General features: G+C 37.1%; 5 protein-coding genes across 5 annotated transcripts; 1 reads left to right on the top strand and 4 right to left on the bottom strand.

Moving 5' to 3' along the window:
- Positions 1 to 10938: 10938 nt before the first annotated feature.
- LOC131636203 (uncharacterized) lies at positions 10939 to 11835 on the bottom strand. The gene has a single exon (XM_058906846.1). It carries the CDS (start codon positions 11833 to 11835, stop codon positions 10939 to 10941), a length of 897 nt encoding a protein of 298 aa, XP_058762829.1.
- Positions 11836 to 17820: 5985 nt separating this feature from the next.
- On the bottom strand, positions 17821 to 24510 carry LOC131636200 (uncharacterized). The gene is made up of 3 exons (XM_058906842.1): positions 24373 to 24510; positions 20818 to 21850; positions 17821 to 18027 (listed from the first exon to the last, which is right to left on the bottom strand). The coding sequence occupies exon 2, from the start codon at positions 21591 to 21593 to the stop codon at positions 20838 to 20840; it is 756 nt and encodes a 251-aa protein (XP_058762825.1). The 5' UTR covers positions 21594 to 21850; positions 24373 to 24510; the 3' UTR covers positions 17821 to 18027; positions 20818 to 20837.
- Positions 24511 to 25146: 636 nt separating this feature from the next.
- Positions 25147 to 28836, bottom strand: LOC131636201 (uncharacterized). The gene is made up of 2 exons (XM_058906843.1): positions 28699 to 28836; positions 25147 to 26175 (listed from the first exon to the last, which is right to left on the bottom strand). Exon 2 carries the CDS (start codon positions 25916 to 25918, stop codon positions 25163 to 25165), a length of 756 nt encoding a protein of 251 aa, XP_058762826.1. The 5' UTR covers positions 25919 to 26175; positions 28699 to 28836; the 3' UTR covers positions 25147 to 25162.
- A 455-nt stretch (positions 28837 to 29291) lies between these two features.
- Positions 29292 to 30243, bottom strand: LOC131636204 (uncharacterized). Its single transcript, XM_058906847.1, has 2 exons — positions 29513 to 30243; positions 29292 to 29418 (listed from the first exon to the last, which is right to left on the bottom strand). The coding sequence occupies exons 1-2, from the start codon at positions 30241 to 30243 to the stop codon at positions 29292 to 29294; spliced, it is 858 nt and encodes a 285-aa protein (XP_058762830.1).
- A 9658-nt stretch (positions 30244 to 39901) lies between these two features.
- On the top strand, positions 39902 to 40351 carry LOC131636205 (pathogenesis-related protein 1-like). Its single transcript, XM_058906848.1, has one exon. The coding sequence runs from the start codon at positions 39902 to 39904 to the stop codon at positions 40349 to 40351; it is 450 nt and encodes a 149-aa protein (XP_058762831.1).
- The last annotated feature ends 31738 nt before the right edge of the window (positions 40352 to 72089 follow it).

Below are 72089 nucleotides of genomic sequence, written 5' to 3' on the forward strand. Positions count from 1 at the left end.
TATGTTTGACTCAGTTGGATTGTAAAACGGGTTGTATTCTTTTCCAATAGGATACAGCCGCGTACTGTTCACTTTTTACACTATTCACGATTTTGATTGAGAACTTTTACGAACTCATGAAGAACTAATCGCCTTTGAGTCGATCTGCTGTAATTCAGGTTCCAATACTTGAGATTATTATAATGTTAATTCTAGTTTAATTCCTTTCAATGATGTTTTGTGTTCTCGTGTGCTTAATTCAACTACATGAAATATATTGATTAAATTTGGTTGATTGTATGATCCTAACCTAGGCATGATACGTTTGCTTAATTTGTTTTTGTGCCTGATCAATCATGTTTGCTTAATCCATGAAAATTTATCCCGTTTGCTTAATTCGGACAATAGGATCATACATCTCACAAACTTAACCGCTTATCACTGAGTTTGTATCCAAATAGGAATAGACAATCCGCTTAGGGAATTAAAATTATAATAATCGATGATAGTAGGAACTGATTCAGTAGATTGGCTTATTTCAATAATCACTTATTTTAAGCACTTTTTCTAATTCGACCAACAAACCAAACCCCCCCAATTCGATTTCAGTTAGTAATAACCAAGAGTCATCGAGAGACGATACTCGAGTTACCTTTACCGTCGTTACTACAGTTTTGCAAATTAACTCGCTTTTGACCCGCGTGCGACAGCGGATCAAATTGGCGCCGTTGCCGGGGACTCTTGTGAATATTAACTGATATTAGAGTCTTAGGTTTAGTGTTTGTGCGTTTTGGCCATAGGTTCCTCGCAGTTTCGGCCATAACGCCTTTTGAGTCGAAAAATCGGTTTTTAGGAAAATTGCACCGTTTCGAAAATCTGTCCCGACAGTTAGGTGTGAAAAAAGGCTTTTTACTATTTTTAATGATTTATTTTCTGTTTTCATAGAGTCGAAAAATTCCAAAAAAATTATCAAAATTCTATTTTTACGTCGTTTGATTAATTTCTGTGTCAGTTTCTTTTTTTGAATAACCCTTTGATCAATTTGCTTCATTGTGTTTGTTTTAGGGACATAGTTGGCATTTTCACGATTGTTGCTGCATTGCTGTGCACTAGTCCTGGCTACTAGGTCTTCTTGTCCTAAACTTGTTGATTTTGATCCTGAGGTAGAGAGAACCTTGTACACACTTCGTAGAGCAGGCCAGGCTAGCAATAGTTCACCTCCACCGACCATAGCTGAGTCTGATTCTGAGTCTGACTATTTGCATAACTTGTTTGCTTCTGACTCTGAATTTGTTTTTGAAATGGCTGACAATAGAACTCTAAGGCAACTTGCAGCCCCTGATGTGAATTATAATGGCTTGTGTATTAAATATGATGCTGTTGCTGTTCCTTTTGAATTAAAATTGGGTTTAATACACTTGTTGCCAAAGTTTAATGGTCTTGCAGGTGAGGATCCGTACAAACATTTAAAGGAATTCCAGGTGGTGTGTTCTACACCATTGAAGCCTAAAGGGATCACTGAAGATCATATCAAACTTCGTGCTTTTCCTTTTTCTTTGCAGGGTGCAGGGAAGGATTGGATATACGATCTCGAACCGAATTCAATCACAAGCTGGAATGCTCTGAAAAGAGTGTTCTTGGAGAGATATTTTCCTGCCTCTAGGGCTGCTTCAATCCGAAAAGAAATATGTGGTATTAGACAAGAAAATGAGTCATTGGCTGAATACTGGGATAGGTTCAAGAAGTTAGTTTCAAGCTGTCCTCAACATCAGATTACCGAGCAACTTCTCATTCAGTACTTTTATGAGGGGTGTTACCTATGGATAGAAACATTCTTGATGCTGCTAGTGGTGGAGCACTTGTTGACAAAACTCCAGCTGCTGCCAGGGCCCTCATTGAAAATATGTCCTTAAATTTACAGCAGTTCACCACTCGAACCAATTCTTTCCAGACCAAGGGTGTGCATCAAATTCAGGATTCCTCGAACAAAGCTTTAGAAACCAGAATTGATGAGCTGACCGCATTAGTCAAACAACTTGCAGTAGCGAAACCTCAAACAGCAACTGTATGTGGCATTTGTACAGCTCATGATCATCCGACCGATACTTGTCCTCTTCTGAAAGATGATACTGTTACCGAGCTGCCTCAAGCTTATGCAGCCAACCTTTACAACCAGAACAGGTACAACAACACCCCTGACCTGTCCACCAACAAATATCATCCCAATTGGAGGAACCATCCCAACCTTCGATATGGAAATCAGCAGCCCTCCCAACAGCAGCTGACCGTTCCATTACCCCAGCCACATCACACACCTCCAGCTACTTCCGGACCATCCTTGGAAGATCTTGTTAAACAAATGGCCGTGAACAACCTTCAGTTCCAACAAAGGACCGATGCTAGCATTCAGACCTTGAACACACAGATGGGACGACTTGCTACTCAAATAAATAACATGCAAACTCAAGGTTCGAATCAACTTCCAGCCCAGAAAGTTGTCAATACGAATGTTCCTAATGCTAATGTGAGTGCTATTTCTTTACGATCTAGGAAAGTTACAGAAACAGACCCTGAAAAGAATAAAAAAATCATTGAGGTAACTTCTGAACTTTCTTCTTCTGAACCTCCTCCAGCTGAACTTTCTTCTCCTTCTTCTATTGTGGTAGAGATTGAAAAAAATAAAGAAAAAGAGTATACACCACCAGTCCCTTTCCCACATAGAGTTCTGAAAAATAAAAGAATTGAGGAGGGAGACAAAGAAAAATAAATTTTGGATATGTTCAGGAAAGTAGCGGTAAACATTCCTCTTCTTAATGTGATTAAGCAAGTTCCAATGTATGCAAAGTTTCTGAAAGATCTGTGTACAAACAAGAGAAAAGTGAAAGGAAGCGACAGAGTCAACTTGGGAAGAAGCATCTCTGCTTTCATTCAACCCGAGCAAAGTGTTTCAGCCATCTCTCAGGTCTTGCCACAAAAGTGCAAGGACCCGGGAACTTTTACTATTCCTTGTACCATCGGGGATAAGAAATTTGATAATTGTTTGCTTGATTTAGGAACGGGCATTAATGTTATGCCTACTTCTATTTATAATAACCTTTGCCTTGGTCCCATGCAGCATACAGGTTTAATCGTTCAACTGGCGAACAAGAGCAATGTACGTCCCACCGGCATAGTGGAAGACGTTCTCGTTCAAGTTAACGATTTAATTTTTCCTGCAGATTTTTACATTCTAGACATGGAAGGAGAAACTAATTCAAGCAGAGCTCCCATCATCTTAGGCAGACCGTTCATGAAAATGGCGAAGACAAAAGTTGATGTTGATAATGGAACCATGTCCATGGAATTTGGTGACATCGTCGCAAAATTTAACATCTTCGATGCCATGAAACACCCTGTGGAGGAGCATTCGGTTTTTAATATTGAGTTAATATCTGAATTAGTTGATGACACCTGTTCTGAATTATTTTCTATGAATTTTCCGTCTTTATCGGGATTTGATTGCACTGACACTTACGTGTGTGTTGTTTGTGCTGAGATTAACGATGCTTTGCAGGCTGATGTGTTTCCCACATGTGAAGTTGTTACCGATGAAGCTGTTTTTGCAGTTGATGCTCTTGACATCCCGGCTGCCCCAAGCCTTTCATCCATCGAGCAGCCCCCGTCCTTAGAGCTAAAAGAGCTCCCTGAGAACCTGAAATATGCTTACTTGGAGAGTAATGAAAATCTTCTTGTTATTATCTCTTCTAACCTTGATTTCGATCAAGAAGACAAACTTTTGCAGGTTTTGAAGAGGCACAAGAAAGCAATCGGGTGGACATTAGCCGACCTTCCACGTATTAGTCCTTCGATGTGCATGCACAGGATTTTACTTGAGGATGGAGCGAAAACATTAAGGCAGCCCCAAATGAGGCTTAATCCTTTGATTCTTGATGTTGTAAAGAAAGAGGTAACCAAACTCTTGCAACCAGGTATCATTTATCCTATCTCTGACAGTAAGTGGGTAAGTCCAGTGCAGGTTGTACCTAAGAAATCTGGACTCACAGTGGTAAAAAATGAAAAGAATGAACTTGTTCCCACTAGAGTCCAGAACAGCTGGAGAGTTTGTATTGATTACAGGAGATTGAACCAGGCTACTAGAAAGGATCACTTTCTTTTGCCGTTCATTGACCAGATGCTAGAACGACTAGCTGGTAAATCACATTATTGTTTTCTTAATGGTTTTTCAGGTTACTTTCAGATTCATATTGCACCTGAAGATCAAGAAAAGACCACTTTCACGTGCCCATTTGATACATTTGCTTACAAGAGGATGCCTTTTGGCCTTTGCAATGCTCCTGGCACTTTCCAACGATGCATGATGAGTATTTTCTCTGATTTTATTGAAAATTGCATGGAGGTGTTTATGGATGACTTTACTGTCTATGGTTCCTCTTTTGATGCATGCTTGAACAGTTTAAGCTTGATTTTAGAAAGATGCATCAAGACTAACCTTGAGTTGAATAATGAAAAATGTCATTTTATTGTTGAGCAGGGAATTATTCTTGGTCACATTATTTCTGAAAAAGGAATTTATGTTGACCCTGCTAAGATTGATATGTTTTCTACACTGCCTTACCCTTCTTGCATTCGCGAGATTCGTTCTTTTCTTGGTCATGCAAGTTTTTACAGGCGTTTCATCAAGGATTTCAGCAAGATAGCCCTTCCGCTGTCAAACTTGTTGAAGAATGACGTCACTTTCGATTTTGATGACAAATGCAAACAAGCATTTGACTTCTTGAAGAAAGCATTGACCTCCGCTCCCATCATTCAGCCCCCTGACTGGACACTTCCTTTTGAGCTCATGTGTGACGCTTCTAATTATGTTGTTGGGGCTGTCCTTGCACAAAGAGTTGACAAGGCTGCCCATGTAATTTACTATGCTTCTAGGACTTTAGATTCTGCACAGTCGAATTACATTACCACTGAAAAAGAACTACTAGCTATTGTTTTTTCTCTTGACAAATTCAGATCTTATTTGTTAGGTTCCAAGGTTGTTGTTTTTACTGACCATGCAGCTTTAAAGTACTTGCTAAAGAAGCCGGATGCAAAACCGAGATTGATTCGGTGGATGTTGTTGCTCCAAGAGTTTAATGTCGAGATTAAAGACAAAAGTGGAGCTGTGAACTTAGTGGCTGACCACTTGAGCAGGATAGAGAGATATGAAGACCCTTTTCCTATTCAGGACGACTTTCCTGATGAGCAGCTGTTTCTTTTGCATGGGATTACACCTTGGTTTGCTGACATTGTTAATTTTCTTGATGTTGGTGTTTTTCCTACAGGTGCATCTAGAACACAGATTCACAAGCTCAAGAGTGATGCCAAATATTATGTTTGGGATGATCCATATCTATGGAAGTTTGGTAGTGATCAGGTAATCAGCAGATGTGTCCCCAACAATGAGATTGGATCTATTTTGAAATTTTCTCATGCATCTCAAGTCGGCGGACACTTCGGTCCTCAAAGGACTGCGAGAAAAGTCCTTGATTTAGGTTTCTATTGGCCAACTATTATTAAGGATGCTTTTGAGACTTATCGCACTTGTAAAGAGTTCCAGATAGCAGGTACAAACATCACTCGCAAGAGTAAAATGCCTCAGCAGCCTAGGCTTTTCTGTGAGGTATTTGATGTATAGGGAATCGATTTCATGGGCCCTTTTCCTGTATCATTTGGTTTCCTTTACATCTTACTTGCTGTTGATTATGTTTCAAAGTGGGTGGAAGCTATCCCCACTAGGACTAATGATTCTCGAGTTGTTGAAGATTTTGTCAGGTCTAATATCTTTTGCAGGTTTGGAATACCGCGAGCTATCATAAGTGACCAAGGCACTCATTTCTGTAACCGTACCACGGAAGCTTTGCTCCGAAAGTATGGAGTTGTGCACAGAGTCTCTACTGCATATCACCCACAGACTAATGGGCAAGTTGAGATCTCAAACAGGGAGATCAAACAGGTTTTAGAGAAAATGGTGCAGCCAAACAGGAAAGACTGGAGTCATCGTCTAGAAGACGCACTTTGGGCTCAAAGGACAACTTTCAAGACACCCATTGGGATGTCTCCTTATCGACTTGTTTTTGGTAAGGCATGTCATCTTCTTGTTGAGATAGAACACCGTGCTTTTTGGGCGGTGAAAAGTTGTAATTTGGAGATGCAACAAGCTGGTATTGAAAGAAAACTCCAATTACTATAGTTGGAATAACTTAGATTAGAGGCTTTTGAGAGCTCTAGGATTTATAAAGAGAAAACTAAGCACTTCCATGATAAAATGATTTCTAGGAAGGAATTATCTGTGGGCCAACAGGTTTTACTGTTTAACTCCCGCCTTAAGCTTATGGCTGGGAAACTTCGATCCAAATGGATTGGCCCCTTTGTTGTTACTAATGTTTTCCCTCATGGTGCAGTAGAAATAAGAAGTGCAGGTACTGACAAAGTCTTCAAGGTTAACGGGCAGCGGCTGAAGTTATTCCATGAAAGTTCGGTGCCTGAAGATGTCAGCATAGAGGAGCTTTCTTTGGAAGCACCTGACTACACTGCAACTTGAATTGCTGGGAACAAAACCATACCATCCCTGTCCTTGAATTGCCAGTGTACTCAGCATTTCATCATAAGGCCAACTCCTTCGCATTGCTCTTTTATTTTCAGCATATTTGCAAACAGGCTCTTTGAATTTGAGTTTCAGCACTTTGTCAATTGATTTCCACCCAAAAGGGACTTGCTTCCCTCTCACAAAACTGGTGAATTGAGGTTCTTCAAGAGAGAACTTATACGCGTTGGCATAAAACTCCTTTACCAACTCCGCAAAGACAGGTTGAATGATATTATTGAAATGTGTTAACCTGTACTTCTTGATGGTGGCCTGAATCTCAGAATACTCTCCTTTTTTCGGATCAAACTTTCTTTCTGTGATAAAATTTTGCTCAGCCAGACTCTCATATCTTTGCTCATGTGCAGCAGATGAAAACCTTTCTTTGTCAAATTCAAAAGAGGAAGCAGATGGAATAACCTCTTTTCCTTTGTTGGATCTCTTGTCCGTTGGATGAAAGTGGGTGATAGGTGGTGAGAGTAAAATCTGCACACAAGAAACACACAAAACTTTGCCAAGCACAAAAATTTGCACTAGAAAAGGGTAAAATGCGTTTGGCAATTTGAAGAAACAAAACAGGGCAAGGAGGCAATATGAAACACGTTTGCATAAAGTGAAGGGGTATTTATAGATTTGCACATACCTGAAAACGCGTCTGGGAACACGTGTGGAGTTTTTTGACCGTTAGGGACGCGTTTTGGTAGATGGGACGCGTCTGCAGACGCGTGTGGATGAAGGGACGCGTCTCTGGACGCGTTTGAGCCGTTGGCCTTAATTCCTGCCTTGGCATGCGTCTCCACACGCGTTTGGGCAGCAGTGTGATTTTTTTGTATTCCTTTATTTAGGACGCGTCTCAACACGCGTTTGGGCAGAAATGTGAACTTTTGGAGTCAAGTACGCATTTTTGGACGCGTTTGGGCAGGAACTTTGTAACTTTAGTTGTATGCATGTGAGAATGCGCTGTTAAACATCTTTTGTGCTCTTATTTTCCCTGACTTACAAGAATCGAAACACACCAAAAATCGACAAGAAAATAACACATAAAAAGTAAATAATAAAATTTGAAATTTGCAACATAAAAAATACCTCCCTTGGGTTGCCTCCCAAGAAGCGATTCGTTTATCATCGCCTGGCTCGACGGTCGTTCATCTTACCCTGTAAGACAAACATTGTCAATTAAACCATTCTCTTGTCCCTGATAGTATGGTTTTAATCTCTGTCCATTCACCTTAAATGTATCTCCGTTGGTTTGATTTTTTAGTTCTACCGCTCCATGGGGAAACACTTTGTGAACCAAGAATGGTCCTGACCATCGTGATTTTAACTTTCCAGGAAATAACTTTAACCTGGAATTAAAGAGTAACACCAGTTGTCCTTCCCAAAACTCTTTTTTCTGAATCTTTTGATCATGTCATTTCTTGGTTTGTTCTTTATAAATCTTGGCATTCTCATAAGCGTGATTCCTAAACTCTCCTAACTCCTGGAGTTGAAGAGTTCGAGATTCACCAGCTTTTAACAATTCACAATTTAAGAACTTGGTGGCCCAAAAAGCTTTGTGCTCGAGTTCGAGCGGTAAGTGACAGGCTTTACCATAAACCAGTTGATAAGAAGACATACCTATTGGCGTCTTGTACGCTGTTCTGTAGGCCCATAGCGCATCATCTAACTTTATGGATCAGTCTTATCGAGAAGCACTAACAGTCTTTTCAAGGATCTGTTTTATTTGTCTGTTAGAGACTTCGACTTGCCCACTTGTTTGAGGATGATACGGGGTAGCAACCTTGTGTTTAACATTATACTTCCTCAACAAGTTTTCCATCAGTTTATTTAAGAAGTGAGTACCTTCATCACTGATTAGTGCTCGGGGTACCCCAAACCTAGAGAAAATTTTATGCTTAAGGAAGTTCACCACAACTTTAGCATCATTGGTGGGTAGTGCTACAGCTTCTACCCATTTTAATACATAGTCTACTGCCACAAGGATGTAATTTTTCCCAAAAGATGGTGGAAAAGGTCCTAAAAAGTCAATGCCCCACAGATCAAACAGCTCTACCTCCAGAATCGCATTCTGAGGCATTTGATTTCTCTTGGAGATGTTACCTGTTCTTTGACATCTATCACATTCTCGGACGACATGATGAGCATCCTTGAATAGGGTAGGCCAATATAAACCAGATTGTAGGACTTTTGCAGCAGTTCTATCCCTACTAAAATGCCCCCATACTCCGAGTCATGGCATGCTTTGAGTACGTCTCTTTGTTCCTCCTCTGGAACACATCTTCTAATCAGCCCATCTATTCCGTTCTTGTACAAGAAAGGGTCATCTCATATGTAAAATCTGCAATCATGCAAAAACTTTTTCCTGCGGTTAGAATCAAAATCATCTGGGATTACCCCACCTACCAGATAGTTAGCATAGTCGGCAAACCAAGGTACACCAATAACAGCGAGGATGTGTTCATCTACGAACTCATCCTTTATTAGGCGTTTGTCTTCTGTTTCCTCAATGGCTGACATCCGAGAGAGGTGATCCGCCACAGTGTTTTCACACCCTTTCTTGTCACAAATTTCCACATCAAATTCCCGAAGGAGTAAAATCCATCTCAGCAGTCTTGGCTTAGAGCCCTGTTTAGCAAAAAGATACTTCAAAGCAGCATGGTCAGTGTAAACAATAACTCTAGAACCCAACAGATATTGCCTGAATTTAACAAAGGCATAAACAACCGCTAGCAACTCCTTTTCAGTGGTTGCGTAGTTCAACTGTGCAGGGTTCAAAACATGACTAGCATAGTAAATAACATATAGCAATTTGTCTCTACGCTGTCCTAGGACCGCCCCTACTGCAATATCACTTGCATCACACATGATCTCAAAAGGTAGAGATCAATCCGGGGCCACAACAATTGGTGTTGACACTAATTTTTTCTTAATTGTTTCAAATGCTACAACACACTCATTATCAAAAGTAAAAACTTTATCCTTAACCAAAAGAATGGTTAAGGGTTTGGCAATCTTAGAGAAATCTCTTATGAACTTGCGGTAGAACCCCGCATGCCCTAAGAAACTTCGAATACCTTTTTCATTCATTGGCGGAGGTAGCTTTGCTATTACCTCGATCTTTGCTTGGTCCACTTCTATTCCTCTGTGGGAAATTTTGTGACCCAACACACTTCTCCCAGTTGAGGATTAAATTGGTCTGTTGGCATCTTTCTAACACACGAGCAAGGTTAGTTAAACAATTATCAAAAGACTTACCAAAAACTGAGAAGTCGTCCATGAACACCTCCATGTGCTTTTCAAGCATATCATCAAAGATAGCTTGCATGCATCTTTGAAAGTAGCAGGGGCATTACATAACCCGAATGGCATCCTTCTGTAAGCAAAAACACCAAACGGGCAAGTAAATGCTATTTTTTCTTGATCTTCTGGTGCCACCGCTATTTGATTATACCCCGAATAGCCATCGAGGAAACAATAATAGTCGTGACCTGCTAACCTTTCCAGCATCGATCAATGAAAGGTAACGGGAAGTGGTCCTTCCTTGTAGCCATATTCAACCTTCTATAATCTATGCAGACTCTCCATCCTGTGACCGTCCTTGTAGGGATTAACTCATTTTTTTCATTCTTTATCACTGTAGTTCCTCCCTTTTTTGGCACCACATGAACAAGGCTCGCCCAAGCACTATCAGATATAGGATAGATCATCCCCGCATCTAATAGTTTCACAACTTCTTTTCTGACCACTTCTTTCATCGCATGATTTAGCCGCCTTTGAGGTTGGACTACCAGTTTTTGATCATCTTCCATGAGAATTTTGTGCATGCAAACCGTAGGACTAATTCCTTTCAAGTCTTCAATCGACCATCCCATGGCACTTTTGTGTTTCTTTAGAACTTCGACAAGCTTGTTTTCTTGGAGAACTTCAAGGGTGGAACTTATTATAGCCGGGCATTTACTTTCGGTGTCTAGGAAGACATACTTGAGGTTCTCCAGAAGTCGTTTCGATTCACCCCCCTTTTTTGGTTCATCTTTCTTCTCCTCCATTAAAGGTTACCTTAGATCCTCCCACCGGTTTTGTCGAGAACCTTTAAAAGTTGGTATTGCTCCCATCATTGCTATTACTTCCATCTCTTTTTCGTCAACTACTTCCGTTTCATCAAAAATTGATAAACTCAACACCCTCTCTAAAGGTGATTGTTGTGAATTCAAAGCATGTTCATTAGTAACAATTTGATCAATTACCTCAATATGTTGACTGGTTGCAACATCATCCTTAAACTTCATGGTGTTGCGAACATCAATTTTTAACTCCACATCATATACCTTCAGAGTCATTGTTCATTCTTCTATATCTATCAAACATCTCCCCGTCTCTAAGAATGGTCTTCCCAAAATTATCGGAATTTCTTCATCTTCCGGCATCTCTAAGATGACAAAATCCACCGGGAACACAAACTTATCAATCTTTACAAGCACATCTTCTACTATCCCGTATGGTCTCTTCACTGAGTGATCGGAAAATTGGAGTGTCATCCTTTTATCTTGCACTTTACCAATTCCTAAATCAATAAGAGCTTTCTTGAAGGACCAATCCCCAACTGTGCAAGGGATAGTCATGGAACCTCGATCCTTCTTTTTCACCGGGATCATCATACCCTGCAAAATAGCACTACAAGTTTCAGTTAGAATAATAGGGTCACGATCGTTGGTTCTTTTCTTTAAGATGATGTCCTTCATGAATTTGGCATATGTAGGCATTTGCTCCAATGCCTCCAGGAATGGAATGTTTAACTCGAGCTTTTTGAACATCTCCAAGAATTTTTCAAATTTCTTCTCATGCTGCCCCTTCTTCTTATTTCTTGTAGGGAAAGGAAGTTTAATGGTGGGTTTTGGCTCAACTACCTTCTCTTTCTTCACAGGTTCCGAAACAACCAAATCTTCAGCTTCTACCTCATTCTCCTTTATTTCCAGATCAACTTCCAGCAATGGCTCTTCTTCTTCGGCACTTTCCTTCACAGCTTCTTTCGCTTTACCACTTCTAGTGATTATGGCACTCACATTATTATGATCTTTGGGATTTGGAATTGTTGCACTAGGTAGAGCACCAGGTTGCTGAGGATTTGCTAATTGCTGTGCTATTTGACTCATCTGAATTTCAAGATTCTTAATCGATGCACCTGTGTTCCGAAAATTACTCCTTGTTTCTTCTTGGAATTGAGAGCTCTGAGCGGCCATTTTTTCAATGGCAATCTCCCAATATGCTTTTCTTTGCCCTTATTGCTGAAATTGTTGCTAAGGTTGCTGATATGGTTGCTGATATGGTTGTTGTGGTGGTGGCCGATATTGTTGTTGTTGTGGTAAACCTTGATACGGAGTAGGCCCTTGTTTAGGAACATTTCCTTGTTTATCTTTCCAAGAAAAATTCGGATGATTTTTCCACCCCGGATTATAAGTGTTGGAGTAGGGATTGTTCTGCTTCAAAAAATTAATTTCCTCAACTTGTTATGCTGTTACCACACAATGCATGGCGAAGTGAGGTCCTCCACATATTTCACAATTTACCGCTTGAATCGGCTGAGCTGGTTGAACCTGTGCAACAGTTTGCTTTTCAAGTGCCATTTGTTTCAATCTGCGTTCAACTTCAGCTGCAATCATATCTTCCATTTTCACAACTTGATTTGACAGCTTCAAATCAACTAACCCCTCCGATTGATTAACACTGCGGTCATACAGCTCTAAATGTTCGTTTGCCGCAATAGCATTGTCATACCCCAAAATTTGCCTTCTTCATTTCATCTTCAATAATTCAAGGTTCAAAGGTTTTCTCAAGCCACTCTCTCTTAATCAAAGATCTCCAAAACTAGGGTTTTCATTTTATCAAAGGATTGTGAATATTCAAGGCCTCAAATGGATCTCAAGGTCTCTCATATGTCCCAAGGCACCTCCATGTCAAAAGTCAAGCTTTGGTTTCAAGGATTGCTCACTCAATGGCTCAGACGATCAATTGTCGACTATGTTGACCTAAAAGTCAACTACAGTCAAAATACAGTCAAACTTCAAGATTTTTGGTCAACATCAAGTATGTGAGGTTATATCCATCATTTGATCAAAGGTTAATCATGATCCATCAATAAAAACTCAGAAATGAACAAATGCAAAGGTTCAAATTAGGGTTTTTTATAGGAGAAAGTCAACTCAACTTTGACTGGTCATAACTTTCACATGGAGCATAAAAAATTTCCCAACCAAAGCCTATTTTGAAGGAAATTGGATTCTCCACAATTTTGTCTCTCAAAAGCTAAGGCCAGAAATGCTTCATTTGAGAGGTATGGTCAAAAAGATTATAGGTCCTCCAAAAAGTCAACAAGAAACACCTTTTGAGTCAAAGGTCATAACTAGAGCATGAAAGCTTCAATTGAGATGAAACAAAAAAGGTCATTTAAAGGACTCTTTGAGCTTTCTAAAAAGTCCTATAATGCATTCATATGAGTAAAAGGGAGGGAGATACGAGGCGCACAAGTTGGCAAAATTTCAAGATACGCATGAAACCCTAATGGACCAACCTTGGGATTTTAGGTCAATGTGCCCAAGTTTTGGACTCTAAATATAATTGACACATAAATAGAAGTCCAATAAGATTATTTCCACATGTTTATAATATTTATTTGATTTATTTGGATTTTATTCATTTAAATGCTAAAATAAATTAAATAAAATCATAAAATAGTGAAATAAATTATGGGATTCTACTTTTAATCATTTGGAGGCCCAAAGATACATCTACAAGGGTCCAAAGTTGTGATGCATGGTGAGGGGGATAGATCTTCCAAATTTAGAAAGAAATTATAAGTTTCATATCAAATTTTCTCCCTTAGGATGAACCTAAAGATCCAAGCCCATAGAAACCCTAAGATACACATATATATTCTAAAAATAGTCAGCAGCAAGAGGGGGGGGCGAAAATTGGAGAGAAGAGGCTAGGGTTTCCATATTCAAAACTCTCTCCAAGCTAGGGCATAAGGTTTCTTGGTGCATAGCTGTTCTCAGGGAATTTGAAGCCTGCATTCATCTTCTAGAGGTTGAGAGGAACAGTTCCAAGCCTTTACATCAGCCTGAATCGTACATGACTTGCAGATCTCAAGAGCTCCGATTGAGGGAAGTTGTCGAATTCGTTTTCAATTTTGTATGCATTGCTAACGTGTTGATGTTGTTTCCTCGTGTTCAGGCTCATGTTTAAGGCAAGGGAGACGTATTTCATGGAAGCTTTGAGGCCCATAGCATGGTACGCCATTGTTGGAGCATAAGATACCTTGTGGTTCGGTTTCACAACTACAAACGTTTTAAGGGAAAACAAACGTGTCCATGAGATTCGCAGCCCCTTAATTAGTAGGTATAGGTTATTTTCGTGTTGGTTGTCTCGCGTGTGTTGCAGGTTTCGGATGGATGTTCGCCGGAGAAGATGACCGGATTTATTCCGGTCCGGCGGCCCTTGATTCGCTGGCGTTTGGAATTCTTTGTGGCATGCGTGGCATCTCCCCAATGGATGGTCAGACCACAGCTTTTCTCCCTCCACGTGCGTCATGCCTCGATTGGCTAGTCAAACTCTAATTTTCCTCTCTCTTCCTTTGATTGGCGCATCAGTATTCCCAGGGGGCCCACATGCAAGTTTGTTTGACTTTCTAACAATTATATTTGGTTGCATATTTATTTATTATGTTCCCGTTCACTATCAACTAACGCAAGCAGATCATTTGGCTGGGAGTGGAATTTGGTAACCTAATAGGCGCTGGTTCGATCCCCAGCGTCCTATATTATTTTTGTTGAATTACTTGTTACGGATCCAGGGCCTCTCTTGCCATATAGCTTACAATGCACCACCAGTCCTCACCATCAGATTTCCTACTATCCAGATCTAACGTGCCAGGGATTGAAAGACCACCGTAGACCTTCAATAGCTCCCCACACAGGAATAAAGCCAGGTTCTATTAGATTTTTTTTATATATTATTTGTATAATTATATTAAATTCAATATATTTGTTATATAATTTGATTTTTTAGGATTAAGTTGATAATATAATTAGGGTTAGATTAGTGACTAGGGTTTAAAATTATATTTCCCGATTATTTCGATTAATTCGATTTAATTTGTTTAACTAATTTTAATTATTATAAAATCACAATAAAACCCATAAAGGTTTATACTATTAGGGTTTGCCCAATCCCATTGTCATTTGGGTAAAAATATTAATCTAATTAATTCTTAAATAATTCTCTCCTCGACCCGACTAAAGCTATTAGTCGCATTAGACGAGAGATAAAAATAATAAAAACATTAACATTAATTCTCTTCTCGACCCGAATAAATCTATTAGTCGCATTAGGCAAGAGATAAAAAAAATATAATTTAAAATACATTTAATTTGCTGCCCGCGACGATCGAATCTATCGATCTGAGTAACCATCAATGCCCTATTAATCCGTTAGCTATACTGATCAAATCTATTGATCATCGCATCTAACGGTGACATATCAAATCAGGGTTGTACGCCCAAATATTTAAAACACACTAAACCACGATACTACGGATTTTCATCCTTTCAATACTGCGATTTTCAAATCTACGATAAGGTAATTCAAAATACCTTCGAACTTCGCAATTCAAAAACTACGATAGGCCATTCAAAAAGCCTTCAAACACCTTCATAATCAATTCTAAGGCGTACAACCCTGTGCCCGAACTACGTTGACTCTGATTCTCCATAAGGAGATACGTAGGCACTTGGATAACCAAGGCGAGTCCCCTTCCCTAAAATCTCAATTTTTCCCCTATTCACTTCCTTAGCTATAAACCTTAATAATTATAGCCACAAACCTTTACCTTAAAATGTAAACCTTAGGAAAGGGCTGAGGGTGCCTAACACCTTCCCTCGACCTGATTATAATAACTTACCCCGAATCTCATAACTGCGTAGGGTTTCCTATTCGCCCTTCAGAATAGGTGGCGACTCTAAACCTTTATTTTTAGGGCAGGTTGCTACAAGCATCTATGATCTTCTTTATCTCCGTGGCTGTTTTAAAATTTGTTGAACCACCGACAGCTGTGTCAATTAGTTGCTTAGTCTTCAACTTAAGACCATTCAAAAAGTTCTGCATTTGTTCGGTTACATCCATGTCATGAGTCGGGCATGCAACCAACAACCGCTTGAACCTTTTATATTCATCTCCAAGTGATTCTCCTTCCTTCTGTTTAAAATTAACTATGTCATATCTCTTTCGGATATACACAGAAGCAGGAAAATACTCATTGAGAAACGTTGTCTCCATTTGTTGCCAAGTTGTGATACTTCTAGCAGGCAAAGAGTAAAACCACTCTTCAGCATCATCTGACAAAGTGAACGGAAACATTACCAATTTCTTTGCCTCTTTAGAATGCCCCTTTATTTTCAACGACGTGGTCATAGTAAGAAACCTCTGCAAGTGCTTGTTTGCATCTTCATTGATTCTTCCAGAGAAAGGTTTCTTTTCAAGTTGTCGTATTGTTGCTGGGTGCAACTCAAAGTGGGCAACATCGACAGGTTGATTTACAATTGTCATTCGGCCGGCTGGTGCATTTGCTCCACCATAATCACCTAACAGTCTTTCTACGGGAGCTGCCATTGTTTCAGCTTCCGAATCTGAGTGCTCTGAATGAATAGAAAAAGTCTCGTCTTTATCAGATTCTGAAGGTGTCTGATTCTCTTTTATAGCTTCCAGTCTTTCTCATTTCGCTTTCCGAAGTCTAGCTAGCAACGATCGTTCTGGTTCTGCGTCAAAAAGAAATTCTGCTGAGGCCTTACCTCGCATAAAAAGATTAGACAATTATTAGTGATGAGCAAATAGAATAACAAAATATAATTTTAGTTGCAGAGCAACACAAATTCAATTGAATTATTATTTAACTTATATTTTGGCAATCCCCGGCAACGACACCAAAAACTTGATCGAAAAAATAGCAAGTGTACTACTTTCTACCAATGTAGTTCATAAAGTGGAAATTATCCAAGTATCGATCTCAAGGATTTACGTGGCAATATAAGTTCTATAATGACTCAATCAAACAAAAGAAACTGGGGATTTCGTTTGATGTTGTATAAGAATGACTAAATTTATATTTAAAAACGGTAAGAATAAATCACAAATTATCAGAGATGAGCAGATTGCTAGGGGGTCTGTGAATGATTTCTCTTGTAACAAACTTATCTTCTTAATGCAACAACATAGGTTCATCAGTTGATTACCGGTTCTCTAGAGTATCTCATTCTAAGTCCTTAGTAAGAAGATTTTCTTGACATCTCTACCTAATTACTATGTCCATAGGTAATTACGGTAAGATCAAGTATTCAAATAACAAGAATTTCGGTCATAATAAGATATCTCTAGTCCTAGGAGATATGGATTATCATATGTTCTAAATCATGTCACAAGGAAATTACTGTCCAGTTAAAATCACTTATCAAAAATCAAAATCCGTTTTTCTGACGGGAAAAGCATTATGATCAGAAAAAGAACAAATCAACTGAATAAAAACTAACATTGTTATTGCATCAATTGAACATGTTCATCACCATTGAAATCAGGGTCACCCCCTAGCAATGGGGGGTTTAGCTACTCATAACAGAAAATAAAACTAAGATAAAAACAGTGTTCATTACAGCAATTTTTGGATGAATCAATCTTCAGACGTTTTGTAGTCTTGGATCATGAAACTTCCGCCAATACTGAGTTATCCAGTCATCAAAAATCTATTCTCTTCTCAAATTCGTCGAACCCTCTTCCAAACGCGTTTTCTTCTTTTTATATCTGTGTTTCTGGGCTTTTTGGTAGAGAAAGCCCAAAATATCATGCAGAAATGTGTCTGGAGCAAGGAGACGTGTCCAGGGACGCGTGTGGCCAGAGGGGTGCTTTTTCTTTACTTTTTATTCACTTGGAACGCGTCCAGGGACGCATGTGGCTAGAGACTGCACTTTTGGCCTTTAAGGACGCGTTTGGTGTAACACCCCAAATCTACCCGATAAATATTAATAAAATCAAAGTTGTAAAATTTTCAAACATAAAACAGGATGTCACATTTTCGACTTTAATCAAAATCTCCAATCACATATTAAACAGATACATAACACTTTTAAAACAAATGGATGAACGATTAACAACAACTCTTAGTCTTTAAAATCACGCAGCAGAATCTTAATTTCAAATCAAAATGGTAACATCTTTGTCTAAATCAAGATCAACTTCAAAATAATAGAGGTTTAGCAAAACCAATACAAAATTCATCAATATAGCAAAACAATTATAATTGTAAATGAGCGTTCATCCCCCCGAGTGTTACGTATCAGAGCGACGACACCGACTCGAACTACAGCTACTAAATCTTTAGTCTTCATTACCTGCACATTACCCACGTAGAGGCAACATAACAACAGAAGGGGTGAGATATCTAACAATCTAATAAATCGTATGATAAATAATATATAACAGAATTTAGATAATGTAAATCACCGCTTCGCAAATTATTCACACAACCAACAATCACAACATAATCATCAACGTAATATAATGACAATAATTTATCGACACAACAACATTTATCACAACGTATTCATTAACGTAATACAACAACGAATTCACCGTCATAACAACTCAAATATGCAACATGTGATGCAACAACTTATTCAAATGCGCATGCATGTGGTACCATTGGAGCAAAACTCCCATCGTGTTTGCCATAAAGGCCAAGGCATAAGCCTTCATCATCATCGTGTTTGCCATCAAGGCCATCGTAAACAGAGCAAAGCTCACATCGTGTTGCCAATCCAGGCCATCGTAAACAGAGAAAAGCTCACATCGTGTTGCCAATCCAGGCCATCGCAAATATGCAGGTATGTGACTCGATGAAATGCGACATCACAAAATGCAACTTCAACAACAACAACAACAACAACTTAATATCATCGAGGCAACACCTCCAACTTAATATACTGCTAATAAATAGAGGCTAATCATTAACATCACGTCATCACAGGTTTATCATTATAACAGTTTCATCTTCGTCATAGCATCATCACAACACAACATAATAACAACAACAACAACTCACCAATTCAACAGCAACTCAACAATAATTCAATACTGGCCAAAAGCCTACAACTTAATCTTGCAAATAAATAGAAGCATTCAAACAACAACATATCAACACAATCCAACCTCAATTCTTAAAATACACGTTACCTATAAATATAGAGTAATTAATCCATCACCAATAATTAAACTCAATATTTAATTAATAACTAAATGAGTATCTACAATTAAATTGGAACATAGTTACTCTTATTAATTATGCTACAGGAACTAGAAGAATCTATATTGGCACTTACCAATTTCGCTACAGTAGGAATTATATATAACACTTGTCTTTCTCGCTACAGTGAGAGAATGGATATGTCAATTGCATTTATACTCTTTATAAGTGGTATATGTTTCTATTATTCTACTTTATGTTTCATTTCAATTGCATTAGGTATGATATACCACAAACAGAATATCAATAACTATTCCGCTACAGTCCTTACATTTATCACAATTCCATTAATTTCTATGTCAAACAATGCCTAAATTTCCTGCGCCACTGTTTCAATAAAAATACAAACATCGATATCATACACCGACAACTCTAAACGTGTCAGATTTACGCAAAATAATTAAAAATATGACTCTTAATAACTCAAAACAACTCTGACAATTTTATTGACAGCTCTAACAACTTTAACAACTCTATTGACAACTATATTGGAAACTCTAACAACTCTATTGACAACTCTATCGAAATTGAAAATAATTTAAATTATCAAATTAACTAAAATATTTAACTCCTAAATATTATACTATTTTATTATTATTATTATTATTATTATTATTATTATTATTAATATTATTATTAATATTATTATTATTATTATTATTATTATTATTATTATTATTATTATTATTTACTAAATATATACATTAGTAAACTAAAGAAAATGATATAGTGTCAGGAGTACCTAACATTGTAAACTAGAGAAAACATGGCCTTATATGTAACAAAAGGAAATACTACTTATCAGTAAACTAACGAAAACATTATATGTTATAGATTTGAAAAAAAGTGAGTCTCCAATTAAATCATATGTACCGCTACGGTATTGCTACAGTATGCCAATTTTTTTTCCAAGTAGCAGTAAAACCTTAACGCCACAGTATCGCTACCTACCCAATCAACCTAGAGAAATTTCCATACCCAATTCATTGACAGCAACAAATTTCAGTATCAATTACAACAATCAAACATAAACAGAAACAATTTTACAAACCCAGTCCCACATACTATTCATCATACATTCCATTAGAAAATTAGAACCCCACCCTTACCTTGGATTGAAGATAGCTCTAAGGAGTTCTGATCGAAAATTCGCTTTGGTTCCGGTTGCAATCTCTCACAGTGACAAGCTTCCCCAAACCCTTGTTTTCCTCTCCTTCTCAATTCTCACGTATATGGCTTCTTTTTTTATTCCTATTAGTTTTCTAAAAAACCCTAATATTCCTCTACTACTACTTATAGAGAAACACTAATATTCTTTTTTTTTTTAAATCAAATAATCTATCACTAAAAATAACTAAATATTAAAATGAACTAATATTCTTAATGGGCCAACTAAATGCACCTCCAATATTTTCTATTTCTCACACACAATTAAACCTGACTAACTAAATAATATTCTACTTAACTATTATTATTTCTAATAATAATTTCTTCCGACTAATTACTCCACTATCAACTTAACCGCTTTACTAACTTATTAATCCAATGACGCCTCTTATAATAATTTCCGACTTCGACTAATTCTAACAATTAAATCCTTAATAATTCATTTAAATAATTAAATGAATTCCTGGGCGTTACAACTCTCCCCCACTTAGGATATTTTCGTCCTCGAAATTTTACCCGACACCACCACATTCAACTTACTCTGACATACCAACATTCAAAACAGTAACAACCATAACATACTTACTCTTGAATATCAAACATCGCATTATCACCTTAATAACATCTTCTACACAACTAGTAACAATATCGCAACAAGTAGCACTGATATCAATAATGGTAATTAAAGGAGAACTATTAATGAAACATGTACCTCTTATAAGCTTGTCCTCATTAATTTTCTGAGTCCCCAACCAACGCGAACACTTTTCCACCGATTTTTGCCTTCTTCGGTTTCTGACACAGACTACTAATGTGTCCTTCCTCGCCACAATTGAAGCAAATCACCTCCTTGTGCTTGCACTCCGACTGTGCATGCCCAAATTTTCCGCAACGAAAACACCTTTTCACTTCGGTAGTGCACACATTACTCTTATGCCCAGTTTTCCCACACTTGAAACAAGTCACATTAGTAGGAGCATCTCCCCCACTAGATCTCTGGCCCTGACGGCCTTCATCAACTTCCGGTTTACCTTTCCCAACTGGAGCATCATACGGCTTGCCACGGTTTTGGTGATTCTTATTCCTCTTCTCACTAATCATCTTATAGTGAGCAATGTTGTCTTCCTCATAGATTCGGCAACTATCCACCAAATTAGCAAATACTCGAATTTTCTGATAGTTAATAGCCTTCTTGATCTCTGGGTGCAACCCGTTCTCAAACTTGATGCACTTCGAGAATTCTCCAGTTGGTCCATCATAATGCTGATAGAACTTAGCCAGCTCGCCAAATTTCGCAGCATAAGCAGTGACCGACATGCTTCCTTGTTTCAGCTCAAGGAACTCGATCTCTTTCTTGCCACGAACATCCTCAGGAAAGTACTTCCTCAGGAACTCCCTACGAAATATAGCCCACGTCACTTCCTCACCAGCAACCTCCAACCTCTGACGAGTCTCTAACCACCAGTCGTCAGCTTCCACCGCTAGCATGTGAGTGCCATACCGAACCTTTTGCTCGGAGTGCAATCCATCACACGGAAGATCCTCTCGATCTCCTTCAACCAAGTCATTGCACCGTCAGGATAATAGGTACCCTTGAAGACAGGCGGATTCTCTCTCTGGAAGGTAGCCAAACTGCGAGATCCAGCATTCTCACCGATGTTCGGCTGATTTCCCAAAGCCTGAGCCATAGCCTCCAATGCAGCAGCAATCGCAGCGTCATTTCTTCCAGCCATCTCAACTTATCTCTACATCACAATGGTCAGAACCAAAAAACAATACTCAATTGTTAGACAACTACGACATGACACTTGGCCGGACGGACCGACCTTCTCTGATACCACTAATGTAACACCCCAAATCTACCCGATAAATATTAATAAAATCAAAGTTGTAAAATTTTCAAACATAAAACAGGATGTCACATTTTCGACTTTAATCAACATCTCCAATCACATATTAAACACATACATAACACTTTTAAAACAAATGGATGAATGATTAACAACAACTCTTAGTCTTTAAAATCACGCAGCAGAATCTTAATTTCAAATCAAAATGGTAACATCTTTGTCTAAATCAAGATCAACTTAAAAATAATAGAGGTTTAGCAAAACCAATACAAAATTCAGCAATATAGCAAAACAATAATAATTGTAAATGAGCGTTCATCCCCCCGAGTGTTACGTATCAGAGCGACGACACCGACTCGAACTACAACTACTAAATCTTTAGTCTTCAATACCTGCACATTACCCACGTAGAGGCAACATAACAACAGAAGGGGTGAGATATCTAACAATCTAATAAATCGTATGATAAATAATATATAACAGAATTTAGATAATGTAAATCACCGCTTCGCAAATTATTCACACAACCAACAATCACAACATAATCATCAACGTAATATAATGACAATAATTTATCGACACAACAACATTTATCACAACTTATTCATTAACGTAATACAACAACGAATTCACCGTCATAACAACTCAAATATGAAACATGTGATGCAACAACTTATTCAAATGCGCATGCATGTGGTACCATTGGAGCAAAACTCCCATCGTGTTTGCCATAAAGGCCAAGGCATAAGCCTTCATCATCATCGTGTTTGCCGTCAAGGCCATCGTAAACAGAGCAAAGCTCACATCGTGTTGCCAATCCAGGCCATCGTAAACAGAGAAAAGCTCACATCGTGTTGCCAATCCAGGCCATCACAAATATGCAGGTATGTGACTCGATGAAATGCGACATCACAAAATGCAACTTCAACAACAACAACAACAACAACAACTTAATATCATCGAGGCAAAACCTCCAACTTAATATACTGCTAATAAATAGAGGCTAATCATTAACATCACGTCATCACAGGTTTATCATTATAACAGTTTCATCTTCGTCATAGCATCATCACAACACAACATAATAACAACAACAACAACAACTCACCAATTCAACAGCAACTCAACAATAATTCAATACTGGCCAAAAGCCTACAACTTAATCTTGCAAATAAATAGAAGCATTCAAACAACAACATATCAACACAATCCAACCTCAATTCTTAAAATACACGTTACCTATAAATATAGAGTAATTAATCCATCACCAATAATTAAACTCAATATTTAATTAATAACTAAATGAGTATCTACAATTAAATTGGAACATAGTTACTCTTATTAATTATGCTACAGGAACTAGAAAAATCTATATTGGCACTTACCAATTTCGCTACAGTAGGAATTATATATAACACTTGTCTTTCTCGCTACAGTGAGAGAATGGATATGTCAATTGCATTTATACTCTTTATAAGTGGTATATGTTTCTATTATTCTACTTTATGTTTCATTTCAATTGCATTAGGTATGATATACCACAAACAGAATATCAATAACTATTCCGCTACAGTCCTTACATTTATCACAATTCCATTAATTTCTATGTCAAACAATGCCTAAATTTCCTGCGCCACTGTTTCAATAAAAATACAAACATCGATATCATACACCGACAACTCTAAACGTGTCAGATTTACGCAAAATAATTAAAAATATGACTCTTAATAACTCAAAACAACTCTGACAATTTTATTGACAGCTCTAACAACTTTAACAACTCTATTGACAACTATATTGGAAACTCTAACAACTCTATTGACAACTCTATCGAAATTGAAAATAATTTAAATTATCAAATTAACTAAAATATTTAACTCCTAAATATTATACTATTTTATTATTATTATTATTATTATTATTATTATTATTATTATATTATTATTAATATTATTATTATTATTATTATTATTATTATTATTATTATTATTATTATTTACTAAATATATACATTAGTAAACTAAAGAAAATGATATAGTGTCAGGAGTACCTAACATTGTAAACTAGAGAAAACATGGCCTTATATGTAACAAAAGGAAATACTACTTATCAGTAAACTAACGAAAACATTATATGTTATAGATTTGAAAAAAAGTGAGTCTCCAATTAAATCATATGTACCGCTACGGTATTGCTACAGTATGCCAATTTTTTTTCCAAGTAGCAGTAAAACCTTAACGCCACAGTATCGCTACCTACCCAATCAACCTAGAGAAATTTCCATACCCAATTCATTGACAGCAACAAATTTCAGTATCAATTACAACAATCAAACATAAACAGAAACAATTTTACAAACCCAGTCCCACATACTATTCATCATACATTCCATTAGAAAATTAGAACCCCACCCTTACCTTGGATTGAAGATAGCTCTAAGGAGTTCTGATCGAAAATTCGCTTTGGTTCCGGTTGCAATCTCTCACAGTGACAAGCTTCCCCAAACCCTTGTTTTCCTCTCCTTCTCAATTCTCACGTATATGGCTTCTTTTTTTATTCCTATTAGTTTTCTAAAAAACCCTAATATTCCTCTACTACTACTTATAGAGAAACACTAATATTCTTTTTTTTTTTAAATCAAATAATCTATCACTAAAAATAACTAAATATTAAAATGAACTAATATTCTTAATGGGCCAACTAAATGCACCTCCAATATTTTCTATTTCTCACACACAATTAAACCTGACTAACTAAATAATATTCTACTTAACTATTATTATTTCTAATAATAATTTCTTCCGACTAATTACTCCACTATCAACTTAACCGCTTTACTAACTTATTAATCCAATGACGCCTCTTATAATAATTTTCGACTTCGACTAATTCTAACAATTAAATCCTTAATAATTCATTTAAATAATTAAATGAATTCCTGGGCGTTACAACTCTCCCCCACTTAGGATATTTTCGTCCTCGAAATTTTACCCGACACCACCACATTCAACTTACTCTGACATACCAACATTCAAAACAGTAACAACCATAACATACTTACTCTTGAATATCAAACATCGCATTATCACCTTAATAACATCTTCTACACAACCAGTAACAATATCGCAACAAGTAGCACTGATATCAATAATGGTAATTAAAGGAGAACTATTAATGAAACATGTACCTCTTATAAGCTTGTCCTCATTAATTTTCTGAGTCCCCAACCAACGCGAACACTTTTCCACCGATTTTTGCCTTCTTCGGTTTCTGACACAGACTACTAATGTGTCCTTCCTCGCCACAATTGAAGCAAATCACCTCCTTGTGCTTGCACTCCGACTGTGCATGCCCAAATTTTCCGCAACGAAAACACCTTTTCACTTCGGTAGTGCACACATTACTCTTATGCCCAGTTTTCCCACACTTGAAACAAGTCACATTAGTAGGAGCATCTCCCCCACTAGATCTCTGGCCCTGACGGCCTTCATCAACTTCCGGTTTACCTTTCCCAACTGGAGCATCATACGGCTTGCCACGGTTTTGGTGATTCTTATTCCTCTTCTCACTGATCATCTTATAGTGAGCAATGTTGTCTTCCTCATAGATTCGGCAACTATCCACCAAATTAGCAAATACTCGAATTTTCTGATAGTTAATAGCCTTCTTGATCTCTGGGTGCAACCCGTTCTCAAACTTGATGCACTTCGAGAATTCTCCAGTTGGTCCATCATAATGCTGATAGAACTTAGCCAGCTCGCCAAATTTCGCAGCATAAGCAGTGACCGACATGCTTCCTTGTTTCAGCTCAAGGAACTCGATCTCTTTCTTGCCACGAACATCCTCAGGAAAGTACTTCCTCAGGAACTCCCTACGAAATATAGCCCACGTCACTTCCTCACCAGCAACCTCCAACCTCTGACGAGTCTCTAACCACCAGTCGTCAGCTTCCACCGCTAGCATGTGAGTGCCATACCGAACCTTTTGCTCGGAGTGCAATCCATCACACGGAAGATCCTCTCGATCTCCTTCAACCAAGTCATTGCACCGTCAGGATAATAGGTACCCTTGAAGACAGGCGGATTCTCTCTCTGGAAGGTAGCCAAACTGCGAGATCCAGCATTCTCACCGATGTTCGGCTGATTTCCCAAAGCCTGAGCCATAGCCTCCAATGCAGCAGCAATCGGAGCGTCGTTTCTTCCAGCCATCTCAACTTATCTCTACATCACAATGGTCAGAACCAAAAAACAATACTCAATTGTTAGACAACTACGACATGACACTTGGCCGGACTGACCGACCTGCTCTGATACCACTAATGTAACACCCCAAATCTACCCGATAAATATTAATAAAATCAAAGTTGTAAAATTTTCAAACATAAAACAGGATGTCACATTTTCGACTTTAATCAACATCTCCAATCACATATTAAACACATACATAACACTTTTAAAACAAATGGATGAATGATTAACAACAACTCTTAGTCTTTAAAATCACGCAGCAGAATCTTAATTTCAAATCAAAATGGTAACATCTTTGTCTAAATCAAGATCAACTTAAAAATAATAGAGGTTTAGCAAAACCAATACAAAATTCAGCAATATAGCAACACAATAATAATTGTAAATGAGCGTTCATCCCCCCGAGTGTTACGTATCAGAGCGACGACACCGACTCGAACTACAGCTACTAAATCTTTAGTCTTCAATACCTGCACATTACCCACGTAGAGGCAACATAACAACAGAAGGGGTGAGATATCTAACAATCTAATAAATCGTATGATAAATAATATATAACAGAATTTAGATAATGTAAATCACCGCTTCGCAAATTATTCACACAACCAACAATCACAACATAATCATCAACGTAATATAATGACAATAATTTATCGACACAACAACATTTATCACAACTTATTCATTAACGTAATACAACAACGAATTCACCGTCATAACAACTCAAATATGAAACATGTGATGCAACAACTTATTCAAATGCGCATGCATGTGGTACCATTGGAGCAAAACTCCCATCGTGTTTGCCATAAAGGCCAAGGCATAAGCCTTCATCATCATCGTGTTTGCCGTCAAGGCCATCGTAAACAGAGCAAAGCTCACATCGTGTTGCCAATCCAGGCCATCGTAAACAGAGAAAAGCTCACATCGTGTTGCCAATCCAGGCCATCACAAATATGCAGGTATGTGACTCGATGAAATGCGACATCACAAAATGCAACTTCAACAACAACAACAACAACAACAACTTAATATCATCGAGGCAAAACCTCCAACTTAATATACTGCTAATAAATAGAGGCTAATCATTAACATCACGTCATCACAGGTTTATCATTATAACAGTTTCATCTTCGTCATAGCATCATCACAACACAACATAATAACAACAACAACAACAACTCACCAATTCAACAGCAACTCAACAATAATTCAATACTGGCCAAAAGCCTACAACTTAATCTTGCAAATAAATAGAAGCATTCAAACAACAACATATCAACACAATCCAACCTCAATTCTTAAAATACACGTTACCTATAAATATAGAGTAATTAATCCATCACCAATAATTAAACTCAATATTTAATTAATAACTAAATGAGTATCTACAATTAAATTGGAACATAGTTACTCTTATTAATTATGCTACAGGAACTAGAAGAATCTATATTGGCACTTACCAATTTCGCTACAGTAGGAATTATATATAACACTTGTCTTTCTCGCTACAGTGAGAGAATGGATATGTCAATTGCATTTATACTCTTTATAAGTGGTATATGTTTCTATTATTCTACTTTATGTTTCATTTCAATTGCATTAGGTATGATATACCACAAACAGAATATCAATAACTATTCCGCTACAGTCCTTACATTTATCACAATTCCATTAATTTCTATGTCAAACAATGCCTAAATTTCCTGCGCCACTGTTTCAATAAAAATACAAACATCGATATCATACACCGACAACTCTAAACGTGTCAGATTTACGCAAAATAATTAAAAATATGACTCTTAATAACTCAAAACAACTCTGACAATTTTATTGACAGCTCTAACAACTTTAACAACTCTATTGACAACTATATTGGAAACTCTAACAACTCTATTGACAACTCTATCGAAATTGAAAATAATTTAAATTATCAAATTAACTAAAATATTTAACTCCTAAATATTATACAATTTTACTATTATTATTATTATTATTATTATTATTATTATTATTAATATTATTATTAATATTATTATTATTATTATTATTATTATTATTATTATTATTATTATTTACTAAATATATACATTAGTAAACTAAAGAAAATGATATAGTGTCAGGAGTACCTAACATTGTAAACTAGAGAAAACATGGCCTTATATGTAACAAAAGGAAATACTACTTATCAGTAAACTAACGAAAACATTATATGTTATAGATTTGAAAAAAAGTGAGTCTCCAATTAAATCATATGTACCGCTACGGTATTGCTACAGTATGCCAATTTTTTTTCCAAGTAGCAGTAAAACCTTAACGCCACAGTATCGCTACCTACCCAATCAACCTAGAGAAATTTCCATACCCAATTCATTGACAGCAACAAATTTCAGTATCAATTACAACAATCAAACATAAACAGAAACAATTTTACAAACCCAGTCCCACATACTATTCATCATACATTCCATTAGAAAATTAGAACCCCACCCTTACCTTGGATTGAAGATAGCTCTAAGGAGTTCTGATCGAAAATTCGCTTTGGTTCCGGTTGCAATCTCTCACAGTGACAAGCTTCCCCAAACCCTTGTTTTCCTCTCCTTCTCAATTCTCACGTATATGGCTTCTTTTTTTATTCCTATTAGTTTTCTAAAAAACCCTAATATTCCTCTACTACTACTTATAGAGAAACACTAATATTCTTTTTTTTTTAAATCAAATAATCTATCACTAAAAATAACTAAATATTAAAATGAACTAATATTCTTAATGGGCCAACTAAATGCACCTCCAATATTTTCTATTTCTCACACACAATTAAACCTGACTAACTAAATAATATTCTACTTAACTATTATTATTTATAATAATAATTTCTTCCGACTAATTACTCCACTATCAACTTAACCGCTTTACTAACTTATTAATCCAATGACGCCTCTTATAATAATTTTCGACTTCGACTAATTCTAACAATTAAATCCTTAATAATTCATTTAAATAATTAAATGAATTCCTGGGCGTTACAACTCTCCCCCACTTAGGATATTTTCGTCCTCGAAATTTTACCCGACACCACCACATTCAACTTACTCTGACATACCAACATTCAAAACAGTAACAACCATAACATACTTACTCTTGAATATCAAACATCGCATTATCACCTTAATAACATCTTCTACACAACCAGTAACAATATCGCAACAAGTAGCACTGATATCAATAATGGTAATTAAAGGAGAACTATTAATGAAACATGTACCTCTTATAAGCTTGTCCTCATTAATTTTCTGAGTCCCCAACCAACGCGAACACTTTTCCACCGATTTTTGCCTTCTTCGGTTTCTGACACAGACTACTAATGTGTCCTTCCTCGCCACAATTGAAGCAAATCACCTCCTTGTGCTTGCACTCCGACTGTGCATGCCCAAATTTTCCGCAACGAAAACACCTTTTCACTTCGGTAGTGCACACATTACTCTTATGCCCAGTTTTCCCACACTTGAAACAAGTCACATTAGTAGGAGCATCTCCCCCACTAGATCTCTGGCCCTGACGGCCTTCATCAACTTCCGGTTTACCTTTCCCAACTGGAGCATCATACGGCTTGCCACGGTTTTGGTGATTCTTATTCCTCTTCTCACTGATCATCTTATAGTGAGCAATGTTGTCTTCCTCATAGATTCGGCAACTATCCACCAAATTAGCAAATACTCGAATTTTCTGATAGTTAATAGCCTTCTTGATCTCTGGGTGCAACCCGTTCTCAAACTTGATGCACTTCGAGAATTCTCCAGTTGGTCCATCATAATGCTGATAGAACTTAGCCAGCTCGCCAAATTTCGCAGCATAAGCAGTGACCGACATGCTTCCTTGTTTCAGCTCAAGGAACTCGATCTCTTTCTTGCCACGAACATCCTCAGGAAAGTACTTCCTCAGGAACTCCCTACGAAATATAGCCCACGTCACTTCCTCACCAGCAACCTCCAACCTCTGACGAGTCTCTAACCACCAGTCGTCAGCTTCCACCGCTAGCATGTGAGTGCCATACCGAACCTTTTGCTCGGAGTGTAATCCATCACACGGAAGATCCTCTCGATCTCCTTCAACCAAGTCATTGCACCGTCAGGATAATAGGTACCCTTGAAGACAGGCGGATTCTCTCTCTGGAAGGTAGCCAAACTGCGAGATCCAGCATTCTCACCGATGTTCGGCTGATTTCCCAAAGCCTGAGCCATAGCCTCCAATGCAGCAGCAATCGGAGCGTCGTTTCTTCCAGCCATCTCAACTTATCTCTACATCACAATGGTCAGAACCAAAAAACAATACTCAATTGTTAGGCAACTACGACATGACACTTGGCCGGACTGACCGACCTGCTCTGATACCACTAATGTAACACCCCAAATCTACCCGATAAATATTAATAAAATCAAAGTTGTAAAATTTTCAAACATAAAACAGGATGTCACATTTTCGACTTTAATCAACATCTCCAATCACATATTAAACACATACATAACACTTTTAAAACAAATGGATGAATGATTAACAACAACTCTTAGTCTTTAAAATCACGCAGCAGAATCTTAATTTCAAATCAACATGGTAACATCTTTGTCTAAATCAAGATCAACTTAAAAATAATAGAGGTTTAGCAAAACCAATACAAAATTCAGCAATATAGCAAAACAATAATAATTGTAAATGAGCGTTCATCCCCCCGAGTGTTACGTATCAGAGCGACGACACCGACTCGAACTACAGCTACTAAATCTTTAGTCTTCAATACCTGCACATTACCCACGTAGAGGCAACATAACAACAGAAGGGGTGAGATATCTAACAATCTAATAAATCGTATGATAAATAATATATAACAGAATTTAGATAATGTAAATCACCGCTTCGCAAATTATTCACACAACCAACAATCACAACATAATCATCAACGTAATATAATGATAATAATTTATCGACACAACAACATTTATCACAACTTATTCATTAACGTAATACAACAACGAATTCACCGTCATAACAACTCAAATATGAAACATGTGATGCAACAACTTATTCAAATGCGCATGCATGTGGTACCATTGGAGCAAAACTCCCATCGTGTTTGCCATAAAGGCCAAGGCATAAGCCTTCATCATCATCGTGTTTGCCGTCAAGGCCATCGTAAACAGAGCAAAGCTCACATCGTGTTGCCAATCCAGGCCATCGTAAACAGAGAAAAGCTCACATCGTGTTGCCAATCCAGGCCATCACAAATATGCAGGTATGTGACTCGATGAAATGCGACATCACAAAATGCAACTTCAACAACAACAACAACAACAACAACTTAATATCATCGAGGCAAAACCTCCAACTTAATATACTGCTAATAAATAGAGGCTAATCATTAACATCACGTCATCACAGGTTTATCATTATAACAGTTTCATCTTCGTCATAGCATCATCACAACACAACATAATAACAACAACAACAACTCACCAATTCAACAGCAACTCAACAATAATTCAATACTGGCCAAAAGCCTACAACTTAATCTTGCAAATAAATAGAAGCATTCAAACAACAACATATCAACACAATCCAACCTCAATTCTTAAAATACACGTTACCTATAAATATAGAGTAATTAATCCATCACCAATAATTAAACTCAATATTTAATTAATAACTAAATGAGTATCTACAATTAAATTGGAACATAGTTACTCTTATTAATTATGCTACAGGAACTAGAAGAATCTATATTGGCACTTACCAATTTCGCTACAGTAGGAATTATATATAACACTTGTCTTTCTCGCTACAGTGAGAGAATGGATATGTCAATTGCATTTATACTCTTTATAAGTGGTATATGTTTCTATTATTCTACTTTATGTTTCATTTCAATTGCATTAGGTATGATATACCACAAACAGAATATCAATAACTATTCTGCTACAGTCCTTACATTTATCACAATTCCATTAATTTCTATGTCAAACAATGCCTAAATTTCCTGCGCCACTGTTTCAATAAAAATACAAACATCGACATCATACACCGACAACTCTAAACGTGTCAGATTTACGCGAAATAATTAAAAATATGACTCTTAATAACTCAAAACAACTCTGACAATTTTATTGACAGCTCTAACAACTTTAACAACTCTATTGACAACTATATTGGAAACTCTAACAACTCTATTGACAACTCTATCGAAATTGAAAATAATTTAAATTATCAAATTAACTCAAATATTTAACTCCTAAATATTATACTATTTTATTATTATTATTATTATTATTATTATTATTATTATTATTATTATTATTATTATTATTATTATTATTTACTAAATATATACATTAGTAAACTAAAGAAAATGATATAGTGTCAGGAGTACCTAACATTGTAAACTAGAGAAAACATGGCCTTATATGTAACAAAAGGAAATACTACTTATCAGTAAACTAACGAAAACATTATATGTTATAGATTTGAAAAAAAGTGAGTCTCCAATTAAATCATATGTACCGCTACGGTATTGCTACAGTATGCCAATTTTTTTTTCCAAGTAGTAGTAAAACCTTAACGCCACAGTATTGCTACCTACCCAATCAACCTAGAGAAATTTCCATACCCAATTCATTGACAGCAACAAATTTCAGTATCAATTACAACAATCAAACATAAACAGAAACAATTTTACAAACCCAGTCCCACATACTATTCATCATACATTCCATTAGAAAATTAGAACCCCACCCTTACCTTGGATTGAAGATAGCTCTAAGGAGTTCTGATCGAAAATTCGCTTTGGTTCCGGTTGCAATCTCTCACAGTGACAAGCTTCCCCAAACCCTTGTTTTCCTCTCCTTCTCAATTCTCACGTATATGGCTTCTTTTTTTATTCCTATTAGTTTTCTAAAAAACCCTAATATTCCTCTACTACTACTTATATAGAAACACTAATATTCTTTTTTTTTTTTGTTAAAATCAAATAATCTATCACTAAAAATAACTAAATATTAAAATGAACTAATATTCTTAATGGGCCAACTAAATGCACCTCCAATATTTTCTATTTCTCACACACAATTAAACCTGACTAACTAAATAATATTCTACTTAAATATTATTATTTCTAATAATAATTTCTTCCGACTAATTACTCCACTATCAACTTAACCGCTTTACTAGCTTATTAATCCAATGACGCCTCTTATAATAATTTCCGACTTCGACTAATTCTAACAATTAAATCCTTAATAATTCATTTAAATAATTAAATGAATTCCTGGGCGTTACATTTGGGCACGCGTGTGGGAAGGAAGAAACACGTCCAGGGACGCATGTGAGCAGGAACACCATTTTTGACTCCCTTTTGGAGTGGGACGCGTTTGGAGACGCGTATGGGCAGCAGCATGGTTTTCTGGCTTCCTGGAGGCTTGGGGACGCGTTTGGACATGCGTTTTGACAGAATGCCTTTTCCTTAACTTTTACACATGTCCGGAGTTGCGTCTGAACAGTGCTCGATTCACTTCTTCTCCATTTTACCTGCAAAAACACACCATATCTTCCCACAAAGATCAGTAGTCACAAAATTACACCAATTGTCCAAACAATTATAAAACAATGACATTTTTATTGCAATTGGCTTAATTTAGTAACCAAACATCACAAAAACTAACAGAGATGACTGATAAACTATAGCAAAACTGTGACTGATCAATAACAATGCTCATTACAAGATCGTTAATAAGAGGAGGGGCAAGCACCAACAAAACATGGCAAGCCTTATGATGCTCTAGCTGGAAAGGGTAAATAGAAACTTACTGATGGTAAGAGAACTAGTGGGGGAGATGCTCTTGCTGGCATGGCATGTTTCAAATATGGAAAACCTGGTCATAAGAGTACTGTGTGTACTGCTGAGGTGAAGAGGTGTTTCCGTTGTGGTAAGACTAGGCATGTAATATCTGAGTGCAAGCATAAAGAGATGATTTGTTTCAACTGTGGTGAAGAGGGACAGATTGGTAGTTAGTGTCAGAAACCAAAGCAGGCACAAACTAGTGGAAAGGTGTTCGCTTTGGCTAGGACTCAGACAGCTAGTGAGGACACACTTATCAGAGGTACATCTTTCATTAATAGTACTCCTTTAATCACTATTATTGATAATGGTGCTACTCATTGCTTTATTTATGCTGATTGTGTTGAAAGATTGGGTCTTATGATATCTTCTATGAATGGAGAAATGCTTGTCAACACTCTAGCTAAGAGATCGGTGACTGCTTTTCTTGTGTGTTTAAAGTGTTCTTTGTCGATCTTCGATAGAAACTTTGTTGTTGATTTGGTTTGTTTACCGTTAAGTGGGTTGGATGTGATCTTAATTATTATAACCATGTTATAGCAAGTCTGTGAGGTTTTCCTCTATTGAAGAGGAGGGAGTTGGTTTGTTGTCTTCTAAACACTTGCGGCAGTTGATGAATGAAGAAGCTCAGGTGTTCTCGTTGATGGCATCATTGTCTATTGATAATCAAGCTATAATTGATGAGTTGCAGGTGGTGCGAGAATTTCCTAAAGTTTTCCCTAATGAAATATTAATTCCCTATGTACCGCCATAAGGAGAAGTTGAATTTACTATTGATCTTGTACCTGGTACCAGACCCGTGTCTATGGCACCATACATGATGTCTGCATCTAAATTGTCAGAATTGAAGAAGCAAGTTTGTAAAGCCAAGTGTATCATCGTGGGGAGCTCCAATGCTGCTAGTAAGGAAGAAAGATGGAAGCATAAGGCTTTGAATTGATTATAGACAATTGAATAAGGTAACAATAAAGAACAAGTATCCACTTCCAAGAATAGATGACTTGATGGATCAATTGGTGGGTGCTCATGTGTTTAGTAAGATTGATTTGAGGTCGGGTTATCATTAGATTAAAGTGAAAGATGAAGATATCCAGAAGACGACTTTCAGAATGCGATATGGACATTATGAGTATTTGGTGATGCCTTTCCGTGTTACTAATGCGTCAGGAGTATTCATGGAATACATGAACTGTATCTTTCACGATTATCTGGATCGGTTTGTAGTGGTATTTATTGATGACATATTGATTTACTCTAAATCGAAAGTGGAGCATGTTGAACACTTAAGATTAGTATTGCAGGTTTTGAAAGAGAAGAAGTTATATGTGAAGCCGTCCAAATGTGAATTTTGGCTAAAGAAGGTGAGTTTTCTTGGTCATGTTATTTCAGGTAGTGGCATTGTTGTAGATCCATCTAAAGTAGATGTTGTGTTGCAATGGGAAACTCCAAAGTCGGCTACAGAAATTAGAAGCTTTTTGAGATTAGCTGTTTATTATAGAAGGTTTATATAAGGTTTTTAGAAATTTTCACTTCTATTGACTAAGTTAACTTGCAAAGGTAAAGCTTTTGTGCGAGACATTCAATGTGAAGAAAGTTTTATTGAATTGAAGAAAAGGTTGACGACGGCTCCGATTTTGACATTACCTAATTGGGGAGAATCTTTTGTGGTGTATTGTGATGCTTCTAAGTTGGGTTTAGGAGGTGTGCTTATGCAGAATGATAAGGTAGTTGCTTATGTGTCAAGGCAGTTGAGAACTCATGAAAAGAACTATCCTACGCATGATTTAGAGCTTGCTGTAGTTGTTTTTGTACTGAAGATTTGGAGGCATTATCTTTATGGTTCTAGATTTGAAGTATTTAGTGACCATAAGAGTTTAAAGTATTTATTTGATAAGAAGGAACTGAATATGAGACAAAGAAGATGGTTGGAGTTATTAAAAGATTATGATTTCAGTTTAAATTATCATCCAGGTAAAGCTAATGTTGTGGCGGATGCTTCAAGCCGAAAGACTTTGCATATATCAGCAATGATTGTTAAGGAGTTAGAATTAATATAGTAGTGTAGAGATATGAGTTTGGTTTGCGAGGTGACACCGCAGAGTGTTATGTTGGATATGCTGAAGATTAATAATGATTTTCTGGACAATATCAAAGAAGCTCAGAAGTTAGATGTGAAATTGGTAGATTCGATGGTTGGGACCGATGAGTATGAAAATAATGATTTTAAGTTAGATGCGCGAGGTGTGTTAAGATTCCATAATCGAATTTGTATTCCTGATGATGCAGAGATGAAAAGGACAATTCTTGAGGAAAGTCATAGAAGCAATTTGAGTATTCATCCAGGAGCTACTAAAATGTATTAAGATTTGAAGAATTTGTTTTGACGGCCTGGGATAAAGCGTGATGCAGCACAGTTTGTGTATGCATGTTTAACTTGACAGAAGTCGAAAGTTGAACACCAGAAGCCTGCAGGGTTGACGCAACTGTTAGAAGTTCCAGAATTGAAATTGGATAACATTTCAATGGACTTTGTGATAGGATTGCCTAATACTTTAAGAGGATATGATACGATTTGGGTGATTGTGGATAGGCTTACGAAGTCGGCTAGCCAACCCCAATCTGTGGGACAAGGCTATGTTGTTATAGTTATAGTGACAAATATTTTTTTTCTTCGTTTTTTATATAAATCAAGATAGAATATTTGTCACGTTTTTTATTTTTTATTAATGATAAATATTTTTTACGATAAGTTTGTTGATTTATAAGTTTCTATAACATGTTGGTATTAATATATTATGAGCAAAAACAAAAAAAGTTATTAGGACTTGAACTTTATACCAACAACTTACATCCATCTAGTCCAACAAGCGCATACTAGTGTGAGTTTGAAAAACAATTTTCAAACAAATATATATCACAAAATTCATGTTTAAAAAGCTTTTTCAAAATCAACAACATTAAAGTAGTAGAAATAAGAAAATCAAATTTATAGAAAAGCTACTAAAATAAATAATTAAAAAGTAAAGAGTTAAGGGATGATAGAAAAGTCCGAGAGATTTATAGAGGTTTGGTTTAATGAATTTAACTACTACTCTGTTTAAGAATTCCTTCTTGAGATTTTCCATTAAGACGAGAGCAATTGAGTGGTTTGTCCCATGAACCTCCTTTTAAAAGTATAGGAGTTTTACAATGCCTAACTTTCCAATCATACACAGAGTTTTAACTATTTTTTTATAAAGAAAAAATTTACAGATACAAAAAAACCAGAGCTGGGGGATTATATCAAAACCCACTCAAACACCAACAAATCTAAAATTAGGCAAACCAAGTTTATCATGGTTCAACAAGAAAATTAGGAAGGAAGGGGTTAAGCTCCATACAACATGGGGCTTTACCTGAGAGGCCTTTGGGCGCTAAGCGAGCTATCAGGAAAATGAAAAATGAAGGAAAACCATAAAAAATACCAATCTAACACTCCAAAACCATACTCATATAAAAAAGTATTGACAAACCAAACAAAAATGAAGTCATGCATAAGAAGTAGAGAAACATACCAATGAGATTCTCACTCAAACACTAGGTCCCCTACATGTAATTTCTCTCTTAACATGGTTTTACCCAACTAAAGAAGAAAACCCATCTCCCGTGGCTTAGAACCTAAATCCTTGAGTTATACAATGATGAGAATAATGAGAAGTTTCCCCAAAGTCCTTTGACACTTGATTATCCAAAAACACTCTAAAACTCTCACATGCAAGCCAGGATGATGGCGAACTCGATACTTTGTTTCCTTTTTCCTCCCAAAATTAGCCAGCTCTCCCTTTCTCCCAGTCTCCATTTCAACTTCTGATAGAAAAGGAGAGAAATGATAGAGAAAATAGGGAGATAAGGCTTCGATTTAGTTAAATATAAGGAACTAAGAATTACCACCATGACCTTCAACTTGATCAAATTTTTCTAAAGATGCCACTACTAGAATTAAGTTTCTAATTCCCAAATACTTAATTCATACTTTATCTTACTTGAACATTAATCACTCCAACTAATCTAGGGTGTTACACACACACACACACACACACACTCTCTCTCTCTCTCTCTCTAACCTTTTCTTTTAATTTCACTCACTAATATTTTAGCTGAAGTGCTTTTCAAGAAAGTTCCTTTTGGGAGTGAAGATAAGTTATAATTCTAGAAGGGCAGATTTTTAAGTTCACCAATGACTTTTATATGCATTTAGATTGAAAATTATATCCACTTATGGATTGTTTGTTTTAGTTAGAAGATAAACACGTAAAAGCTTTGGTTTGGCGATTGTGAGATCAACCCCTTGTTTACCTTTTAGATTCGCCCACGGTAAAATCCCACAGATTATTGGTTAACCAGTGATAAAATCAAGATAAGGTCTAAGGTCAGGTTGGTATTAAAAGCTTGATAGGTTCGAGAGCTCAATTTGTAATAAAATAAGCGACTCAACAGTAAAATTCTGAGTATAATTATTTGGTCGGTACTCAACCATCTTTCATTATAAAAGGGGGTTCGTAATAATTAACTACTAATAGCTATAATGGTTTATTGGATACCCTCAAAATCAATTCTTAGGGATGTGAACAAGTCGTTTTAACTAAACTTGTATAATTTATGGTGTTCTTCTCATTCCCTCCAACTCTTTACTTTTCCTTATATATATATATATATATATATATATATATATATATACATATATATATATATATACATATATATATATATATACATATATATATATATATACATATATATATATATATATATATGTATATATATATATATATGTATATATATATATATATATATATGTATATATATATATATGTATATATATATATGTATATCTATATATATGTATATATATCTATATATATATATATATATATATATATATATATATATATATATATATATATATATATATATATATATATATATATATATATATATATATATATATATCTTAAATAAAATTTTTCTTTATCATTTCATTCGTAGTAATTAGTTTGGCGAAATATGTTTATATTGATTTAACCCAAATATATTACATGCATGAAATATTTGGGTTAAATCAATATAAACATATTTCGCCAAACAAATTACTACCAATGAAATGATAAAGAATTTTTTTATTTAATATATATATATATATATATATATATATATATATATATATATATATATATATATATATATATTCTAAATATAATTTTTTTTATATATTTCATTTAATAGTTGGTATTTGGTTTTGTGATATATATTTATGTTGATTTAACCCATACGTTCATGCATATCTCTCTTTTAGTTAAAATATTCATATTCTTGTCAATAGAAATAGAATTATTGTCAAATATAAATTTTTTCTATAATTGAATTTTGCATATATCTCTTGAATATACACCATTCTAATATTTTTTTTCTAAATCGACGTGTATTGAAAATAATATAACTCAGTCATGGTCATGCATTTAATTTTTTTTATGAAGACTCGTATATTATATTAATTTGAGGATAAATAATTTTTTCCATATAGTATAAAATATACATATTACTATATATATTGCAAACTTTTTTTAACATAGATAAAAATAATTAGGTAAGAATTATGAAAATTAAAAAAATATTCGTTTTCTTATTTTACTTATTTTTTAAATAAAGTTTGTGTAAAAAAATTCCTCTATAAAAGCTTCAATATAACTCTAACAATTTTCACAAAACATTGAGAAATTTATTTTGATAAGTAAGATGGGCTCATTTTCTTTATTGTGTATCTTTGTTTTAATACTCATTATGGGTAAGTGTCATATAACAAAGGCTCAAGACTCGCCAGCAGATTACGTGAACACCCACAATTTGGCGAGAGAAGAACTAGGAATTAATATGACAAATCTTGTTTGGGATGACAAAATTGCTGCTTTTGCACAAAATTATGTTAATAAATGTAAGGATTGTAAGCTGATCCCCTCAAACAAAGAAGCATACGGGTATGGCGAGAATCTTGCAATGAGTGCTCGCAACCTGAGTGGTGTAGATGCGGTGAACTTGTGGGTGGCTGAAAAGCCCCTATATAATTGGTATATAGAGAGATGTGAGGGTGGCGAATGTGGTCATTATACCCAAGTAGTTTGGGGAAGTTCACGACGTGTTGGATGTGGCAAAGGGAAATGTGATGATGGAAGAACATTTGTTGCTTGCTATTATCATCCTGCTGGCAACGTTCTTGGAGAAGTTCCATTCTAAGTGTTTTATTTGTTTAATCACAATAATTTGATTATGGCTCCTGTTTGGTGTTGGAATCTTTCTAAATAATAAAATAATGTGTAACTGCATTCATTTTGGTGAAATTTAATAATTTTTTCCAACTGGTATTCACTAACTTATCTATCCTAAAAAATCATAGATAACATAATTTATCAATTTAATAATCATAAACTATCTTATTCTTTTTAACTACATTATTTAAATAACTCTTGTATGATTGTTTGATTATATACAGAAAGTTGCAATTCTCTTTTAGTTGTGAGATGTTAAAGATTACTGGCCTTTAATTTTAATATATTTTTAGTGTGATTTGGAACTCCTCCAAAATTTTGAACTTGTTAATGGATTAAATAATTTGATTTACCGACCCGACTTCTTGTTTGTCACCTTTTCTATTTAGACGGTCCTTGTTTTGGTTTGTCACTTGGTTTATTTTGAGGAGGATGAATTGTTATTTATTAATGGTTTTATTTATATATTTGTTCTTTATATACCTTTTACTTGGGGGTGGTTAAAATTTTTTTATACGTAGTTATCTTTTTTTAATACATCTTTATAATAATAATAAAAAAATTATTCCATGTTTTTTTAGGTAATAATAACAATTTTTTGTTTTTTTTTTAATAATTACCATTGAAAAATATTTGTTTTATTTATTTTTTAATATTTAGCTAAAATAAATATTTTTTTCTATATTTTGTATTTATTTATTTATAACTAAGACAATAAAAAATAAGTAACATAAGTAGTAAATGATATTTTTTTGGCTAAACAACAAAATATATTTTTCAAAGTTGAAAAGTATGATTATGAACATCATTGTTTGATTTTAAACATATGTACAATATAATCATGGTTAAATTTTGCAAATTTGTAGCCAGATTTTCTTCTCATTCAAATATTTATCTTTTTATTTTACGTCCCTATTTTTTTTATGTAGCCGACCATACTTTGTAGGACAAGGCAATTATGTTGTAGTTATAGTGACAAATATTAATTTTTTGTTTTTTTAAGGGATAATACCTATTCACCCCCTGCAAATAGGGCGAGTTTTGGATTTCCCCCTATTAATTTTTTTAAAGAATCCCCCTTATCACTCTCAGATTCCATATGCACTCTGTAATATGGTGGGAGAACTGACTTTTTGAAATGTGCGGATAGCAAGAGTCGCCAACAATTGTTATTTTATCCAATTGGAAAGGCAAAAAGAACAGGAAAGACCTTTTAAAAAGACTTGAGTTTGGGGAGTAGGTTATACAAAGGGAAGGTATGAGCACCCTTTGTATCCATGGGCTCTTAATTGCTTAGTGTCATACCCCAATTTTTGACCTAAGATACCACCTCATATCATTGCATATGCATCATTTGCATCTCTAACAAATTGCATAGCTTGTGTTTGCTACTTGTGACTCAGCAGGGATTTAATCAAGAAATCACTCATCAGTACAAGCAACAATCAACTAGGGTTTTGTTCTCCCTTCATCTCAAATGAATCATCTTCATCAACAATCAACATTTGGTCCTCAGAGATTCATTTCAACAAGCTCAAAGGCTTTGAATCAACCAGATTAGGGTCTTGACTGAAGATAGCATACTTCTGACTTTTGCTCAGAATTTGACCTAATGACTTGGGACATGACCTCAAGACCCCAAGTACATCATTTTGGCCTAATCCATTAGCTCAAGACATCTCCTACACAAAGATTGATCAGACAAATCCTCAGATCAGGATTTTGAACTATCAGGGACTAAAATCAGGGATCACATTTGGGAAACCCTAAAAACCCCCAGGAAGTCAATCAAAGGTTTCAATCATCCTCAAATAATCCCTATGACCATATCCCATGGAAATTGCATCTCAATTCAAGGTCCACAGTCATCAATTTCATCAGGTCGACAATTAGGGTTTTGACCTAATTCACTGAATAACTGACTTTTTAATCAGGACATGGTGCCACAACTCAAACCATGGCTCAATATCCTCTAATGCCTCAATGTGATCCATTCATACCATTCATTTGGTGAGGGTAGCCTGTTTCATTTGAAATCTCCAGAAACGCGATTCGTCTGAAAAAGTCAACTGTGCAAGATCACCATTGACTTTTGGGGAATTTTGGTCAACCATGACTTTTGAAGTTTTAAATCATCAATATATGATATGAGAATTCATTTGATCAAGAAAAATCAAGAAAATCAATCAAGAATCAAAAAGTCAAAAGTTTGACTTTCATACTTAGAAATTTTTTCTAAGTGTTTTTCATGGTTTTTTCCAAACTTTGGAGGGGAATAACTCAAAATTTCACCTACAAACTGAAAAAAACTTCCAACATGAAAGTTGTAGATTTTGATCCAATAAACAACTTTGACACATATAAATTTTTTCCATAAGATCAACCATTTAAGAGATATGGAGCTTCAAAGTTGGTATCTTTTGAAAATTTCACTTAAAACTTCATTTTCTTCAAAGTTCATGGATCTTTTTCACCCATTTCCTTAAAGGTCTTGAAGAAACTTTCAACTAGGGTTTTGAAGTACATAACATGAGCTTTCCAAAATGTCCAAGAGCATGAAAAAATATGAAGTGTAGCTATGGTTTTGAATTTTGCCATTAGTGAACTTTTCACTTGAAATTTCAAGTCATTTTGCCAAAGTTATGAGCCAAATTGCCAAATGGACCAAGTAATGATACATAGAGGCAATAATTGGAAGATATTTTCTGATTTGAGACAGATGGGAAAGAGATAAGAAGCATAGCCAATTTTAACCATGGTTTAGTAACTTTAACCATATGCATTTAATGGTAAGATTCGTTTCTATCCTTTAAGTGCCAAATCACCAAAGAAGAAGCAAGTTGCAAAGCTCTGAGTTCAGAATGTTTGGCCTATAAATAGAGGTGCAAATCACTCTTCAATTCACACCAAAACCTCACAATTATAGGTTTTCTCTCTTCTTTCTTGAATTACAAGTCATGTGTTTCAAAGTGAGGTAGAAAACTCAACCTCCAAACCTTGCAAGTTCTGAACAAAGTGATGCTTCCCACAACTCATAAACATCATTTGAAACTTGTTTGAACCACTCATACACCCCAAAAACACCTCAAGCTCAAAATCACTACCTCACTTCTCAAATATGCATAACCATGGCCTTATCATGCCAAAATCCATTCAAGATCATTTCTGTCCAAACTAACACTTCCAACACCTCATATATATCACATATGAACTATCCAAACACTCACATATGATCTGAAACATCTCCATCTTCAAATTCGATTCATACTTGAAGCAACTGCAGATCGGGTGCCATGGCCATGCTCAGATGAATTCAACTTGTTCCAGACATCCAGACACCTTCCATAATCATCATAGAAGCTATTCAGATTGATACAAAGCATCTGTAACACCTCCAGATCAAAATCCAATTCTCAGTTTGGCCGTTTTTGAGGTAAGTGCTCATGAACTTCAAATTCATACTTCCACGCATCATAAATGAAATGTGAGCATACCATCTTGTTTCTGCACCTATGAGGATCATTAACCCTCAATCAATTGCATCATAACTTGCACATACACGATTTCACATTGAATTTCAGTTCTAGGGTTCTTCATGTTCATGCGAAAATTGACCCCTTTAGAGCAAAAATAAATGAATTCTGAGATCACCATCATGTTCCTTGTGAAAAACCGAGTGAGATAGACCCTTTGCTTGATCAAAACAACACAGTTTTAGAGATTTTCAAATTTCAGTTGGAGGGTTGTTCTTGGCGCGTTTTTGGTTCAAAGGATTTCTGGAAATTGATTTAAAATATAATTAATTCAACGCGTGTATATTACAAGCCACAAGCGTGGCTCAGTTGGCTTTTGTTTTGAGTAGTGACCTCAGGGTCACGAGTTCAAGTCCCTATGGGACCAAACCCTTCTTTTTTATCACTATTTCTCTTCATTTTTTTCACAACTTCAACCATTAATTTAACCAATCAAATTAACTCGTTTTTTATTCATTTCTTACACACTTATTATTTTATATATGTATTTTATGAATATCAAAAAAAATCACAAAAATATATTTGTTTAATACATTTTTAATTAAGTTTAAAATAACATATTTTAAGTGTTTTTTAATACTTTTTAATATTGTTTTTCACTTGATTTCTCAAATTTAATCACTTGTAAATATTTTTTGAGCAAACCCTAATCATCTAAGTGTCAATTTAAGACAATATTTTTGTTTATCTTGATTAAATTAACTTCTTTCAAAATTCAAATCATTTTAAATAAGCGATCGCGATTCTTTTCAAAAAAACGATAAACCATTTTCTTTTGATTTTCAAAGAAAACTATTGATTAAATCTTTTTAATTGATCAATTGATTTTCAAAACGAAGTGGGGCCTCTCGAATATTAGAGAGTGTAAGTCTCATTTCTTTTCTTTTTGTACAGTTTTTTAAACAATAAAACTTTTTCAAAATAAAATACTTTTCAAACTGTTTTCAAAACAACAAACGACGCGTCTGTAAATAAAACGATCAACCATGTTTTATAAAATACCACGGGCCTCCATGTAGGTATAAGTCCCAAGCCCCTTTTGTACATACCCATTCCAGTACATGAAATTAGGTATTTCATTGTACGCCTTTTTGTACATACACTTTTTTGTACATACACATTTTTGTACATACCTCGATCAGTTTGACTTTTAACTTTGAATAACAAACCTAAAATGAAGGTTTCTTTAAATCTTCCCAAAAATACCATGGGCCTCCATGTAGGTATAAGTCCCAAGCCCCTTTGAAAATACCTGTTTACATAGCTTTGAATAAATTCAAGTGGACCTCTCCCCGAGTGTGAGTCCAGAGCCCTGTGTATACAAATGGATCATGCTTACAGGTATATTTCCTTCATAAACTCCATTATATACACACACTTTGTCATATATAACTGTTCATATAACTGTTCATATTTGTTCATGTACTTGTGCATATTTGTTTGTACTTGTTCATATGTGTGATTGTGTTATATACTTGTTCAACTTAGTACAACACTAGGTTCCCCATAGCCTCCTATTGGGCTTCGTGCAAAGAATCTCCACTAGTTTAGGTTAGGACATAGAGTATGGTTTCCCGGTGAAATCGCTCTAAGAGCTCAAACCAACTATACCATGCCTCCCCTTGGGCTTTGTACAAACGAGTGACCCTCCCATAGCCTCCTCTTGGGCTTACAATGCAAGGACCCTGGATTGTCCCTCCCATAGCCTCCTCTTGGGCTTACAATGCAAGGACCCTCGGATAGCCTCCTCTTGGGCTTCGTACAAGGACCCACGGGCTTCTTATAAGCATCCCCAATATCCAAATCAAATACCCTAGGAGATTAGACATTTTTCATCTCTATGCTAGGAGTATCTCTTCTATATCATCACAAACAATCAATCAATCAAAATCAAACTTTTTTGCCACGAGGCTGGCTAATCAATCAAACTGTTTTACCACCGTACTGGCTGATTAATCAAAGTTTTTGTCACAAGGCTGACTTCATTGAAACTTTTGCCACGAGGCTGGCTGATTAATCAAAACTTTTTGTCACGAGGCTGACTTCATTGAAAGTTTTTGCCACAAGGCTGGTTAAACAAACAAAAAAAAATCAAACAGATGTATGTGATGATATAGATTAGATACATCTAGCATTTAGACGACATTTGTCTATTTTCCTTTGCTTCCACTAGCATAAGTGGGAACTACGATTGCTCTGACTTTCTCAACATCCCTTTGAGAATACGTAGGCACAAGGTCGATCCTTGGCGAGCAAAACAAAACAAAAAAAAACCATTCAAACCTTAGCACCCGTAGACCCCGAGCTACAGATGCTCTGATTCCCTTTAAGGGATATGTATGCAGAGGATCGCGATGATCTTTGCGAGCATAATCAAATAAACACCTTAGGTCCCACCTATTTCACAAGAACCTCTCAACAATATGGAATGAAAAACAAAGTAAAGAACCCTGTAGAGTACTACAGATACGTTGGGTGCTAATACCTTCCCTTCGTATAACCAACCCTCTTACCCAAGATCTCCCCCCACTTTTAGGTTATTGCAACTTTTTTCCTTTTCCTCCTTTGGAAATAATAAAAAGTTTGGTCGAAACAAAAGAAAAATCATTTTTTTGAGCACTCGAGCCCAAAGAAGGCATCAGGTGTCTCATCCCACAAAAAAGAGGAACAAAACGATTTTTCGCCCGCGACAGAAAAATGGCGACTTCACTGGGGACCATCTTTTTATTGTTTCCAAAGGAAGGGTTATTTCTATTTTCTTTATTTTTTCATTTCATTTTTTGTCATATGTGTGGTTCTTGTTCTGTTACTTGTGTGGTTCTGTTACAAGTGATACATTATGGACAAATCCTAACCCGGATTAAGTACACATAAGAAATTAGGTGGAGGGTATAGTCATGTGCAGGCGCACGTGAGAATCCTTCCGCTCAGTGGAGGTTCCTTGTTGGTAATATATGTTTAGCATGTTTCGTAGCGAAGACATTATTACTTTCATTGAACTGTAGAAGCTGAGAGACCGTAGAACCCCAACCCATCCTGGCCTTATTAGGTTGTGGTGCAGAAACTATTCAGGTGAAGACTTGGATTAGTTGTCATGCGGAGAACCACACTCAGACGAGTTTTTCTTGAGAATATTACTGGCTCATGAGTTTAATTGTTGAAGGCCGGTAATATCCGAAAGAAAAATGTAGACTCTGACGTATCAGTAGAACATGTTGTGCAGGTGATTAACTAGAACTATCCCATTTTTGGTTCTCTGACCTCATGCTCGTGACGCTGGACCGTTGAACTTATGCGTTACCATGTTTGCGTTACCATGTTTGTATACCATGTTTGTAGTACCATGTTACCATGTTTGAACTACCATGTTTGCTTTACCATGTTTGAATATGTGGCATCCATGCATCCATGCATTCATACATTCATTAAAAAACCCATCTTTTTCCATAAAAAACATGATTTTTCCAAAAATTTTAGAGAATTTTCTTTGCAAACATTATAGGATTAAGTTATGGAAAAAAGGTATACCAAAAAGTACGGTTTCAAAACGCCTGATGTAGAAAGACTGATAGAGTTAGCATCTTCTGTACAAGATCCTTCTAATTTTAGGAAAAGTTATGGAAAGCTTTTGCCTATTTTGAACACTCATGTTGATGAAGGACTTCTCAAAACTCTGGTTCAGTTCTATGATCCCGTCTACCGGTGTTTAACCTTTCCAGACTACCAGTTGGTACCGACCTTGGAAGAATATGCCAATCTTTTGGGTATCCCTGTGTCTGACAAAATACCCTTCAATGGTTTGGAAGCCATTCCTAAGTCACACGTCATTGCAGCAAGTACCCATTTGAAAAAGTCTGAAGTAGAGAGTAATTGGACTACCAAAGGAAACCTCCCGGGTTTAACTTCACACTTCCTGATAAAGAAAGCCTTTGATTTCATCGAAACTGGTAGCATGATAGCCTTTGAAGCTGTACTAGCCTTGCTCATCTATGGGTTGGTTCTGTTTCCCAATGTCGACAACTTTGTTGATATCAATGCCATAAAAATCTTTCTAATTGGAAATCCTGTTCCGACTTTACTTGGTGACATGTATTTCTCTGTCCATCATAGGAATCGCCAAGGCGGTGGAATCATTGTATGTTGTGCACCTTTGTTGTTCAAATGGATTGTTTCACACTTACCTGAGTCTCCTATTTTCACGGAAAACCGAGAAGGTTTGCGTTGGCCTCGAAGACTTATGTCTCTTACTAATAATGATATTCATTGGTATACCTTGGCTCGCTGTGGTACAGAAACCATTGAAAGTTGTGGAGAGTTCGCCAACGTACCCCTCATTGGCACACAAGGAGGAATTAACTACAATCCGGTCCTGGCCCGACGACAACTCGGGTATGCAAATTCCGTTAAACCTGTTGGTCCCTCAGTGGAAGGATACTTTTACCGAGAAGGGGATAATCCTAAAAAGTTGAAAGCAAGAATGATGAGAGCTTGGTACGACGTCCGATGGAAAGAAAAAGGTGAGGAAAGAGATTGCATTGCCATGGACGCCTACACCTGCTGGGTAAAGAAAAGAGCAAAGGAGTTCCAAATGCCTTATGCTTATGAAAAACCCATGTTTCCTGCAGTATCTCAACGACCCAACATTCCCACTATGGAGGGATACCAAGACACTTTGGCTAAGATGAGGGTAGAAAAAGATGCTTGGGAAGAAAAGTTTCGTAGCACTGAGGTGGAAAATAGAAAGTTGAAGAAAAGAGTGAAAGATCACGAAGAAACTCTCTATTATCAAGATGGATGACTCATGAGTAAAGATGAGAAGATTCGCCAGAAAGACGCTGCAATCAAGAGGTACATCAAAGAAAGCAAGAAAAATCTGGAAGGCTCAACAAGCAACGCTCCGACTCCTGATGATTGGAAGAATGTTGTTAACAAGCTGAAAGCTGAAAAGGCCGAGTTGAAAGCTTACTATGGGAAAGAAATCATGAAGCTCAAGCTGCACAATGCATTTGGTTCTTCGTCTGATGAAGATGCTTAGGATTTGTTTAGCTTATTTATTTATCATTTGCTTTTGTAAGGAGCTACGCTCCAATGTTGTAACATTTCCCATTATTGCAATAAAAAAAAATGAATGAATAAAAAGATTTGTTTGTGTTCAAATGTTTGCAAGGAAATAATCTTTAAAATGTTTGGAAAAAATCATAAATTTCTTTTTACATACATCATTCTGCATATCGAGTCCGTTGTATAGAGTCTCATCTTTTGGATCTTTCTCCAATAGATCATCAAGCTGTCGCGTCTCAAAGTTTCTCGGCCGCGCTCGCAATCAGATCACAGATACAATACTCGTTCAAGCAGAAGAAGAGTAATGGAACACTCTGAACAAGAGAATATTGAGCTTCGTGGTACAGTGACCACCCTTCAGGAAAAGTTGGAAAGTCTCACTACTCTGGTTGACTCCTTGATGGCCGCACAAAATCAGCCGCTGCCACCTGACAGTCAAGCAACAGTAACATCTGAAGTCACTACTCCAGTTTCTACAGTTGCATTCGGTATTCCATCTTTCTCCATGCCAGAAGGTTGGGGCCCGCCTTTCAGCTTTGGTACAGGTTTCCGTCATAATTTCTCTGGGGTTCAAACAGCTACAACTGAAGCGCCTGCTGCAAAGGGTTCGGCGTTTATTCCACATTCAGGGGTAACTTTTTCCCAAATCACTATGGCACTTTCTCAACCCACTATGACAGTTCCGACCCCTACGGTTCACACTGTTCCTTATGATGGCAATGAGATTTATCATGATCAAGGTGATAGCACAAATCCGCGTAATCTTGTGGAAGATCTCCAAGAACAGTTCAACAAGATTCAACTGGAAGTCAAAGCTATTCGTGGCAAAGATTTGTTTGGAAAGAATGCCCAGGAGCTATGTTTGGTTCCCAGTGTACAAATACCAGCTAAATTCAAGGTCCCAGACTTTGAAAAGTACAAAGGTAGTTCTTGTCCACAAAGCCATCTTGTGATGTATGCCAGGAAGATGTCTACTTATGCAGATAATCATCAGTTGCTTATCCATTACTTTCAAGACAGTTTGACTGGTGCCGCACTGAAGTGGTACACAGGCTTGGATAGCACTAATATTCGAACATTCAATGACCTAGGTGAGGCCTTTGTCCGACAATACAAGTATAACTCGGATATGGCTCCAGACAGAGATCAGCTTCGGTCCATGGCTCAGAAAGATCATGAAGCTTTCAAAGAATATGCCCAACGATGGAGAGAAACTGCTGCTCAGATTAATCCACCATTAAAAGAGAAAGAGATGACAAAGATCTTCTTGAATACTCTCAGTCCGTTTTATTATGAACGCATGATTGCTAGTGCTCCAAGTGATTTCACCGAAATGGTAAACATGGGGATGCGTCTAGAAGAAGGAGTCCGAACCGGACGTCTGACTAAAGAAGGTGGATCTTCGAGTGGAACCAAAAAGTTCGGAAGTGGTTTCCCAAAGAAGAAAGAACAAAGTGTTGACATGGTATCCCAAGGGAGACCAAGAGGAAACGTCAATCGTCAACGACAGGTTGCTGCTATCACACCAGTCGTTAACACAGCACCGAATCCGGGATTTACCCCTCAGTTTCAGCAACAACAGCCTCGACCACAGGCTCAACAACTTAACAATAATCAGAATCGTGTACAAAGAACTCCACAGTTTGATCCGATTCCAATGACCTACACAGAGTTGTACCCTGCTTTGATTGAAAGAGGTCTTGTTCAAACTAAAGCACCACCACCAGTACCTGAGAAACTCCCGTGGTGGTACAAAGCTGAGGTCTCATGCCCTTATCATCAAGGAGCACCTGGCCATGTTCTTGAGCATTGCATAGCTTTGAAATATGAAGTCCAGAGGTTGGTTAGGTCTAATCTCCTCTCTTTCAGAAATTTGAATCCTAATGTGCAAGCAAATCCGCTGCCCAATCATGGAGGGCATGTTGTAAACATGGTATATGGATGTCCTGGCCAATACCGAGTCTATAATATCAATTTCTCAAGAGCAGATTTGGTACAAATGCACGCTACTCTCTGTCGAGGGCCGAATTTTCGCCAGCATCAATACGGTTCCTGTAGAATATGTTGTGTGGATCCTCACGGGTGTTCGATTGTGAGAAGAGATCTCCAAGTTTTGCTAGATAATGGTACTATTGAGATCTACAGAAATAGGGATGAAAATGAAGTTAACATGATAGGATGTTATCCGCATGAGCTTTTAGTCTCAGATATCAACTCGGAAATGCCTAAAGTTAACATCATCGTTCCTCATTTCAACATGCCTGAGCGCGTGGAAGTTACTTACAATGAGCCGAAGGTTCCTATTGCTCCTTTAATCATTTGTCTACCTGGACCTGTTCCTTATGACTCTGACAAGGCAGTTCCATACAGCTACAATGCTACAATGATAAAGAATGGACAAGAAGTTCCTTTACCAACTCTCTCATCTGTCGAAAACATTGCTGATGTGAGTCGTGTAACAAGAAGTGGACGTGTGTATACTCCACTACCTCCAAAGCAGCCTGTTGCTCCTGCAGCCGGACAAAATCCTGTGAATACACCAGTAGGGAATCCTGAGGAAATTCCTGTCAGTAATACAAACACTGATGTTGGTCAATCCAGTGGAACCAATGTGAATCCTGACTTTGATGAAATTCTGAAGCTTATCAAAAGAAGTGAATACAAGATTGTGGATCAGCTTATGCAGACTCCTTCAAAAATCTCAATACTTTCATTGCTGTTGAATTCAAAAGCCCACAGGGAAGCCCTGATGAGGGTCTTGGATCAAGCTTTTGTAGATCATGATGTGACTGTTGACCACTTTGATGGGATAATAGCCAACATAACAGCTTGTAACAATTTAAGCTTCTGTGATGAAGAACTCCCCGAGGAGGGTAAAAATCACAATCTTGCTTTGCACATTTCTATGAACTGTCAGTCAGACTCTTTGTCCAATGTGTTGGTAGACACCGGATCTTCCTTGAATGTGATGCCAAAAACAACTCTTGCTCGCTTGTCTTACCAAGGAATGCCTATGAAGTTCAGTGGTGTAGTAGTCAAAGCATTTGATGGATCACGAAAATCTGTTATCGGCGAAGTCAATCTTCCCATGACAATTGGCCCACATACATTTCAAATCACTTTCCAGGTCATGGACATTCAAGCGGCTTATAGCTGTCTGTTAGGACGACCCTGGATCCATGAAGCAGGGGCAGTAACTTCTACGCTCCATCAAAAGTTAAAGTTTGTAACAAATGGAAAATTGGTAACAATAAGTGGAGAGCAAGCCTTGATGGTGAGCCATTTATCCAATTTCTCTTTCATAAGTGCTGATGATGTGGAAGGAACGCAGTTCCAAGGTCTCTCTTTAGAAGACGAATCTTCCAAGAAGAAAGCATCGATCTCTTCTTACAAAGAGGCGGTAAAAGTAGTGAAAGATGGAACTACCACTGGCTGGGGGCAAGTTGTGATCCCGACCAAGAATGAAACTAGAGCAGGTCTCGGATGTTCACCAACATTCTCAAACTGCACCAAGAAGGATGAAACCCTTCGTCCGATCAAGGAAACATTCATTAGTGGAGGATTCCTTAACCCAATTCCTCAAGAGGTTAATGTCCTTATCGAAGAATGCATTGAAGAAGGTCTACCCGATGATGAAGAAGAATGGAAATGTTATCTCAATGACTCGGGATACATATCTCAGGAAGAACCATATCCTCCGTCAGAGAAACCCAAAGGCAAAGAAACTGAGCCTGTTCCTGCAGAAATCTGGGATACCTTGGGACAACCAAGTGGGAAATTTGATTACATGGTAAAATATACTGCACCTGAAAGTTACAAGATTGCGATTGAGGATATCCAACCAACTGGATGGGGAGATTCCTTTGAACATAATAGTCAACCAGAAGAGGCTTATCAGCCCTGTCATTTTTCTCAGCAGCCTGAAATTACTGGCTTCAATGCATCTGCCAAGATTAACAATCCTGAAGATGGTTATTATCACATAAATGCCATTTTTGAAGATGAAGGAGAAGATGGTCCCGCAACTGACTCAGAAAGTGTCGCTGATAATGAGTCTCTTCATCCTGAAGACTGGGAAATACATCCTGAAAATTCTGAAGATTGTGACTCATCTTATGCTCTTCAAGAAGTAGAAGAAGACCGTTTCAACTCTACAAAGAACAAAAGTGACAAACCAGGGCCTTCAAATCCTGCTCGACCTGCGGTCAATGTCAATACTGAAGATAATTCTGGGGAGAATTTTCCTGAATACATAATACACAGAGGAGTTCGTTGCTACTGGAAAGCTGTCGACGTTCCGAATGTTGTTCGCCGCTCAAAGTAATCACCTCGCTGTTATTTTGACCTCCTGCCTTGCCCAAAGCAGAGAGATGTTTTATAGGGCTTTGCTTTTAAATGTTCCGCCCAAATAACTTTGTGTATAGGGCTTTGTTTTAAAAGTTTCCCTCTTTGTCCTGCCCAAGGCAAATGAGTTTGTGTTTAGGGCTTTGTTTCAAAGATGAATCATAAATAAAGCGTCATTTTGAATTCCCTACATTATATGTTTTATTTTTGCTTTTTTCTGGAAATGGTAATCCTAAAAAACCAAAATAAAATAAAAAAAATAATAATAAAAAAAAACTTTTTCAAAAAAAATCTGCATACACTCCTGCATTCATAAATTTTCTGAAATAAATATAAATCACATGTGCAGATTTACTATTGATAAACCCATTGAATGCAATAACCCTATGCCCTCTCCCAACTTTGAGTTTCCTGTGTTCGAAGCCGAAGAAGAGGAAGAAGAGGAGATCCCGGACGAGATCTCTCGATTACTTAAGCACGAGGAAAGAGCCATTCTGCCTCACAAAGAGCCTTTAGAAAAGATCAACTTGGGTTCTGAAGAAGACAAAAAAGAAGTGACCATTGGATCGCTGCTTAATGCTGGTGTCAAGAGTAAGTTGACAGACCTTCTCAAAGAATATGTTGACGTGTTTGCCTGGTCCTACCAAGACATGCCTGGGTTGGATACCAATATTGTTCAGCATTACTTGCCATTGAAGCCAGAATGTCCGCCAGTTAAGCAGAAATTACGAAGGACTCACCCTGATATGGCTAACAAGATCAAAGTGGAAGTTCAAAAACAACTCGATGCAGGTTTTCTTGTCACCTCAGAGTATCCTCAATGGTTGGCCAACATAGTGCCAGTTCCGAAGAAAGATGGCAAAGTCAGAATGTGTGTTGACTACCGTGACCTGAACAAAGCCAGTCCAAAAGATGACTTTCCATTACCACATATCGACATGTTGGTCGATAACACTGCTAAGTTCAACGTCTTTTCCTTCATGGACGGGTTCTCCGGTTATAATCAGATCAAGATGGCTCCTGAAGACATGGAGAAGACATCCTTCATCACCCCATGGGGTACCTTTTGCTACAAAGTGATGCCGTTTGGACTGAAGAATGCAGGCGCGACTTACCAAAGGGCAATGACTACTCTCTTTCATGACATGATGCATAAAGAAATTGAAGTTTATGTGGACGACATGATAGCCAAGTCCAGCACAGAAGAAGAACATATCGAATACCTTTTGAAGTTGTTTCAACGACTAAGGAAATATCAGCTTCGCTTGAATCCTAACAAATGTACTTTTGGGGTTAGATCTGGAAAACTCTTGGGTTTCATTGTCAGCCAAAGAGGTATTGAAATAGATCCCGACAAAGTCAGAGCTATTCAAGAGATGCCTGCACCAAAAACTGAAAAGCAAGTAAGAGGATTTCTCGGACGATTGAACTATATCTCCAGATTTATCTCTCAAATGACTGCTACTTGTGGGCCAATTTTCAAGCTTCTCCGCAAAGATCAAGGGGTTGTATGGACTGAAGATTGCTAGAAAGCGTTTGACAGTATCAAAGAGTACCTGTTAGAACCACCAATATTGATTCCTCCAGTTGAAGGGAGACCATTAATCATGTACCTTACCGTGTTGGAAGAATCCATGGGTTGTATGCTTGGACAGCAAGATGAAACCGGTAAGAAGGAGCATGCCATCTATTACTTGAGTAAGAAATTCACAGACTGTGAGTCTCGTTACTCCATGCTCGAAAAAACATGTTGTGCTTTGGCTTGGGCTTCAAAACGTCTCCGCCAATACATGATCAACAATACTACTTGGTTAATCTCCAAAATGGATCCGATCAAGTACGTCTTTGAAAAGCCCGCCTTAACAGGAAGGATTGCCCGATGGCAAATGCTGTTATCCGAATATGACATTGAGTACCGTGCCCAAAAAGCGGTCAAAGGAAGCATTCTCGCCGATCATTTGGCGCATCAACCAATCAATGAATATCAATCTCTCAAGTTTGACTTCCCTGATGAAGATGTCTTGTACTTGAAGATGAAAGATTGTGACGAACCGTTACCTGAAGAAGGTCCTGATCCTGGATCAAGATGGGGCCTAATTTTCGATGGAGCAGTAAACGCTTTTGGCAATGGAATTGGGGCAATCATCATCACTCCCAAGGGTACTCATATCCCGTTCTCCGCCAGATTGCTATTTGATTGCACCAACAACATCGCAGAATATGAAGCTTGTATCATGGGTCTCGAAGAAGCCGTTGACTTAAGGATCAAGATCCTGGACATATATGGAGATTCAGCCCTTGTGATCAACCAAATCAAAGACAAATGGGAAACTTACCACCCTGGCTTGATTCCTTACAGAGATTATGCAAGACGTCTGTTGACTTTCTTCAACAAGGTTGAATTGCATCATATACCTCGAGATCAGAATCGAATGGCAGACGCCTTGGCTACTCTATCTTCCATGTTCAAAGTCAGTCACTGGAATGATGTGCCTAAAGTCAGAATTACGCGCCTTGAAAGGCCCGCCTATGTGTTTGCAACTGAAGAAGTCATCGATGATAAACCGTGGTTTCACGACATCAAACGCTTCCTTCAAACTCAAGAGTACCCACTTGGGGCATCAAACAAAGATAAGAAAACTCTAAGGAGGCTTTCTGGCAGTTTCTTCCTAAACGGGGATGTGTTATACAAAAGAAACTTCGACATGGTTTTGCTCAGATGCGTGGACAGACACGAAGCAGACATGTTAATGCATGAAGTGCATGAAGGGTCCTTTGGAACTCATTCAAATGGGCATGCAATGTCCAAGAAAATGTTAAGAGCTGGATACTATTGGTTGACAATGGAATCTGACTGTTATAAACACGTGAAGAGATGTCACAAGTGCCAGATCTACGCAGATAAGATCCATGTGCCACCGACTCTACTCAACGTTCTCTCATCTCCATGGCCTTTCTCCATGTGGGGTATCGACATGATTGGAATGATCGAGCCGAAAGCTTCAAACGGTCATCGTTTCATCTTGGTAGCAATTGATTACTTCACCAAATGGGTCGAAGCAGCATCTTACGCCAATGTTACAAGACAAGTGGTTGTGAGGTTTATCAAGAACAACATCATTTGCCGATATGGTATTCCCAGCAAGATCATTACTGACAATGGTTCAAACTTAAATAACAAAATGATGAAAGAACTGTGTGAGGAATTCAAGATTGGGCATCATAACTCTTCTCCTTACAGACCAAAAATGAACGGCGCCGTCGAAGCTGCCAACAAGAACATTAAGAAGATTGTCCAGAAAATGGTCGTCACTTACAAAGACTGGCATGAAATGCTGCCATTTGCTTTACATGGGTACCGTACCTCAGTGCGTACTTCAACAGGGGCAACTCCCTTTTCTCTAGTATACGGCATGGAAGCTGGGCTCCCCGTAGAAGTTGAAATCCCATCAATGAGAGTCCTCATGGAGACCAAGTTATCAGAGGCTGAATGGTGTCAAAGCAGATACGATCAGTTGAACTTAATCGAAGAAAAACGTATGACTGCTCTATGCCATGGACAGTTATACCAAGCAAGGATGAAACAAGCTTTCAACAAAAAGGTTCGACCTCGTGAATTTCAAGAAGGCGACCTCGTACTTAAAAAGATCTTGTCTTTTCAACCAGATTCTAGGGGCAAATGGTCTCCTAATTACGAAGGCCCGTATGTTGTCAAAAGAACATTTTCTGGCGGCGCCATGACTCTTGCAACCATGGATGGTGATGAACTCCCACATCCTGTGAATGCTGATGCAGTCAAGAAATACTTTATCTAAAAAATACAAAAGAACAGCTCGGTAAGTTGAAAACCCGCAAAGGGCGACTTAGGCAAAAATGAGCGTCTCGGTGGACTGAAAACCCGAAAGGGCGGTCCAGGCAAAAATTAGAGACAATAAACAGAAAAAATTCATCCTGGTAGATTGAAAACCTGAAAGGGCAATCTAGGCAAAAATTAGGGATTAATGACAAAGTAACTGCATCAGTCCGTACTTCGTCACCTGAAGAGTTTGTACTTCATCAAAGGATCTTCGATCAAATCATCGCCAATCTGAAGCAACAAGAACAGTTGGAACTCAAAGTTGTTAGGGGGAATAGTGGTTATTGCTTTCAATGTAGCCTTTTCCGCATAATTACCATTTCTAACTTTTGTAAATACTCCATGGAATCACGCCTTTAGCTGATTTCCATCCTATTAAATAAATTTGAGCCTTGTGCCCATTTGTTTGCAATCTCTAATTTCTTTTAGCTTGCAAAATGACGCTTTAATTGTGTTATTCACTTTTGAAACAAAAAAGAAAAAAATAAGTTTTAAATGAATTTACTTCACTTTTCTTTTTCAAAATAAAAGCGAAATTTTCCTTTGAGTTGTGAACAACGGAAGGAACATCAACAACTATTTCCATAGGACGAAGCTCTTCTATCCCCAGTGAAGAAGGTTTTTTATCCCCAGTGAAGAAGCTCTTTTATCCCCAGTAACAAAGATTTTCTATCTCCAGTGAAAAGGTTCTTCCATCTCAATGAGGAAAAATGTTTATCGTCCCCAGAGAAGTTTAAAGCACGCAACACCATTCATCACATGTGTTATCTACACCGTGTTGAAGAACATTTGCCGAGTATCTGGTTGTATTGCGACGTCGGTCCTTCTCCAGTATATACTCCATTGTTTGTCAGTCTCGTCAGCATGCATGCTACATTCATGACATTCATCATTCATACATATTGGCATCATTTATGCATTCTTGCATTTTTCAATAATCGTTTGTTCAGGATATATCTATCCCAAAAAGTAAAGAAAAAAAAAGAAAAAAAAAGAAGAAAAGGAAAAAGGAGAAAAAGAAATAGGTATGGGCGTGTCGTCTCTCCAAGTAGGTTGTCACCCATAAGCAGAAATAAAATCTTCTTTCTCCAGTACCCCACTGAGATCATTCCTCGTGGAAGAAGGTTGCTTTAGTTTCTCCTCTCAAAACGAAGGAGAAAATCCCATTTGAGCTCATTCCTCATGGGTACAAAGTCTTGTTTGACCGTTTCTTTCCAATTCATTCTTGGTTAGATCCTTGTCTTTACCAAAAATCCAAATACCAATTCCTCAAATAGAGTCGTGAAAAAACAGACCATAAGCAATAGCCTCATCATCTGAGCAGCTTATGTCTCTTCCAAAAATTTCCTCTCCAGGAAATCAATCATGAAGACCATTTGACAATCAGGGCCTTATTACTGTTCACAAAGCTGAATAACCAGTAATTTCTCTAGCAAAGTCTCCAGGATCATTTTATCACTCGGCTGATAATTGATCACGTCTTCAAAACCACTATCACGAGGCTGGTAGTCGGTAACCTTTTGTTCTGGTTATATTATTAAACATGTCTATCACAAGGCTGATAGTCGATAATATTAACCGAACCTTTGAAACTCTTTTTACCTTGTCAAGTCTGTCACCATGCTGATAGTCGGTAATGCAGTTTCATACCTTCACCTTCGCATTATTAAACAAGTCTATCCCCATGCAGATAGTCGGTAATGTCGATAGGTAAGCTTTTCTTACAAAGCTATCATACCCCGGTGAAGCATACACTTGCTTTCCCGAAAAAACGGATTCTCTTCCTAAAACGGATTGAGACATCCTTCCCAACCTCTTTTCCCCAGCGGAGTCAGTTCTTGATATTCCCTCGGTAAAGATTATCCTCGTATTATTCGCAATTTTGGTATCTTAGGTCCAAAATTTGCGTCTTCTGATATTTAAGTCTCTTCCACCCTATCAAAACGAAGATTTTCAATCTTCATGTCTCAGGTTGAAGAAACTTAAATAGGGGCATCTGTCATACCCCAATTTTTGACCTAAGATACCACCTCATATCATTGCATATGCATCATTTGCATCTCTAACAAATTGCATAGCTTGTGTTTGCTACTTGTGACTCAGCAGGGATTTAATCAAGAAATCACTCATCAGTACAAGCAACAATCAACTAGGGTTTTGTTCTCCCTTCATCTCAAATGAATCATCTTCATCAACAATCAACATTTGGTCCTCAGAGATTCATTTCAACAAGCTCAAAGGCTTTGAATCAACCAGATTAGGGTCTTGACTGAAGATAGCATACTTCTGACTTTTGCTCAGAATTTGACCTAATGACTTGGGACATGACCTCAAGACCCCAAGTACATCATTTTGGCCTAATCCATTAGCTCAAGACATCTCCTACACAAAGATTGATCAGACAAATCCTCAGATCAGGATTTTGAACTATCAGGGACTAAAATCAGGGATCACATTTGGGAAACCCTAAAAACCCCCAGGAAGTCAATCAAAGGTTTCAATCATCCTCAAATAATCCCTATGACCATATCCCATGGAAATTGCATCTCAATTCAAGGTCCACAGTCATCAATTTCATCAGGTCGACAATTAGGGTTTTGACCTAATTCACTGAATAACTGACTTTTTAATCAGGACATGGTGCCACAACTCAAACCATGGCTCAATATCCTCTAATGCCTCAATGTGATCCATTCATACCATTCATTTGGTGAGGGTAGCCTGTTTCATTTGAAATCTCCAGAAACGCGATTCGTCTGAAAAAGTCAACTGTGCAAGATCACCATTGACTTTTGGGGAATTTTGGTCAACCATGACTTTTGAAGTTTTAAATCATCAATATATGATATGAGAAGTCATTTGATCAAGAAAAATCAAGAAAATCAATCAAGAATCAAAAAGTCAAAAGTTTGACTTTCATACTTAGAAATTTTTTCTAAGTGTTTTTCATGGTTTTTTCCAAACTTTGGAGGGGAATAACTCAAAATTTCACCTACAAACTGAAAAAAACTTCCAACATGAAAGTTGTAGATTTTGATCCAATAAACAACTTTGACACATATAAATTTTTTCCATAAGATCAACCATTTAAGAGATATGGAGCTTCAAAGTTGGTATCTTTTGAAAATTTCACTTAAAACTTCATTTTCTTCAAAGTTCATGGATCTTTTTCACCCATTTCCTTAAAGGTCTTGAAGAAACTTTCAACTAGGGTTTTGAAGTACATAACATGAGCTTTCCAAAATGTCCAAGAGCATGAAAAAATATGAAGTGTAGCTATGGTTTTGAATTTTGCCATTAGTGAACTTTTCACTTGAAATTTCAAGTCATTTTGCCAAAGTTATGAGCCAAATTGCCAAATGGACCAAGTAATGATACATAGAGGCAATAATTGGAAGATATTTTCTGATTTGAGACAGATGGAAAAGAGATAAGAAGCATAGCCAATTTTAACCATGGTTTAGTAACTTTAACCATATGCATTTAATGGTAAGATTCCTTTCTATCCTTTAAGTGCCAAATCACCAAAGAAGAAGCAAGTTGCAAAGCTCTGAGTTCAGAATGTTTGGCCTATAAATAGAGGTGCAAATCACTCTTCAATTCACACCAAAACCTCACAATTATAGGTTTTCTCTCTTCTTTCTTGAATTACAAGTCATGTGTTTCAAAGTGAGGTAGAAAACTCAACCTCCAAACCTTGCAAGTTCTGAACAAAGTGATGCTTCCCACAACTCATAAACATCATTTGAAACTTGTTTGAACCACTCATACACCCCAAAAACACCTCAAGCTCAAAATCACTACCTCACTTCTCAAATATGCATAACCATGGCCTTATCATGCCAAAATCCATTCAAGATCATTTCTGTCCAAACTAACACTTCCAACACCTCATATATATCACATATGAACTATCCAAACACTCACATATGATCTGAAACATCTCCATCTTCAAATTCGATTCATACTTGAAGCAACTGCAGATCGGGTGCCATGGCCATGCTCAGATGAATTCAACTTGTTCCAGACATCCAGACACCTTCCATAATCATCATAGAAGCTATTCAGATTGATACAAAGCATCTGTAACACCTCCAGATCAAAATCCAATTCTCAGTTTGGCCGTTTTTGAGGTAAGTGCTCATGAACTTCAAATTCATACTTCCACGCATCATAAATGAAATGTGAGCATACCATCTTGTTTCTGCACCTATGAGGATCATTAACCCTCAATCAATTGCATCATAACTTGCACATACACGATTTCACATTGAATTTCAGTTCTAGGGTTCTTCATGTTCATGCGAAAATTGACCCCTTTAGAGCAAAAATAAATGAATTCTAAGATCACCATCATGTTCCTTGTGAAAAACCGAGTGAGATAGACCCTTTGCTTGATCAAAACAACACAGTTTTAGAGATTTTCAAATTTCAGTTGGAGGGTTGTTCTTGGCGCGTTTTTGGTTCAAAGGATTTCTGGAAATTGATTTAAAATATAATTAATTCAACGCGTGTATATTACAAGCCACAAGCGTGGCTCAGTTGGCTTTTGTTTTGAGTAGTGACCTCAGGGTCACGAGTTCAAGTCCCTATGGGACCAAACCCTTCTTTTTTATCACTATTTCTCTTCATTTTTTTCACAACTTCAACCATTAATTTAACCAATCAAATTAACTCGTTTTTTATTCATTTCTTACACACTTATTATTTTATATATGTATTTTATGAATATAAAAAAAAATCACAAAAATATATTTGTTTAATACATTTTTAATTAAGTTTAAAATAACATATTTTAAGTGTTTTTTAATACTTTTTAATATTGTTTTTCACTTGATTTCTCAAATTTAATCACTTGTAAATATTTTTTGAGCAAACCCTAATCATCTAAGTGTCAATTTAAGACAATCTTTTTGTTTATCTTGATTAAATTAACTTCTTTCAAAATTCAAATCATTTTAAATAAGCGATCGCGATTCTTTTCAAAAAAACGATAAACCATTTTCTTTTGATTTTCAAAGAAAACTATTGATTAAATCTTTTTAATTGATCAATTGATTTTCAAAACGAAGTGGGGCCTCTCGAATATTAGAGAGTGTAAGTCCCATTTCTTTTCTTTTTGTACAGTTTTTTAAACAATAAAACTTTTTCAAAATAAAATACTTTTCAAACTGTTTTCAAAACAACAAACGACGCGTCTGTAAATAAAACGATCAACCATGTTTTATAAAATACCACGGGCCTCCATGTAGGTATAAGTCCCAAGCCCCTTTTGTACATACCCATTCCAGTACATGAAATTAGGTATTTCATTGTACGCCTTTTTGTATATACACTTTTTTGTACATACACATTTTTGTACATACCTCGATCAGTTTGACTTTTAACTTTGAATAACAAACCTAAAATGAAGGTTTCTTTAAATCTTCCCAAAAATACCATGGGCCTCCATGTAGGTATAAGTCCCAAGCCCCTTTGAAAATACCTGTTTACATAGCTTTGAATAAATTCAAGTGGACCTCTCCCCGAGTGTGAGTCCCGAGCCCTGTGTATACAAATGGATCATGCTTACAGGTATATTTCCTTCATAAACTCCATTATATACACACACTTTGTCATATATAACTGTTCATATAACTGTTCATATTTGTTCATGTACTTGTGCATATTTGTTTGTACTTGTTCATATGTGTGATTGTGTTATATACTTGTTCAACTTAGTACAACACTAGGTTCCCCATAGCCTCCTATTGGGCTTCGTGCAAAGAATCTCCACTAGTTTAGGTTAGGATATAGAGTATGGTTTCCCGGTGAAATCGCTCTAAGAGCTCAAACCAACTATACCATGCCTCCCCTCGGGCTTTGTACAAACGAGTGACCCTCCCATAGCCTCCTCTTGGGCTTACAATGCAAGGACCCTGGATTGTCCCTCCCATAGCCTCCTCTTGGGCTTACAATGCAAGGACCCTCGGATAGCCTCCTCTTGGGCTTCGTACAAGGACCCACGGGCTTCTTATAAGCATCCCCAATATCCAAATCAAATACCCTAGGAGATTAGACATTTTTCATCTCTATGCTAGGAGTATCTCTTCTATATCATCACAAACAATCAATCAATCAAAATCAAACTTTTTTGCCACGAGGCTGGCTAATCAATCAAACTGTTTTACCACCGTACTGGCTGATTAATCAAAGTTTTTGTCACAAGGCTGACTTCATTGAAACTTTTGCCACGAGGCTGGCTGATTAATCAAAACTTTTTGTCACGAGGCTGACTTCATTGAAAGTTTTTGCCACAAGGTTGGTTAAACAAACAAAAAAAAATCAAACAGATGTATGTGATGATATAGATTAGATACATCTAGCATTTAGACGACATTTGTCTATTTTCCTTTGCTTCCACTAGCATAAGTGGGAACTACGATTGCTCTGACTTTCTCAACATCCCTTTGAGAATACGTAGGCACAAGGTCGATCCTTGGCGAGCAAAACAAAACAAAAAAAAACCATTCAAACCTTAGCACCCGTAGACCCCGAGCTACAGATGCTCTGATTCCCTTTAAGGGATATGTATGCAGAGGATCGCGATGATCTTTGCGAGCATAATCAAATAAACACCTTAGGTCTCACCTATTTCACAAGAACCTCTCAACAATATGGAATGAAAAACAAAGTAAAGAACCCTGTAGAGTACTACAGATACGTTGGGTGCTAATACCTTCCCTTCGTATAACCAACCCTCTTACCCAAGATCTCCCCCCACTTTTAGGTTATTGCAGCTTTTTTCCTTTTCCTCCTTTGGAAATAATAAAAAGTTTGGTCGAAACAAAAGAAAAATCATTTTTTTGAGCACTCGAGCCCAAAGAAGGCATCAGGTGTCTCATCCCACAAAAAAGAGGAACAAAACGATTTTTCGCCCGCGACACTTAGCTCACTTTAGTTTGTTTGAAATGTTTGAAAAATGTCGTGTGTGTTTAGAATTTTTTTTTGAATAAGGACTTTAACTTGTAAATAAGTGTAGCCTTTTGGAAATCGTTTTGAAAAGAGGTGTGAAAAGCACTTCGAAGTATTGTGAGCAAGAAGTTAAAAGCTACCTACCCTTGTCATACCCCAAATTTGTCCAACCCCTTTACTTTTATCTGGCTTATACTTCCCATTTCATCTGCATACCTTCATTAGGGCATTTACATGGCTTTGCATTCATTTATTAAAAGCATGGGATCAAGGGTCATGAAACTAGCTGAGGTTTCACTTAGGTCTTGGCAAGGTTATTTGTTTCCTTAAGGTCGGCGCCTTGTACATGATCGAGACTAGGATTGGTTCATATATTGAAAAGCACTTGATCAGAAGAATTCTATTCACATGGAATGTTTTGACCTAGGGTTTATTTCCCGAGGCATTTGGTGGACTCATTACGATTAAGAATGCTTGGTGGTTCAATTGGAAATTTATTGAAGATTGAATTAAGTACTTGAGAGACAAAGTTTTCTTACAAAGTCAAAGTATCATGGCTTCAAGTTTCACTGCACCATCATGACATTAACTCCGTTCCAAAATCAAGGGAAAGAAAGTTTGTTTTGAATACTTGGAGTCCTACCTTTGAATTCAAAAGCTAACAAGATGGAAGGCGTTAACATGCTGGCAGTAGGACTTAGACATTTCAATCATCATTACCATCATATTACTTCATTACAAACATATCATTACCATTACATCAAGAATTACATAAAAATCAATTCCTAAGATCTAAACTTCACATGGATTCTTTGAGTGAAAAATGCCAAGCTCCACGTAACAGAACCAAAGTGAGGCACCCTGCATCACGAAGTGCTTCAGAGGAACCGCCACACATTCGATAAAGGTTGTACCTGCAGTAAAAGCAACAAACCGAACCAGTTCAGCATCTAAGCTTAAAGCATCATACAACAAAAGATTGCTAAACAGAATGAACAGAACTCCAACATGCCAATGGTCACTCACCTATTGAACCAGGTCTCGCCCCTTCAATTTCAGTTGTTACAGCAGCGGCTGCCATAGATTTCCGTCATTCAGCATCTACAAACGAGTTCAACTTCAGTCCGAAGCTCCACAAGTTTCACAACAATGAAATACAAACACATTGCAACCTATAGCCATACATTCATCAAAATCTACAACAAAAACAGCTCCTAACAGCATTTCACTAACTCAGAATTCCACACACATTAACTAAACCAGCACCTATCCAACCATATACATCAAGCCGACCACCAAGTTCTAACATTTCTAATTAACTTCCAGCTTTCAACCAAACCTAACAGAGGTTTACAAATAACAAACAATCTTAAAGCCTATTCTTTACTCAAATCTTCAAATTCAACTTGTTGAGCATCATACTGTACCATCTTTTTCTTAAAGACCATGAGTATGTTCTTTGTCACTACCAATCTGAGTGGTCCATGGGGCAAGTCTTGATTAGCGCTTTTATTCTCCGCCACGTAACTCTCAGTGTCGGGCACGCGTAAGAAAGTTCTTTGTGCTCCCAGCACTGACCGTATACGCTGTCGTGAAAATTCCGCAGGTTGTAGAAATTGATTCATCGCAACAATTGCTCAACGCCCGCAAGAACTCTAATCTGCATAAACTCTAATTAGAAGCCAGGAAGGGAATTTCAAGGTGGTACATCAAACATTCATACCATAAAAAACTTCTAACAAAATTTCATCCATCCACATAAATCACATACAAGCAAAATCATATCAATGGAATTTCACTAACCATTCATTTTAGAAAGAAAATGCCTGCTGCAACTTATACCAGTCAGCCCCATGTCTTAACCTCCGCCGAGCCTACACAGCCGAACAAAATCAACATGATACATCAAAACCGGTCCCTGTAGCATACACACTAAAACCAGTTCAGTCCAAAATTCCTCACCAATATATCCAAACAGCACCATACCTGCCACAACAAATAACAAACATAAAAGCTTCATCGTCCAAAAGTCCACTCGACAATCAAGAGAGCTTTTAACCATCTGCCCTGCAAAAAGAGAGAGTATCTCAGTTCAGAATTTTCTAAGTGACACCAATGCTGCATATACACAACTCTGCAAAGCAAAATAACCTTACGATATACAAGCTATAAACTGTCTCAACAATACCGTACATACCATTCTCTACCGTAATATTCAAAACCATACAAAAATTTAACAAACTAACAGTTCACATTAACTCAGCTTCATAACAGAAATCCGAACTAAAATAACTAACCTAGTAACTAATTATAACCACCTAACTGACTTTCAAACCTACAAGTAACTAACTTTCTCCCAAACTCTAACCAACTTTTAACTAACTGTAACAGAATCCCACAGTTCAAAATAACCACCAAAGCCGTTCCATCCTCACTCTCCAACTCATAACAAACTCCCTCTAATCCAATGGCTCAGCTCACTCCACCTCTAACTATAAATTCAAATCTCCCTCCACAATTCAAGCTCTCACCATTTTTTACCTTCACTCTCACACGCTCATTTTCACCTTCCACAATTCTTCACGCTCATTCTCATCACTACTCTTCACCATCTTTTCTGAATCTACACGCACCATTCAACACCATTCCTCTTCTCTACCAGTTCTTCACCCTTCTCCATCTTCAATCTCTTCATAATCATCTTCATCCCTCTTCTCCTCCATACACTCTTCACGCCATCTTCTTCATAACCTCTCCCCATCTCTTCACCAATCTCTCTCAATTCACCTCCCTGCCAACCCTCACCATCACCATACGCTCAGAACAACAACTCTCAGAGCTTTAACATCTGAAGCTCTAAGCAGTGAGCTAAACCTCCACCACACCTTCAATCATCATCTCTCAGCTCTCAATCACTCAACCACAACAATAAAGATTCACAGAGAGAAGAAGAAGAGAAAACTCGAAAACAGAAAATTCAAAGAAGAAGAACGAGTCAAAAGACGATGACAAGGATTACCGTTCCTTGAAGATTTCAACCGGATTTCTCTTCTTCTTGGTTACATCAGAAGAAACACCTACCTCTCTCCGTCGAACGAGAATCGGAACATTGAGTGTGAGGCACAAGTTGACGGAAGGATAGTGCGAGTCGGAAAGAAGAGATGCGAGAGAAGAGAAGCTAGTCGCCGGTGGCCGGAGAGCATTCGGAGGATGTTCATAGCGCCGTCGTTCGCAAGAGAGAGAAGCAGCTGATAGGTCACATACTGAACCCTAAATCCTCTTTCTATTGGATTTTTATTAATTGAATTAAGTGACATGTAACCGGTAATTAATCTGAATTAATTGGTGTAAATGTATTTTAACATAAGGTTTAAATTGGCATGATTAATAAGGTCAATGTAAATCCATCTGCTTAATTGGAAATAATTGGGATTAATGTCGCTAAAATCAATTTGAATATGGATAGGGAAACTGAACAAATTCAATATCTGTTGGGCCTGCCATGTGACTTACTGCTAAGTCCACCCCTGTGAGCCCATTGCACCCGTTTTTGGAACTACTGAAAACTGCAAGAAAATAATACTTCCTGGGCCTGCGCCTAAAGTACTAGGTTGCACCACCATTTTCATTCCGCACACCCACCTGGCTCATTAATTCATGTTAGAATTTAGTTCTTTTTTTACTTAGCTTTTTCCTATATTTTTAGATGATAAAAGAGACAATAAAATCAATAGAAAATTTCTTGATTACTTTTTAGATCATTTTTAGGAATTAATCTTGGTCCCTTTAATTGATAATTTTTCACATAAAAGCTCTTAAAAATAGTAGTTTTCTAGTTTAATTTAGCATAGATGCTTGAATTGTTTTCATACTAGTTCCATGTTATTTTTGTATGACACTTGTGTGATTTTATTGCTTGTATTTTTGGCCTTATTTTAGGCCTATTTCGTTTGTACCATTTTTAGATTCCTTTTGTGCATAGATAGGAATTAGAACAACTTGGATTAGAATTTAGGATTAGATTCCTATTTCTTTCTTTTTCTTTTCAACTTTTAAAATACTTAATAAAAGGAAGACGCGAATCACATTAAGAAAGTGATAGAGAAATGAGTGGGATTCATTCTCTAATCTGTTTCTCAATCACTTAGTGGCATAGAAATGAGTGGGATTCATTCCCTAATCTGTTTCTCGGTCACTACGTAATGGGAGAGAAATGAGTGGGATTCATTCCCTAATCTGTTTCTCAAACATTAATTAATGGGAGAGAAATGAGTGGGATTCATTCCTTAATCTGTTTCTCGAACATTACATAATGGGATGGAAGTGAGTGGGATTCATTCCCTAATCTGCTTCTCGATCATTATACACTTTTTACGTGATTCAAATCGCAAACAAATTCCCCTTAAAAAATACACAACCAAAAACACTTAAAACACCTAACAATGGTTCAAATTAAAACAAAGTAGAGAAAGTGGTGAGTGGCCCGGTATTGGGAACTGTTCATCACTCATCTACCCTAAAAGACACAAACCAATCATTTCTTTTTCTTTTGCCTCGTTGGCACCTAAGGGCATTGTTATTTTCACTCGAACGCATCGTAGGCGATCCCTTATGCAAGAGCGCGAACGTTAACTCCGCCCAACTAAGAAACACAGAAACAAACAGAAAATCGTGAGCCGAGCTACGATAACTCTGATTCCTGAAAAGGATACGTAGGCAGCGGGGTAGGGCCCGTGCGAGTACAATTCTTTCTTTTCCCTACATTTTGCATTCATTTCGCATTTAGATTTTAGACATAATATACACCCTTTAGATAGAAACAAACATAGGTGGATACCATCGAGTACGATGGGCGCGAGGGGTGCTAATACCTTTCCCTTGCGTAACCAACTCCCGTACCTAGATTCTCTGATCGTAAGACCTTGTTCTTACCCTCTGTTAGATTTTCTGATATTCCTTTCCCTTATGGGATAAATATATTAGTGGCGACTCTGTTCATTTTTTCGCGAGCGTGCGACAGCTGGCGACTCTGCTGGGGATGTGATAGACCTATGCTGGTCCATTCTTAGCGAGTCGATCCTAGCCTTTGTTTGTTTTCTTTCTTTGGGTGTTTTTCTTTGTTTATTTATATGTTTGCATCCTATATATATGCTTGCATATCATGTTTATTTTCTGCTTGCATATCATGTTTACTTTCCGCATGCATCTGGACTATATTATGGGTCCCCGTGGGGACCACATATTTTCTCTGTTTGCAGGTTGGGTGGGATGGTCTATAACGTAAAAGGCCCAATACCCAGGCCAGAGTTGACACATAGGATACCTAGGATAGAGTGGATAGTCATGACGCCAACAGAATGTCAGGTTCTGTTGATTGCGATCATGAGACCCACGACCTGTCGAGACTCGAATGGGATACCATTGTTGACATGTATTTGCAACGATGATGGTGTTTCAGGAGAGTTTTTAACGCTGGAGACCTTTTGACCTGCCCTGACCTAGATTCACCTATGAGTGGGGAGGGATATATATGACAGGTACCGTTGGTGACTATTCTGTTCTGTTGGTGACTATTGTTCCTATGGCTGTGTGGTACCTATGTCGGACCTTTGATCTCATGGCATCTGACCTATATCAGTTATTCAGAGGATTATACAGTCGTTACTAAGATTATATGGACCTTGATCCCATGTTGTTGCATCGCATAACATCATTGCTTTATCCACTTCATTTATGAGGGATCCTAAAGTCTATTTCCAAAAAAAAAAAGAAAAAGAAAAAGAAAAAGAAGAAAGAAAGAAAAGATATTCTATACAAAAAAAAAGGTATTGATTCCAAAAGAAAAAGAGAAACAATAAGTTAGTGAAAAGACTTTAGGATTTCTCCTAAATGAAACGTACATTCATACCATCATGCATTTCATGGCTCTTTCAAAGACTTATGGGACCCTTTCTATCCACACATTGACATCATCAAGACAATTAACTTCTCACCGCTACGTGCTCAAAAGTTAACATTGGAACAACTCTATGGGATTTTGACTGAGATAAGAACATAAATGGAGGCTAACATGAATCAGTGTATGGAGGATATTCAAGCCTTTTCTTGTTGATAAGAAGAATTAAGACAAGTTCCTCAAAGACCAAATGCAAATGTTAATCTTACCTCAAGAGAAGGTCTTGAGAATCAGAATGTTTGAAATAGTGTTGAGAATCCTATTCTTGGTCAGGAGAATTCACATCATTGAAGTCTTCAAAGTTTCCAAACATTGAATCTGACAAAAGGTTTCACCTCTTGGAGGAAGGATTGAAAACCATAAGAGGTCGTGACTCTGTTGAGTTAGACATTGTGTGTTTGTGCCTAGTGCCTGATTTCAAGAAGTGCATGGATCATTTACTCACTCCAGATGGTTTGAATATTGAAGTGGTAATTATCTCTTATACATATGTGGAAGTTGCTTGGGGCTCCCGACCGAGGGATAAGCAAGACCTGGTCTATCTTGAGCTTTGCATCATTTGCGTTGCTCGAATCCCTTAAAGCATTACAAATTCCTAGGTGACTTCGTCAGAATCTTCTTCCGTGTGGTAATCAAGAGTGTTCTTCACAATGCTTCTCATTCTCAAGGTTCTACTTCATGTCTCAGTTGCCTTTTCTCAGGATTTCCTTTTCAGTGGCCCTTGCTTGTTAACAGAGAGAAAAAGAATGTGAGAAACAAATTGATGTGATTCTATTGCCTTGTGCCCATTCGCTTCAATGTTTGTTAGAATTTCAATTGGTTAAGATTCGAGTATTGGGTCTTCTTCACCACAAATAGATCTCCTCAATTTGATGATCATACTAGCTTCTTCCTTTTATGATGGTGATTACTGTTCTAGCATCTATGCTTGGGGCTCCCGCACGAGGGATAAGCAAGACGTACTCTTATCTTGAGCATTGCATCACTCGCATTGCTCGAATCCCTAAAGTAAGGAAAAAGTTTACAACTCTTGGGTGACTTCGTTGGAGTTTTCTTTTGAAGTAATCTGAAGTGTTTGGAAGGAACACGTGATAATGCTAAGTGACTACCATGCTAGAACACAAAGCCATTCAACTGAGGACTGTATGTCATTCAGAGACAAGGTACAAGACATGGCTGATTCATATCACGTTCATTCTAAGAGGTTTACGCACAAACTGAAGTCTCAAGTGAGTACCAAAATTGCAGAAAGTATTCAAGAGCAATAAGTCCAGACGGAGTCAAGTCTCCTCAATAATGGCGTCCATTCAGTTCTTTATTGTATTCTCATTTGTAACATTTCATTGTTTGTTTAAGCATTGCTAGCATGTAAAAACTTGTTAATCTCTGAATGAAAATCATAATACACTGTTTATGTTTGTCTTGAAGTAGTCCATTCGTTATCACTCATAAAATGTTTTTGGCATTACGATACCAACTTTACTAATCGCTTGCTTAGGCAAGAAGCTGAGGGAGAGTGATGAAAAATAAAAATTCAAAATCTATAATTGTGTGTTCTTGAATAAAACCCTACTGAGGATGTACAGGCATTATTTCAAATCCCCAAACACCAGAGATATAAGGAAAATAGACCCTCGTCAACCCCTTTGAGCCTTGAAGTAGGAGTTTCTTTTCTAATCATAAAAACCCTTATTTTAACCTTGGGGCGGGGTAGTGTTCATTTAACTTGATCGAGTGTTCAAAACAACAATGGTTATCCTTATTCCATCAAGAGGTCAAAAGATGAAGATGACACAATGGTTATCCCTCATCAATCAAAGAATGAGGCAGTCACAATCTTTCGAACAAATCGAGAGCAACGCAAGATCACACGACTTGTTCAAAAAAAGAATTAAAAAAAAGGAGAGAGCCCGCTAAGTCAACAACATGAAAACAAGTGACTTAGGCAAAAGTTAGGGCATCCCGCTGGACTCCAAAATAAAATTCAAGACAATTTGTCCAG

The sequence above is a fragment of the Vicia villosa genome, unplaced genomic scaffold (assembly GCF_029867415.1).
Source record: "Vicia villosa cultivar HV-30 ecotype Madison, WI unplaced genomic scaffold, Vvil1.0 ctg.001663F_1_1, whole genome shotgun sequence".
Classification (NCBI taxonomy): Eukaryota; Viridiplantae; Streptophyta; class Magnoliopsida; order Fabales; family Fabaceae; genus Vicia; species Vicia villosa.

Excerpts from the sequence above, each read along its gene's own strand:
- LOC131636200 (XM_058906842.1), bottom strand. The coding sequence starts at position 21,593 with ATGCTAGCGGTGGAAGCTGACGACTGGTGGTTAGAGACTCGTCAGAGG.
- LOC131636203 (XM_058906846.1), bottom strand. The coding sequence starts at position 11,835 with ATGGCCGCTCAGAGCTCTCAATTCCAAGAAGAAACAAGGAGTAATTTT.
- LOC131636204 (XM_058906847.1), bottom strand. The coding sequence starts at position 30,243 with ATGCTAGCGGTGGAAGCTGACGACTGGTGGTTAGAGACTCGTCAGAGG. Across the intron at positions 29,419-29,512 it reads ATCGGTGGAAAAGTGTTCGC|TGCTACTTGTTGCGATATTG; the intron begins GTTGGTTGGGGA and ends TATTGATATCAG.
- LOC131636201 (XM_058906843.1), bottom strand. The coding sequence starts at position 25,918 with ATGCTAGCGGTGGAAGCTGACGACTGGTGGTTAGAGACTCGTCAGAGG.
- LOC131636205 (XM_058906848.1), top strand. The coding sequence starts at position 39,902 with ATGGGTAAGTGTCATATAACAAAGGCTCAAGACTCGCCAGCAGATTAC.